Below are 72,089 nucleotides of genomic sequence, written 5' to 3'. Positions count from 1 at the left end.
TGTGACGCAAGAAGAATGAATAAAAACTGATTTATCTGGAAGCCAGAATAACCCATGTAGGCTCGACATAGTACTAGACACTACATTGTGAGTTATTCATATTTAGTAAAAATGGTGTCGAGTAGTGTTTTCGAAATGACACATGATTTCAACTTTCAGGTATTGTACACAAGATGAACTGGTACTTCGACTATTAATCAATACTTAGTGAACATTATCCATTTAATTAAGGTTTAGTCATTTATCCAAATCCTGATGCCAGTTGAGCGATCATGCAAACAGCAGATTTTTCCCGAGGGCTATAGGTCTATCCTACAGACAAGCATTAACTAGTACGAAGCTTTCATCCAAGGTTTCTTGAAAATGACCACTGGGATCTACCACTTTAGAATAGTTCACGTAATTTAAAATCTTTTAGGTCAGTGACCACTTTGCGACTAGATAGATAGGATTTGATTAGCATTAAGGTTTAAAAAAACAAAACAGTCGTCACTACACATAGGTTAATGAACTTCAAACGGTCCATATATTACTTGTTCATTTAATTGTTTTAATCAAAACTTTCTACATGTCAAAGATAAGGGTTTTTTTATTATGTAATATATATGTTTTTATCAAAATGGATTTTTGTGGAGATTTAGTATTTTCATAGTTGAAAGCGTAAGTCAATTGAAGCTATACCACCATGGAAAACCTTGAAGCACTGGACAGCCGTTTCGTCCTATTATGGAACTCCTCAGCAGTGCGCATCCACGACCTCACCTCTAGAGATTCGAACCCAGGACCTACCAGTCTTGCGCCAGAGCACTTAAACGATAGACCACTAAGTCGGCATCCGATGGTCGTCCAGTGCTTTTAGGTTTTCCCTGGTGGTCTAGCTTCAATTGACTCACGCTTTCAACTATGAAAATATATGTTTTTGTTTATTGCAGAAGATATAGAGCCAATATTATTGTTAATTAACCACAACAATATACTGTATTAACTAATTGAAGTTAGACCACTATGAAAAACCTGGAAGCACTGGACCGCAGTTTCGTTCTATTATGAGACGCCTCAGAAATGCGCATCCATTCGAACCCAGGACCTATCGGTCTCGCAAGCAAGCGCCTAACCACCAGACCACTGAGCCGGTATCCAACGGTATTAATGTCTCACTTCAAACAATCCACGAAATTGAACAACGTTCACCGTCGTTTTCAGTGAGTTGATATCTCACAACAGACCTGGTTGAAATTCACTGGCCGGTTCAGTGGTCTGTCGGTTAGCTGCTCGCGCGCAAGACTGATATGTCCTGGGTTCGAGTCTCATGAGGCGGGATCGTGGATGCGCACTAGTGAGGAGTCCCACAATAGGACAAAACAGCCGTCCAGTGTTTCCAGGTTTTCCATGGTGGTTTAGCTTTAATTGACTCACGCTTTCAACTAGAAAAAATGATTCCCTTTCAACAACATAAATCCAAATGTCTATTAACCGTTAGATATTTCAAGATGATTGAAATTTACTAAAATGTTTACAGATGTAGTCCAGAATATTCTTTATTTTCAGTGAAGAAGTAAAATACCATAAATTATTTTTTAATCCACTTAAATTTTAATTAAGCAAGCATAATTCCAACACAATTTGTGTTATCTACATATTTTATGAATAAAATTTTCATTATTGCGTTCATTTATAATACTGACTTATGTTTTTATATGTATAGCGTTTGGAAATACATGCAAATTTAAATTATTCATTAGCCATTGTATCACAATTATGTTCAAATAGGTAGTGAAATATGAGATCTGGAAATTTGCTGTCGATACTGTTATGTCCCAATAAGAATAATGAACGGTAACTTTGGGATCTATTTATGAACCAATACTGTGCATATTTTTATTGTATAATTGCTAAATAACTATTCTATTCATATTCGCGTCCCTCTTATTATGAGCTTTATTTTGACTTCTGAACTATTATTATAGGATTTACCATTCTTGAATACTCCCTATTTATCAATTACTATCTTCCTTATTCACAGCCACATTTGGCTAGATCTTGTACAAATATTGTTTCCCATTTAATGGTACTATATGGTCTGTTTGGTTGGCAAATAAACCCGCTATGTTTGAAATAAATGATTCATATTACAGAGGCTGTAATTGGTGTTTTGGACTCGACTAGCTGGGCTACGCAGAAGGTAAGACCGACAAGTACTTTAGACTGCTCGTATGGGTTCCGTGTGTCATTGGTCTGATCGATCATTCACTGTATTGTAATTGGCGGCCACAATATATAACAATAAATGTTAAATACTAAATAAAGATAAATACTAATAGTTTACATAAAAGACTGAAGTTGGTTAGATAATATTTGAAAAACAGGAAATATTAGATAAATGTTTCTTTGGATTATGGGACTTTTCATAGGTATGCAACTATGATTACATTATGGATCTAACCCAAAACATTCGATTTCAGCAGAAAGCGTGTGATCTACATGAATACTCTATAATAATACTCTATGATAATACTCGGAGTTCTAGTGAGAATTCATGGCCAGTGTGGTTTGAAAGCGTCTGATATTAAATATTTATTCAATGATGACATTAGAATAGGGCTGTGTAAGATCGCTAATTTATTAGATCTTGTCATAGTGGTCAAGCAACTAAGCATTAGTCATGAGACCTAACACTATAGGATTGAATTTCAGGCGAGGTTGTGGATGCACACTGCTTAAGCGTCTTAAGCTACGACAAAACAGTTATCTATTTCTACCTAGTTTGAATGGTTTCCTAACCAAGACTAGTGATGTAAACTATAATTATTATTATCACATGTTAACATATTTATGATCTTCAACTTTTAACACAGTAACTAGAAAAATCAATAATCACAACTGGAAAAACTTGTGAATCCCGTTTTTCGTTATATTTTCGTATTTGATTATGATCATAAAAACCTTCTGCTTAAATTGTGAAAAAAAGGCAAAGCTTTACAATGACTAAGTCAAGTATGTTTGTCAGTTAACTAGTCTAAAGAGTTTTATATTATGAAATTGAAGTAAAATTGCTTCAGTATACTGGGTACAAACTAATTAATTTTTTTTATTTAAAATGTCACAATAAATGTGCGAAAACATTTTAACAAATGGTAAATAATAATTATATGTCAGTATGATAATTTGTGTAGATTGTAGTACTTTAACAGTTGAATTCATGTTGCGCACTCCTGAGGAGTCTCATACTAGGACGAAACTGTTGTCCAGTGCTTGCAGGTTTTCAATGGTGATCTAGCTTAGATTGCCTGGTGAATTCAACTGTTAAAATTATGATATAATCAAGTATTTCACTACTTATTTATATCCAACATATACATACACGTGGATAGCTACTACCATAATCATCAATAGGGTACAAATATTTATAAGCAGTTGTCTACGCAAGATACTTAATATCCGTTGGCCGGAGATCATTAGCAACCAGCTTCCGGCTGAGGATGAACTTAGGAAAAGACTTTGGAAGTGGATAGGAAATACACTTCGGGAATCACCAAACTGCATCACGAGGAAATCACTAACTTGTACTCCTGAAGGGAACCGGAAAAGAGAATAACCGAAGAACGCATTACATCGGTAATTGGAAGCAGATGTGGAAAGGATGAGAAATAATTGGGAGAGACTGGAAAGGATTATCTAGGACTTGAATAGAGAATGTTGGTATGTGGCGGCCTATGCTACTCCACGAGGAGTAACAGGAATAAGTAAGTAATCTACCTACACGTATATTTCTTACGAATACTTTCACAGTTAATTATAAGACTGAAAAATATAAGGAAGAAATTACTTCAAAATTTATTCCAAAAAAGATACATAAAAACATCATATGGTAGGTCCTGGGTTCGAGTCTCGCTGTTGCGGGATCGTGGATGCGCACTGCTGAAGAGTCCCATAATAGGACGAAACGGCCGTCCAGTGCTTTCAGGTTTACCATGGTGGTCTAGCTTCAATTGACTCTTGATTTCAACCATGAAAATATGAAAAAGACGTTTAATCATTTTTTGGTACAATATCATGATTAATTCAGAGTTAACATTTTAGGAATAATAATTAGACAAGAATTGTTACATATTCACGGTAAAAAAGTATTTCAGTTCTTATTTGAAACAGTCATACATAAGAACAGTATTGCAGCAGTTATATACATGAATATCTTTGATAGATAGGATCTTGCTTAGTCTATTTGATACAATTAATATCTAAATTATTCAGTTTGTTTTAATTACAACGATCGATCGATTAATTAAATACAGGTAACATCAATAACAGGATATTCATATAATTTAATAGATTATAATGATTTTCTTGTTTAATTAATCCCACTATAACTAATAACTGATTAATCAAAACTAATGTATTTTCATTGTTCAGTACATTTGAGCAATAAATTGAAAATGTAATCAAGTTTACTTCGATCACACACGCAACAACAAATGCAGGAGAAGACAACCAGTGTAGCAGCAGCTTCAGTAGCAGTAGGTCTCAACATACACAAAGGAAAAGCAAGATTACAATTGATTGATCACTGTGTGGTGATCAATCTCATGCGTGTCACCACCCAGTGATCAATCAATTGTGATTAGATCTCAGTCCTACAGGAGGTCGGTTGCGGCCCGAATAGCTCAGTGGTAACGTCTCTGACTGTGAAGCTGAATGATACGGGATCGAATCTGCCAGGGAGCGTCAGTTCCCTCAAGATTACAGGTACACCTTGCTGACGAGTGCCAAGTAGCACGAAACCCAGGTCCAGGGTTTCCTGTTGACCACCTCCAACCACCATGTTACCTTAAAAGCAAGATTCTCCGATACAATACAGCATGTACCAATCGAATCACACTTGACGGAGAAGCTTTGGGGGGATGTAAAAATCTCCACATATCTGGACAACATCATTGATGAATACGGTGGATCTGATGCAGACGTGAAGACGCGGATCGGTAGAACAAGAGCAGCATATTTACAACTATAGAACATCGGGAACTCAAAACAATTGACAACCAAGACTAAAGTCAGATTTTTCAATACAAGTGTCAAAACAGGCAGAAACCTGGAGAACAACGAAGGCCATCAGACAGAAGATACAGGTAATTATTAACAGTTGTCTACACAAAATACTCCGGATCCGTTGGACAGACACTACCAGCAACAATCTACTATGGGAGAGAACAAACCAGACTCCAGAGGAGGAAAAAATCAGGAAGAAGAGCTGGAAGTGGATAAGATACACATTGAGGAAATCACCCAACTGCGCCACAGCGCAAGCCCTCACATGGAATCCTGAAGGCCAAAGGAGAAGAGGTAGACCAAAGAACAAACTACGCCGAGAAATGGAGACAGACATGAGAAGAATGAACAACAATTGGATAGAACTAGAAAGGAAGGCCCATGACAGAGTGTGTTGGAGAATGCTGGTTGGCGGCCAATGCTCCATTAGGAGTAACAGGCGTAAGTAAACAAGTAATGAAGTTTGTTTTTCAATAAAAGTAAAACCCTGTTCTATTGTTTATATTATTTGTTATATGACTATTAAATAAGAATTTTTCGTCATTTCTTATCGTTTATCTTTACTTCTTACTTGTTAATAAGATAAACGACAGATAAGATTTTTTTTAAAAAAGAAAGACAGTTCCACTTCAATCAGTAAGTGAATAATCCCCTTTATATATATATATATATATATATATATATATATATATATATATATATATATATATATATATATATATAATTGGTTGCTGTATAATACCATGGTACAAAATGTATTTAGTTTAAACAACTTATCAGTTAAAATAATTGAAATGTTAAACTTTCAAATATATCAGTACGAAGTAAAACATAACATTTGAAAAAAGAACAGTGTACGAATACAAAAATGAAATTGAATTCCTTTATTCTTAAAAGAAATGTGAACAATATTGTAAGCAAAGATGGATAGTGGCTAGTAGTGGAATACAGAACGCGCGTTTCGTCCTATTTGGGACTCGTCAGCTGGATGTACCGAAGTGCATCTCAGAGTTGATGCTCACTCTGAGACTCGAACCCATTACCTTTCGCTTCAAACGCCATCGCGTTATCCACTCACTTACTTAGTCCTGATAGCCACTTGCTTGTGCAATGAGGTAGTTAATAATTAGAGACTGACCAGTTGCAGTCCTAAACATCAATGGGAAGATTCAAACAAACAATACTAAGTGAATGGGAACAATATTGTTTACCGGTATAGACTATTATCATTATTCAATATTCTATTATTTTATTCAGTATTTAATTCATATTCCATGATTCTAAAATTAAAATTGATCACAACAACCAGTTAGTAGGACTTCGGTTCACGTATATGAATAGTTTAGTGATGTGTGGACGAGAATGACAATGATTGGTTGTCTTGATGAGTCAGACATGTAGATAGTGTGATAGGTGTTATATGTGTTATATATTCCCTTATCCTGATTATTATTATGGATTGACTGTTCCTTGTGTCGGATTTGGTGTGTGGTGACGTTATAGTCAGGCTAATCTCGTGTTCTTGATCTGAGTTGTGTTGAAGTCCTGTAGAATAAACACTGGGAGGAAATCTAGTTTAGATATTCGTTTAAGGTAAATTAACGTCCCACATACGTGTAAAAAGTGAAAGGACTGTTATAACCAGAAACTCTAGCGTTATAACAAGTATCCTACAGTTTATAACACTTAGTTAATAATTATACAATAAAAATATATGTATCATACTGGTCCATAATTATGGTCTAGTGATTAAGCTCTCGGGTGCTATAGTGATAGGTCCTGGGTTCGAATTTGGTGAGGTGTAATCGTTGATGACACTGCTAAGGAGTCCTGTAATAGGGCGAGACGGTCATTCAGTACTTACACGTTTTCCGTAGTGGTCTAGCTTCAATTGCCTCATGATTTCAACTATAAAACATTACTAAAATCCCCACAAAATCCCCTTCTGATAATTACAATTCAATTTATAACTAACTACCTATTATGTATAATGAATCATATTAAAATGAATTATCTTCAATAATTTGCATTATATATTAGGTTAGTTGAGATAATTTTTAAGAAAATAATATATTTCATTCGGGTTTTTTTGACATCATCAATAAAGTAATTAATCAAATAAATGAAGTTGTATATCAACATTTTTCAGTCGGTCAATGAAATGAAATTCAACAATTGCGTATTATTTAGTAAATAATTGAATGTTACTAATGTGATATTGTTTATTCATTCAGATAAATGTATTATCCATTCATCCATCAATCAAGATTAATGTGAAATTGGGTAGTAGTAGTAGTAGTTGTAGTGGTAATTGTGTTGAGTAGTTTCTAATTTAAATGTGATTGATAAACATTAGATATAAGTTTATTATTTTGATGGAGTTTTGTTCTCTAAGCTGGGTGGTTTGGTCGTGAAGCTGTCATCGTCCTTCTGAACGACATCATCAACACAAACTTCGGGTAGAAGTTATTATTATCATTATTATTATATGATGAAATGTATTATTTAATAATTAGGAAAAAAAGGATGACTTTTATTCTTTAACGAATAAATTAATTGATAAGTTGCATTGGAATTCGATCGTTTTGATAAGTTAAGAGAAAGGAGATGCATTAAAAGTACATTCACTAGTTTTCTTCAACTTTTATCAAACAGTTACTAGTGAAGTGTGGGCTACTTATATCTACATAAGTAGTATATGGTGATGGTCAGACATAGAATGTATTTTGGCAGAAGACCGATAAGGAAAGAACAAGAATGAAGCGCGATTGGTATGAAAATGCATGAACAATGAAATCAGAGAAGACCGACTGATATTTGCAAAAGGAACAGTTAAGATTGAGACCATTGATTGATAGTTTGCAAATTAACTGTTTACTGTATGAATTCACTCAGTATTGTTTGTTTGAATCTTCCCATTGATGTGTTAGGACTGCAACTGGTCAGTCTCTAATTGGAATATGTGCATACTGTGCGTATTGCCTCGATATAACCTTGATTCACAAGCATGATAAGCAAACAATACTAAGTGAATTCAAACTTCACCCCACTGCACAAACAAGTGGCTATCAGGACTCTGTAGCTAAGTAGTTATCGCGATGGTGTTTGAAGCGAAAGGTACTGCGTTCGACTCCCAGAGTGAACATAAACTCTGAGATGCAGTTACATCCAGCTGACGAGTCCCACATAGGACGAAACACGCGTCGTGTATTCCACTGCTAGCCACTATCCATCTTTGCTTTTTTTCTCATATCTATCAATATTTCGTTAAATGTAGTTGATTGATACAGATGGTAGTTTTCTTTAAATCTCTAAATATTGATCGATAATGAACAGCTACAAAACTGCATGATGCTCTTTAATTTATTTCATGTTGGGATAATTTACTCGAACATATAATTCAGTTGGATGTATGGTAAAGTACAATTCATCTTGTGTCAAATGACCTACAGTTATTAGTTGTATATTTGAGATAGTGGTAACTACTGGCAAGATTTTTACATAACTATTAAAACTACATTCTACCATACCTGTTTATCTCGATAATATCACAGATCAATAATCTTACTAATTCCCCCTGGTTCATCTTTTCTTTAACATCATAAGTACAAGTATAGAATAGTGTATTATGGTGAACCTCTAATTCTTCTTCATGTATATTGCAACGTTTTAGATATGAAAGACACAAACTGTTTAACGACTTCAGTAGTAAACTATCCTCATTGAAATAGTCTTTATTATTCGAAATAACTTTAACAATATTTTAATTATTAATAAGAATCATTTTTTTAAAAATTTATTTACATATATACCTGATTCTTCCCTGACAATACAGAATGCGCACGGGTATTTTAAAGTACACAATGTCATGAAATAAAAGTTTATCTCATAAGACAGGATGAAAAAAAAATTTTTTCAACCTACATTATCCTATATGTCTACCAATTCATTTCTTCTATCTTCTTAATCCCCCCCCACTCCATACGTTCCGTCTACCAACTCAGCGACTCATTTTTTTAAAAAAATTTTTATAACTGTGTTTACTAAAGAATTATTGCGTTTTATTTCGAACAGAATATATATGGTAATTTTTTTTTAACCGTCACTGACTGTTACGTAATACATTGTTCTTTTATTTCATTTTTAAGCATTTCTTTTTTGAAAAATGAACTTCCTTTTTTCGTATTTTTTTTTATTCTCTAAGTTGTTCAAATTGTATTGAACACATTGAACAATAGAATGACTTACAAATGAAATCCACGTCTAATAATGACAGTAATTATTACAACAAAACAACGTACCATTTAAATTAGTTTAATTTTTCTTGGAAAATTATTAATAATTTCTAATTATAATTTTGCCTAAGGTAGAACGATTATGTAATGACTATTTCAAACTGTTAGTAGTGTACCTGTGTCACAATTGATAAAATTGACAAAAGGGTTATCTATTTCCACTATTGTGAACGAGAACACGACTGGGGACAAGCAAATGTATCCAAGTACAAATTACAGACTATTTCACTAAATTCTGATAACCATACAGTAAACAGTTAATTTGCAAATTAACAGTCAATTGTCTCACTCTTCACTGTTCCTTCTGTAAATATCAGTTCATCTCTGATTTCATTGTTCATGCATTTTCCTAACAATTGCGCTTTATTGCAATTTTTTTCTTTACGGTCTTTTGCCAAAATACAGTCTATTTCTGACCGTCGCCGTATACTACTTATTTGGATATAAGTAGACCACACTACGCCGCCACTTACTCAACCGTACATTAATGTAGTCGATTACAAAGTTAGTGATTATAACTTGTGACTTACATAATATGGTATGGAACAAAGTATGAAACAGCAAACTCAACAAATAGGGCAAATGTGTTTTATAGATCTATCATATAGAATGTCTTAAGATTACACTGTAGTTGCTCAGCTTATAAACATATTATTTGGTATTGAAAAACCAAATACAATTGTGAGATTTTATAACGGTGAAGGACAATTCAAACAAAATATGTCTTGAAGTATCAAAAAAATCCGATCATATATTTACATCTAGTCTTATTAAAAGTTTATAAACGTCATATTTTATTGATGTAAAAGCTTAATTTCAGTAGCCCCACTGAACAATAAGTATTAAATGATATTAGTTGGTGCTTCTTGACATGGTGAACCTGTAACCGTTATGGGACTGATGTCCCCTGTAGTATCTTAACTAGCGTCACTTAGCTTAACAGAACGAGGTTTTTTTCCAACGATTTACAACCATTTGATATCATAATGTGGTACATGTGGTGTTGAGTCATTTAGACTGATTATAACGCTACGAATTAACCAATAGATTTCAATCATCACTAAAATATTAGACAAGCATGATATTTATCTCTACTCAGTGCTTAGTCGTTTTTAAATATCTCAGTCCTTCTCGAGCTTAGTCACAGGCCTAAAAGCTCAGCGGTGGCCTCATACACTATAAAGCCATATGACTACCATTACATTGCCTAACATTAAAACTAGCCTAAATACCAGCAATCAATCATTTGACCAAGTGAAGCATGTTCCGAGGGTTTCCAATGGTTTTAGCATTTATCAAAATAAAGCTGAATAAAAATCCGATTAACTAAATACATAATATAAACTTAGAGTCTTGTAAGACAGTGACTATAATACAGAGCCGTTGATAGGTAAATTCGTACATAATTTAAACTCTGATTATTATACAACGTTGCTAAATTAAAAGTCTACAACTGCTTGTGCTCATCAGTTATCGTTCTATTACAAATGAGATAAACTTATAACATACATATACATGATATATATGAAATACTATTATCTAGTAAGCGGTTTTAAACTTTCGGAATAAATAAGCTCTGTATTATTTAATAACAGATGTAATATTTGGTAGTGGATTAACAATATTCACGTCCATAGATTATATTACTGTATAAGAATACTTTTAAGGATGACTGTAGAAGAAAGACTTCCTAAAATAGTCTTACCCCATTCTCAAACGTCTAAAAAGATGCAAAAATACATGAAATCTTGAAACTTGAATGATGAAATTCTATTTATGGTACGAATAAAATAATGGTCATCAATCAACACATCATACTGACAGCACATGTCAGAAGTTAGTAACACCTATATCTTGTGCTGTTTATGGACTCGGTAAATTAAAAAAAATATGCATGTTTATGATTGTCAAAATTAATACTGATGCGAAACTAACTCATTTTACTATAAGTGGGGGTTGTAAAGACTATAAAATTGTCACAGTTCAAGTCACGAACTGATCTTACTTAGATCACCAAGTTTTCTTATGTGATCTGACGAAGGTCATTTCTTGATTTAAACTATGGAAAAACAAGGTTTACTTGACAAGCTGGAATGTTATCCACTAAGCCTGCCTACCTGTAACTGGTACCGTGGTGTGGGTTAATTATATCCACAGAAGTAGTATATGATGATGATCAGGTATAAAAATGTATTTCAGCAGAAGATCGATAAGGAAAGAACAGGAACGGAACAGAATTGGCATGAAAACGCATGAACAATGAAATCAGAGACAATGGACTTATACTGACAGAAGGAACAGTCAAGATTGAGACAATTGATTGATAAGCAAAGATGGAGAGTGGCTAGCAGTGGAATCCAAGATGCACGTTTCGTCCTGTTTGGGACTCGTGGGCTGGATGTACCTGCATCTCAGAGTTGGTATTCACTCTGGGACTCGAACCCGGCACCTTTTGCTTCAAACGCTATCGTGTTATCCACTCGGCCACTGAGTCCTGATAGCCACTTGCTTGTGCTATGGGGTGAAGTTTGAATTCACTTAGTACTGTATAGGACGAAACGCGCGTCTTGGATTCCACTGCTAGCCACTATCCATCTTTGCTTACAATGCTTGTAAAATAAGGCTTTATTGATGCAATACGCACAGTATGCACTTATGCCAATTAGAGACTGATCAATTACAGTCCTAAACATCAATGGGAAGATTCAAACAAACAATACTAGGTGAATTGATAGATAGTTTGTAAACTAACTGTATACTGTATGGTTGTCATATTTTGGTGAGATATTCTGTAGGTTTGTGCTCGAGTGCATTTGATTATTCCTACTCGTGTTCTTGTTCACCGCAGTACCAGATATGGTAAGAACGTTTGACTGCCTATTGTACAATGCTAGATTTAAATTGACCAATCCGCTGTGACATGACTGTCAAGAATGATATATTACATAAACTACTCACATCTACCTTAAAAATCAGCATCAGACTACCCTAAGCCTATCTAACAAGTGAAACCACTCTTATATGTTTTGATTTACATTTAAATGTCACTTTTCTTGAAAATCATTTAGCTTTAATGTGCTCTTTATCATACACAAAGATTCATCCATTAAACCTACCAGTTCATTATCTACTATTCACTCATTTAATTCAACCCCTAATGTTTATGTTAGAAATAGTTGCAAATTGATTGATAGAACAATTAGAATAATGAATGATAGATAGTTAAATGTGGTTATTGAATATTTTATTGATAAATAATGCTATCTAATAGTTTGTTTCCATTTTCAATTGATTAGATAATGTCATACGAAAGAAAGAAAGAAAGAAAGAAAGAAAGAAGGAAAGTCGGCATATCATCATTTTATCTTAAATATTATCTAACAATGTTCAATCACAATTATTGACATGTTTCATGGTTTTCCTTTATGTAAAACACCAATATTGAAAATGAAATAGTTGGATTTTCAAATAATTTGAAGTCAGAGCCATTTTACATCGGTACAATTTAATGAGTCTCTAACAGTATCATGATTAAAGTGTTGATTTCTTAGTATTCTAAACATCGTTTTGTGAGTTATAAAGTGTTACTTACTATTGGAACGAACGATTTTATACATTTTGATCATCACATTATATCAGGGAATATAGTTTATGAAGGATTAAGAAATTAATGTTTGATGTTAAAGCTATGAAGGTACGTGTATCTGTATTACAGAAGAGGTCGGAACTAATCGAACAGCAGTGATCAATACTTTAAATTGGTTCAAAATACTGACTTTCTATTCATTTGTCTAATCAAGATAATACTCAAAACAAAAAATGTTTTCACCTTGATTAGTTCAAATGCTGTACACTGTTGATATATTTTTGAAGGTGGGGTAAATAACAAATATAACATCTTCAAGTTTACGTTACAGAATTTGTTATATCCCGTGGAGAATTATGAATGGTAACTTTGTGGACTATTTATGGACCAATGTGATATGCATATTTCCTATTGTATGATTATTAATTAACTAAAATATTTGTATTCGTGTTCCTCTTATCATAAGCTTTGTTTTGACCTATGAACTATTATTATACGATTTACCATTCTTGAGTTATCCCCAGTCTATTGATTACTGTTCCCTCTATTCACAGCCACATTTGGCTGAATCTTGTACAAATGTTATTTTCTATTTTATGGTACGATGTGGTATGTTTGATTGATATATAAACCCAGTATGTTTGAGAATAATTATTCATATTACAGAGGCTGTCGTTGGTGTTATGGACTTAACTGGCTGGGCTAGGCAAAAAGCAGGACTGATAAGTACTCAAGACTTTTCATACAGTTTTTTGTATCATAGAGCGATCGATAAATCACTGCTCTCTAATTGGGTGTTCATATACTAAACAGAGCACGCACTCAAGCAATTAATGCAACAGAATTATAGGATGTACAAATTTCTTCTGGCAAATTATTACCACTATTTATATTCTGACAATAAAAATAAATAAAAGGATTCTACCATGAGCATGTAGACATTAGGTTTAAATTTCAAAGAGCTTATCTTCCAGTCAATGAGCTATGATTAGATCAATCAATGTTGGAAACAAATCCAATGTACAATTACTAATTGTTTTTAAAAAGAGATCATCGGTAAGATAAAATTTCTATCTAAAAATACAGAAAAAAAATAAATTAAGCATAGAATTTCTTTCCAATTAGATTTAGTTTTTTACCATAGACTTTTTACTAACATTTGTTTTACAGATGATAACAAAAAATTAGTACAAACTAAATAATTGTGAAGAATTTGATATTTAAATTCATGAATTAATTGAAGCTAAACCACCATGGAAAACCTAGAAGCACTGGATGGCCGTTTCGCTCTAGTATGGGACTCCTCGGTAGTGCGTATCCTCGATCCCGAATCGCGAGATTCGAACCTAGCACTTATCAGTCTCGCGCTCCAGAGCTTAACATCTAGACCACTGAGCCGGCCGGCATCCAACGGTGATAATGTCTAACTTCAACCAATCTACAAAATCGATCAACCGCCCATCATTGTGTTTAGAGAGTTACTATATCACAACAGACCCGGTTGAACTCCACTGGTCACTGTTTCTCACTAGAACTTCATGAAATACTTCTTAAAACCAATCAATAGTGAATATATGATGATTATTATCAGAAAGGAGTTTTGTGGATATTATAGTTATTTATTAGTTGAATTTATGAGTCCACTGCTTCCAGGTTTTCCATCTAGATCTGGCTTTAATTGAGTCATAATAATCATAAATAAGTTGACAACATTAAATATTTGGAATTACTGGTTAAATTATGATCGTTTATTAATTCGATGTAGAAAGGGAATTTATTTTTACATTTTTATTAAATCCTAATCAATTTGACAGATAATTCTCATTTAAACATTAAAAACACAAAGTGCAGAGAGGGGATCTCTTTTCAACGAATTTATTATCATGCCGTACAGTCATATATATGGAAAACTTCAGTAATAATTATTTCATCCGTTTTTCGTATTGATGCTTTTATATACAAACTCAAAGAAAATTATCATCTGATAAAAGATTATCAGATGGGGTTTTGTGGAGATTTCAGTGATTCTATATAGTTGAGATCATGAGTCAATTGAAGCTAAACCACCATGGAAAACCTGGAAGCACTGGACCGCCATTTCGTCCTATTATGGGACCCTTCAGCATTGCGCATCCACGATCCCGCCTTGCGAGATTCAAACCCAGGACCTATCAGTCTCGCGCGCGAGCACTTAACCGATAGACCACTGAGCCGGCATCCAACTCTGTTAATGTCCTGGGCTCGAGTCTGGTGAGTCGGGATCGTTGATGTGCACTGCTGAAGAGTCCCATAATAGGAGGAAACGGTCTTCCAGTGCTTCCATGTTCTCCATGGTGGCCTAGCTTCAATTGACTCATGGTCTCAACTCTATAATAAAAGACTAATTAATATATAATGTGAATAGTTTCTATTAAATATCACTAATTAAGCTAAAAGCTAGACTCTGTGAACTCATTCATAGCTATTTTACATCCCGTACTAAAAGTACTTATCGTGGTAAGTTATCGTCAAATTACTACTTTATTAAAGTTAGACTTTGGCACAGTATCTAATGCAATGAAATTTACTGACAAGATAAAATGAACATTGAGATGATGTTTATGACTGGTGAATCCTTCTCCTGGTCGTGTTTAAATTAGAGTAGATAAATAGTAGAAATCAGAAGAAACTATCCTTCATGAGATGTAATACACAGACTTCACTTTGATCAAATCAGTAAATGGACAAAGAAAAGCGACAATTCATATGCTGAATATATTGAGTTGATAAAAATTCACGTGAAAATGCCAGTACTACTATTAATTTTTGAAGTGACTATTTTAAGCAACTTTGGAATTGGTTGGATTGTTAATTATTATAAAATAATAATGTATTTGCAATATTCCATTGGGTGAAAAATTGGATTACTGTCGGTTTACAACGTCAGAGCCTATGATATCCAATATTGCTTGAATATTTTGGCTACTTGTTCCTGATATCAACATATTTCAATTAGTTACCTATCTTTTGTTTGTTTTAATACATCATTATGTCTATTAATCGCATAACCTATTCAGGCACATTTACGAAAAGTTTACGACCTTCCACCGTATAACTTACAAAAACGTATAATCAGAAACTTTGTGACGCATGTTAATATGCATTGAAAAGAATGACAATTGTTCAGATTTCAGTTCCTGAACTGCTAACATTTAACTGATGATCACTCAATATTTATCGTCAGGATAGATGAAGAAATAAGGGAAGGGAACTTGTTGAAGTACTTTGTGCTCAGAATTCTATATTGTACCAAAAATATAATAATGAATAAAGCTAATAATAATAAATGTATTACTGACTAACTGGAAGAAAGTTATCTTACATAATAGTTGAAGACATTGGATGATATGTCTTAAGGCTGGTCTTAAGGAAACAGATCCAATCACTCTTTGTTTTTTTATACCCTGAGTTTTTTTTAATTATACCATACTATTTTTTCAAAAGAATTCATTCTTTCCGTTTGCATTATATTGTTAATGCGTAATCTTTTCTATTACCATTGATATTACTACTATTTCTACTGCTCTTGTACTTTTTTTGACAATTTCATCTGTATTGATATGGTGGTGTGGTAACTTGAACGAATGTACATATATGCCAGACTTTGAGCTTCTTATGACCAATTAACTTATAAACCGAATGAATACTTTGTCGAGTAAACTGTCTTTCAATTATTTTAGATATTTCCAGATGAATGAATGAGAGTGAAAAGAAACATACTTTAAATTGTTTTTTATGAAGTTAATTATGTCTTAGTATGAAATGCACAACTCTGTGAGTTATGAATTCAGGTAAACATCAAAAAATTTGATGTGTGAGGTAGGATGATAATGATTGGTTGTTTGCTTAATTAGACTAGCAGATAGTCTGACAGGTACTAGATGAGTTATATTTTCCCTTACCATTATTATTACTGTGATTGTTGTCTGGTTTTTTTGGTGTGGAAATATATTTACGTTTTAGTCAGGCTAATCGCTTATTCTTGATCTGAGTTGTATTTAAGTTCAGTATAATAGTCACTAGGATGGGATCTAATGTAGATATTCGTCTAAGGCAAATTAACATCCAAAGGGGTTTTGTAGAGATTGCAGTATTTCTAGAGTTGAAATCATGAGTCAATTGTAGCTAGACCACCGGGGAAAACCTGGAAGCACTGGACAATCGCTTTGTCTTATTGCGGGACTCCTCAGCAGTGCGCATCCACGATCTCACCTCAAAAGATTAGAACCCAGGGCCTACCAGATCTCCACAACACCCCTTATGATCATAATCATGCGCTCATTAGTGACTGACATCAAGAGATATTTCCTGGAGTTCTAGTGGGAAGCAGTGACCAGTGGAGTTTAACCACGTCTATCGTGAGATATCAACTCACTGAAGACAATTGGTGAATGGTTGCTCAACTCCGTGGATTGGTCGAAGTAAGACATTAACACCGTCGGATGCCGGCTCAATGGTCTAGTGGTTAAGCGCTCGAGCTTGAGACTGGTAAGTCCTGGGTTCTAATCTCGGGAGTCGGAATCGTGGATTCGCACAGCTGAGGAGTCCCACAATAGGACGAAACGGCCATCAAGTGCTCCAAGGTTTCTCATGGTGGTTATGAAAATTAACATCCATTTGTGTAGACCAGGGAAATCGAGCTTTATAACAAAAATAAATAAGTAATATATGTTCATTAGCTTCTAGTTTGAAAACAATGTTAAATGATAAATGGTTTTTGTAAAGCTATTTCTTTTTTTCAATTCAATTAAGATATACATTTTCAAATTATATGGATTTTGTTCACATTGTTTACATTATGTTTTTTCTATGATACCATGACTTTTGTACACAGGTACCTAAATTTCCTATTTATTATAAAGATTATAATGAATATAATCTATTAATGTTTTTAATTGAATGATTATCATTATTTACTTTAGCTATAATGTATATACTACTTAAATAAATGCAAAATTTTAATTATTAAACAAAAGTCAATTAAGTTGATGCATATAGCAGCTCACATACAACTGAGTTTGTTCATATCTAATTTGGTTAAGCCCCTTTTTGTTAACTTATTTAACGGACAGATTCATTCACACAATAACAATATATCTATACTATTGTACCTCTATTATGAGCATTGCTTACTGCCTATGCATGTATTCATTCTGCTAGCCTTACTATTAATCGCTTGATTGATTCGATGATTCATGTATTTCCATTTATATATATATATGTACATTTTAATCCTCTTCACTGTACTCGCTAACTCGATCTCTCATTCGACTCGCGCGCTCACTCGCTTGCTATATGACACTACTCTTTCATGCTTGCTTAACGTGTCTGTATTTTTGGATATCTATGTGTGATTCAATAATAAACGCAATCAACACTTTGTATTCGCCTTCTGATTTATACACCGTTGGGGCATTATCGAGTAACGGTTATCAGGACGAACAATATACGAAGATTAAGGATAATATCCAATATCGACCACCACAATTAAATTCAATTATAGAAACAAAAGCTAATAAAGCTATTTGATTCAGTGAAATGATATATATTTAAGTAATATAATCACATTTATAAACAAAATATATATTTTAAAAAATTGATACTTGATTTATTGGACAAAACAATCTACATTTGATTTATAATTGTTATGTTCTTATTGATAATTGAAAAATAAAAAAGGAAACTATTAATGGTATATTATCTACATGATAAATTAGTATAAAATGTAGGTTTAAAGTTAGGACTTTTCAAATTTACATTAAAGAGTGTATAGAGTGGATATGAATTATTGTTCATTTTCAACTATATTTATTAGAAATAGCTTAACTATTTATATTGGACAATAAAGATGTAAACAATAAAGTAGTTAATAAGATCATAACTATACTGTACTGTCAAATATGAACTATACTAACTTCTAAACGAAGTTTATGATAATGCTGTCATTCAGAAGAATGATAAAAGCTCCACGATCAAACCATCCAGCTCAGAGAATAAAACTTCATCAAAAACTATACTGTCAATCCTATTGGGTTATATATTTATAGAAAGAGATCCGAAATGAAACGGCAAACATCCAAGAGATCAATATTTCTCAACATCGTAAAGAGTCATGATTAGCTAGAATCAATCATCGTCCATTATGAAAAAGGTGTCTGGTGTGATTCGACAGTCAACTGAGTAACTTGCTGAACCCAAATCAATATATGCTGAGATACAAACTCAAAAGCAATATTAATATCTTGAAATGAGTGAACATTTTTGACGTCACCGTTACAACTTTAACCATTAACATCTATCTTTACTGTCAGAGACAATGTGGTGTATGCTACTTATGGCGTAAGACATACGTAGTGTGTAACATCAATCAGAAGAGGAATGCATAACATCAGAAGGCTATGAAGGTTGACTTGAAGAAAATAAAAACGTAAGTAGAAAGGAATTGTGATTTCGCAGAAACGTACAGGATATGAAGGATAAATTTTTCAAATGAAGTATTTAATGTATAGTTTTTACATTTTACAAATAAATCCTATAATTTTGTGTTTAATAGTAAATTGATTGCCCTCACTTGAGTGTTCATTCATTACAATGGTACTAATGAGTTGTTCCAGTTCTTATTATTCGCTTGCAATTCATCACAACTCTAAAGACTCATAAATCAATTATGATAATGTTTCATTTCATTCTTAAATGGTATTATATAAAATATAGTTTGAAACTTATCTATCTTGCTCTGATCCTTTTTATTTTATTGCTTCATAATGAAATCAACAATATCAAAAATGAATAATTTCGTCGTATTTTACATTTAGTCTAAATCAAAACATAATATAGTAAAAATACCTCATCTTTTTTCTTTTACATTGCCTATTACTGAGACCATTGACATTATGTAGTGAATAAGAACACGAATGGAGACAATCGAATGTATTTGTAGCACAACAATACAGACTATCTCACTAAATTCTGATAACCATACAGTGAACAGTTAATTTACAAACTATCAATCAATTGTCTCAATCTTGACTGTTTCTTCTGCAAATATCAGTCCACAGTCTCCGATTATAATTGTTCATGCATTTTTGTACCAATTGCGTACCGTTCCCGTTTTCACCTTATCGATATTCTACTAAGATACATTCAATGCCCGACCATCACCATATACTATTTATATGGATATCAGTAACGCACACCATAATTAGATTCTAATTAGACTACTAATGAATCATTTCTTTTAAATTAGGCCGTTTTTTGTGGAAAAAAGACAATGTGGCGTAAAATAATTTTCAGATATAAATTTCAGATTAGTAGATCTTCTTTTAAGAAATCATAAGTTAACTAAGGAGTAAACATACATACAATATATAAAAACACAAGGGAGAAAACCAGTTTGATATTTTCTTGATTGGATACATAGTTACTGTTTATATGTACTTGTTGTTCCCACCATTGTATCATGTTATTATTATTATTATTAATGAAGAAAAAATACACTGTTTAATGAGATTTGCATGTTTAATTTAATCATTTTTGACCATTCATCTAGTTTTCATCAGACAATCATTATTATTAAATAGGAATAATATATATTTGTAAAATCTCAGCGAATGAATTTGAAGTAAATCCAATGTTTCGCCTAGCAATCTGGTTCAAGCTTGTTCAAGGACCAGATTGTCAGGCGAAACCTTGGATTTACCTCAAATTCATTCACTGAGATTTTACAAATATATATTATTCTTATTTAATGTCTTACATCAACTCGGCGCCCAAATACTGTGAAACTATTCGCTCCAATTTAAACGAAAGTTCTTATATAAATCATTATTATTATGACTGCTAAATCTACCTTAGGACAATTCTTTTAATGTTAATTGATCACTAGGTTTTATGTATCAAATTCAGTTAATTAGCTTGTAATGTCACTATTAGGTTAACTAACTATTATTACAGCATTTATGTAATACCATGTATTTGAATGTAATAAACACAACCTTCAATCACAATTTATTATGATATTTATCTCATTGTATCTTCCTTTTATACTTAGATTCTATTTTATATTTAGATTACATCTGATAATAGTAATACTAGAATACATTTTTACTATAATGTTAATGAGTTACTGGTCTGTGTTCACAAAGAGTAAAAACGTACTATCTGCCCTACGTGGTCAAAGGTTAATGAAATTTTTTCGCATATTCTCTGACTGACTATTTGAATATTCCCATCAACAAGTGTTCTCTGAGTTATATGATAGATATGTATTTGTAGAGATTCGTTGGTTAACCTTAATTACTTGATTTCATATTTACCTTTTGCTTCTACTGAATGATAGTGAAAAGTGAGGTTTATCAGTAAAATAGATAATTTATATCAAATAAGATACTATTAACCAATTTTTACCTAAAATCTTCAATCTAGTTCATAACCATTACCAAACCTATACTGAGAGTTTAAGTAATTAATAGGTACGTATTGTGTTGAGAGCAATGAAAGAAAATAGATTCAAATTATAATTTTATTAATAACAGTATATCTCATAAGTAACATAAATAATTTTGACTCTGAAAAGGTTACTTTTCATTTATGAATTTGAAAATGAGTAAAGTAATTCATTAAGATTAAAAGTAGACATTTTTAAATGACTATGAGAAAAAGAACACAAGAAAAAACAATTCAAAATCACAATGTCCTAACAAACTTTTCGAATGATTAACATCTGTAAAAATTAAAATGTTACTATCCAATTTTTCTCAGTATTTTAAAATTCAGATAAACTTTTCATGAAACTAACTAAAAATCTCTTATAGTTATTTACTAACAAAACAAAAAAAAATCAATAAAAAAATAGGAAACTATTTCCTGAAAGTAACAATTGATATTTATTTTTCAAGTAATTATTTTATGTTATCTCTTTGATTTTGTATTATTCATTAATCAAGATTGTTTACTTCTCCTTGAACATCTGAGCTACCTGTTCCTGTCATCCAGATATTTCAATAAATTATCTAATTTTGTTTGTTTTGATACATTATTATGTCCATTATTCGCACAGACTATTTTACGTGCGTTTCTCAAAAGTGTACAACATTTCGTTATACAAGTGGTTGCTGGCAATATGTATGCAGCGAAAATAATGTACATTACGTAGATGTTGATTGACTGAACTGCCAACTTCTAACTGGCGATTACTCAGTGTTTATCATCAGGATCGATCAAAAAGTGAAAAATGGGATCTTGTTGAAATACATTATGTTCAGAACTCTTTATTGTACCAAAAATATCATATTGAATAAAGCTACTAATAATAATTACAATGAGTGGATTTTTGAGATAATCATTATTATCTCTATTTTGATACATTACAACAACAAATTGTAATTGATCTTATCACATCCTTTATGAAAAATTTTTTTTTTCTTTTTCAAAATGAACAAAACAGGATTTAATGAAACTTTTTTTTTCCTTTTTACTCATTTCTACATCAAAATAACAAACAAAAAATGTTTTCTATACTTATCAGATTAGATAGAAAACAATATAATATATTAATTTATACAAATGTAATTGAATATTTAATATATATATATATATATATATATCACTGGATAATATGTATTAAAATCATGCTTTACATTTCAAGAAATCATCAATATCTGTAGTGTGGTGTAGTCTACTTATATTCTTATAAGTAGTACATGGTTATGGTCAGAGATAGAATGTATTTTAGCAGAAGATCGATAAGGAAAGAACAGGAACGAAGCGCAATCGGTACGAAAATGTATGAACAATGAAATTAGAGAAGATGAACTGATATTTATAGAAGGAACAGTAAAGATTAAGACAATTGTTTGTTATTTTGCAAATTAACTGTTTACTGTATGATTATCAGAATTTAGTCTGTAATTTGTGCCTAAATAAATTCATTGTTCTCACCCGTGTTCTTGTTCAATACAGTAGTACTGTGGTATGGATCACTTATATTCACATAAGTAGTATATGATGATGATCAGGTATAAAATGTATTTCAGTAGAAGATCGGTAAGGAAAGAACGAGAACGGAGCGCAATAGACATGAAAATGCATGAACAATGAAATCACAGATAATTGACTGATATTTACAGAAGGAACAGTCAAGATTGAGACAATTGATTGAAAGTTTGTAAACTAACTTATTTTAGTGGGGTATTCTGTAACATTGTGCTTAAATACATTCGGTTGTCCCTACTCGTGTTCTTGTTCACTACAGTACTACTGATACATAATTAGAAAAAATTAATTCATCAGAACAGATCTTACCTTTGTGATGTATGATATAACTCACAATGAAGTACCTTTTTAAAATAGTTTAACTTATGTAAATTCGTTGGATTATTAGAGTTTTTGTGCCATTTATTCATGAGTGTTTGTTGTTATGTAATTTACGAGGAACTCATATCACTGATTTTTTTCTATAAATATCTTATAAGCGGTTTTAAATGACACTGTGTTCATAGGGACTTTAGAACATTGGACTCCATTTTGATTGTGTGGTGATCGTTATCGAAATAAACGTGTCAGCTATCCTCGTTTATAATCATCGACTTAAAGAGTATTGGTGAATAACGGAATTAAATAAGTCAAATATGAGAATGAATTTCGAATACGTATATTTCATACAATCGTTGATTCAGACAGACGATCACAGAAACGAAACGAAGAGAGCAAAGAAAAGAAAGCGAAGTAAAGTGACGTATGGTAGAGAAGGCATGTGAGCTAACTCAATTAAATTAAGCGCTCCCCATTATTTATAGTCAAATAGAATCAAGGCGAAGCAAATAATTAACAAGATCAAAATGTAACTCAAGAAGAATGAATAGATTGGTCTGTTCACTAACTAGAATAACCTGTGTGGGCTCAATATAATGTCAGCTACCACATATTCTCTGTACAGATTAATTTAATCTCAGAGCTTCTGTTCGTTATAGAAATTTTACCTGACGCCTACTTTGTGAACATACTGGATTTTAAAAAGTACTACTAATAATTTATTATTAGTTTTAAAGAGCCTACTTTATCCTTAAAGTAACTGTACAGAACAATAGTGAAACATTTATAATTCAACCATTTAGCACAAAAACTACAAAACTATCAAAAATAGTCACTCAAGTTAAACACCATCCTCATCAATGGAATAATGAAATTTATACCCCTTTTTCACTCATTAAAGAAAAACTTACGTTCATTATAAAAGTCTCCTTTATCTCTCCATAATATCATATTCCAATTAATAGATTCCATATTTAAACATGTTTTTGTTATACTATTCATATAGTTTTTTAATCTATATGGATTTGAATAATGAGATCTTATTAAAGTTCCATTCATTTTATGATTATTATTATTATTATGATGATGATCATGAATATTCCAATGTATCAATTGATCATTCATGATATCAACCACACTGTTTTCTTTATTTTTCTCTTTTTCAATTATATTTTTAATTGTTCTTTTATTGATTATTGACGATTCATTATTCCAATTTAAATTATAATTACCATTAGACATTATATAAAGATCAATGGATATAAAAATACTAGTACAAATAATGAATAAGAGTAACGTTGAATTACGCCATAATATCCATTTTTTATAATTTTCATAATGTATTAAATTAACTTGAATAATATCCATTATATTGTTAGTTTCTAAGGAGGTGGGAGGGATGTTTCTTTTCAAGTTTATCTATATTGTTTAAAATTCTAAGTTATTATTACATTGTATTTTATAGGTGTATTCTATAAGGTAAATAAATTTTGGTAGTTCATTAAATAATATTTTATAGTTGTGAAAGTGTTCAGTAATTTTCCCTCCATTTATCTTTAGATAATCAATAAATATCGATTTGAATGTTACTAATTTCTTTTTTGTTTCCCGGGAGCTCACTTTGTCTTACCTAATGAGTATGAAATCATTAAAAATGGCTTTTGAATGAGATTCCTATTATTTGGCATTATAAATATGATTATCTTTTACATAAGGGAAAATGAGGAATTGAACATTATCAATGTTAAAATAATAAAGAATTTTAAAACTCAATAAATCATCTGTGTATATTATTCAGTTGTAATGAAGTTAACTGTGATTACTATGCGGCCTTGGTTTCATCCAATGAATATTGCTCTAGTAAGCATGATTATTGGTTAGTTAGAATTGACCAATCATAAGTGAAAGAATAGTTATTCAAGTAGACATGGATGGTAAAGTTAAAACAGTAGGAAATAAACATTTAAAATTATGATATTAGTTATCAGAGATGATTTGTAAGGTTGAAAATTTGGTTATATATGTGTAATATTGATATTTTCAGCGGCGAGACTATAATTTATGGACGAGCCAATCAGAAGCGTTTGAGGGATTCCAAGGTCACGACTCCAATTTCAGTACCCGATGCTTATGTATGATCGGTTCACAAAGAATTTTAGAGAAAATTTGACAATTAAGCGGCTACAACAAATGAAACTACTAAGAAGTTCCTGTATTTGTAATTACGAGTAATTACTGACTTGTAGACCTTGTACAGACTACCGTGATGTTGTGCTTCGATGTAATATATGTTGAAGGAAGACGTTTGCTGGAATAAGAAACTATATCACTCGATCCAGATTGAGACTAAAGCATATTATAATGATTGCCGCCAACTGTATAATGAAAACACCAGTAACATTGTCTGCAATATTCGCAGATGTTACTGAAGTTTTGGCTGTTCAGTGGTATGAGTATTGTAGGGACATATCCATAATAAAAATGATAAACTTACGCAACTGGAGTACACAAACAATAATGAAGCTATGTGGTCGAGGCTGAGAGGGTTTTTGTGACCTTATCACGGCTCCAGAGATCAACTATTATGGAGCCATATGGATGAATGTCTCTACCTTTTGCATTACGATTTCGGAACCTTTGAACCTTTTTCTAACCTTGATAAGTTTTTGGACCATATAAAAGAAGTGTTTCCATATTAATTATTTGGTTTTGTATAATATATTTTTACTCTATACTGACTGTTCACTGATTAGCTAACATTTCTCAAGGTCACTCAAGATTCGTTCAAAGATCGTTCATAAATTATAGTCTCGCCGTTTCAGCTACTCCAGATTGGTATTCAAATGTGCTATTGAATTAATTATAAACTTTTTTAAACATGACTATTTTAAGAACTTCAAGACATCTAATAAAAAGTAAAAGGATTTTCAGATTGTGAGTAAAAACGTATTTTAGGAACACATTTTTTTCACCTATAAGGCTTTAGACAATATCTGTAATTGTCTTCGCATAACCTAAAAAATTAATTATGACTTAAATGAAACATCAGTTACAATGGAATTTCTGTGTGTATATTTGGTTTGTCCCTATATGGAATCATTCAAGATCTGAATATATATCTTAATGACAAACAATTCGATTTAGTTCATAATATTAAATATCAAAGTTTTCAGTATAACATGATTAAAAACTGAAACAAGGACTTCATTATTCTTAGTAACTGCAATCAGTGATGCATAGTTACGTACAGTAAGAAAATCGTATGTATATTAGTTAAAGGGGACAAATCAGAGTAAATAAGTGCTAATAACATGATTTGTTCACATCATTCTTATTATATTCTTCAAAATGAATACCAAAAAACTTTCTTTTTAAGCGAAGATGGATAGGGGCTAGCAGTGGAATCCAGGAAGTGCGCTTCGTCCTATTTGGGACTCGTCAGCTGGATTTAACTGCATTTCAGAGTTGGTATTCACTCTGGCACTCGAACCTAGTACCTTTCGCTTCAAACGCTATCGCGTTATCCACTCAGCTACTGAGTCCTGATAGCCACTTGCTTGTGCTATGGGGTGAAGTTTAAATTCACTTAGGTACATCCAGCTGACGAGTCCTAAGTTGGACGAAACGCGCGTCCTGGATTCCACTGCTAGCCACTATCCATCTTTGCTTATAATGCTTGTTAATTAAGGCTTTATCGAGACAATAAGCACAGTATGCACATATACCGATTAGAGACTGATCAATTGCAGTCCTAAACATCATTAGGAAGATTCAAACAAACAATACTAAGTGAATTTTTCTTTCTTTTTGCCAATCATTAATTTCATCTGGAAACAACGTCTTAAATCTGCTCTCTCCCATCTACGATTAGAAGATGCTTCTTATTACTTTTAATCTAAAGTAAGTAATGAATTATATAGAATTTAATATTAGGTATGATCAAACTATCTTTTGTTTCAAATCAAAGTTATACAGTGTTATGAATAAAACAAAAATCTTTTGAAATGGTAGAAACCCACATATGATAAGTATTATTATTATTCATATGGTAGAAATATTTCTCGGTAAACTCTTGGAAGATTCGAAGCTTATATTAATGTTTTAAGGGGTACAAGAAGGCATGAATATCTAAGATAAATTAGTTATTCATAGTTTAATGTTAACAACTACCTTTGTCAGTATTATATATATGACTTCAGACTTTCGGTTTTCTTTAAATTGATGAATTTCTGAATGTACATCTCTGAAAAAATCACATTCAAACTAATTTTCAATGACTTCCTGTCTTTAATAGTAGCATGTTTCTTTTTGACGTAAAATACTAATAACATGAAAAACATATCCACTAACTTCGTGGATTGGTTGAAGTTAGACATTAACACCGTTGGATGCCGGCTCAGTGGTCTAGTGATTAGGCGCCCGAGCGCGAGACTGATAGGTCGTGGGTTCGAATCTCGCGAGGCGGGATCGTGGATGCACACTGCTGAGGAGTTCCACAATAGAACGAAACGGCAATCCAGTGCTTCCATGTTTTCCATGGTGGTCCAGCTTCAATTGACTCATGGTTTCAACTATGAAAATACTGATATTGAATTATTTATCACTAATAAAAAAGTCATATAGTAATGAATGAGAATTTAGGTGAGCAAAAGCAATTTATTATTGAATGCAAAATTACAGTGTCTTCTTAAACTATGAAAACCATACATAAAATACTTAATTTGCATATCTTTCAGTAATTTTCCCTTACAAACGCCATCGTTACTTTATTCTTGTTGTTATTACATTAACATTCTGTTTACATTACTGTTCTCCTCAATTCGATCTTCTCAATTATCTGCTATCAGGCATTTCATTTGAGACTGATGTTACATATTACTTATATCAATCAACATGAATAGCACACAGTATGCGACAATATCCTTGTAGGTTTTTAATATCCTAAGCGTTTTTGTTTTATTCATTCTTATGATTAGTATTTTATTACTCATCTATCATGATTCCCTGTTCATCAAGTTTTCACTCTTGATATTAATCACAAAGATAAAAATTTCATGAAATGAGAATTTCTGATCTGGATTTCAAATATACACCTTATGATGGTATAGTCAGACAATTTTTAATGAATCATTTATTGACCGACAAACATCAGATACATATTAACGACATGCTACAAATCTTAGATAAATTCCACTGCTGAGGAGTTCACAGCCAAGGAGTCACATACCAGGACGAAACGGCTGTCTAATTCTTCCAGTTTTTCAGTGATGGTCTAACATTGATCGGTTTATGATCTCAACCAAGATTCAAAAATCTTCACAACCCTATAGTTACGAATAATTACAATGGCGATTTTCCTCTAAATAATCTATTTCTTTAATTTACTATGGAACAGTTAACCATCAATCAATTAATATTTTAAATAACTCCAAAAATTCATATCATACACAATTTTTATTCTAGTAGTTAGTGTGAAAAAATTCTTTTCTTCACCAAAATCCCTTTTCCTAAAGTTTTCACATTTGTTTTTTTTTACGCAGGAATTTGCCAATAATCAATGGAAAAGACCCTTAGGCGGTGGATTTTTATTTCGTTTAACTAAACGTATTAACCTTTACTTTACTAATATTTACAAGCGTGGAAGAAAAACTTTAATAAAAAACTTAATAAACCGTTTTTATATATAGTTGAAATCATGAGTCAATGGAAGCTAGACCACCATGGAAAACCTGGAAGCACTGGACGGCCATTTCATCATATTGTGGGACTCCTCAGCAGTGCGCATCCACGATCCCGCCTCACGAGATTCGAACGTAAGATCTATCAGTCTCGTGCGCGAGCACTTAATCGATAGACCACTGAGCCGGCATCCAATGGTGTTAATGTCTAATGATTGAAGTTGAAACAGTTTTTATTTTAAAAATATTATTCCATTCCTTATATTTTCTTAGTTCAAAACTGTTAAAAATCATATGAATTTTGTTCAAATTACAGGGGTTTACAATTTGTAGTACAAATATGGAAGAAGTGATCATGATTATTTATTGTGATAAGGTGAAAAAAAACCTCCGGAATTGTCAAACAAATTGAACTTGATGATGATGTTATTCTATTCTACATAGATTTCCTCAAAAAAAAGTGACTTTTGACTACATTTGGATGAGTGTTTATTTGATATCCTTCTATTTTTTTTTTATAAATAATATGAAAGTGATCCTGCGGTTAGACTCTAATATCTTGTCTCACTATACCATATAAACTACAGCTTATTTGTAATGTTTCAATTATCTAATTAATTTCTGAGATTACCAGAAAAGGTTGTTTAACAAATAGAAATAGTGAATTGTAAAGTGATATCTTAAAATTAAATGAAAGCAAATTGTAGCTGAACTTTCTATGATGACGAACACCTATTAAACTAATATCTGTAAATTGATTTATACATTCAGGTGTATAGTTAAAATATTTAAGACCTGTCACTTTGTATGCACCAATCATAATTAAAAAGACCTGCTGTGACATCAAAATTGTATTGTCAAACTAAAAAAGTCAGAAATTAAGATTATAAATCATAGGGCTTTGATAAGTGAAATAAACAACCCTCAATCTGTTTTATGTTCTAGTGTTTATCAAAGTTATAACTGAATGAACGAAGTCAATTTGTATTCACCGACATTTTGTGATCGGTTCTTTTTAACATTACTCACTTAATGACTCGATTGTTATTCTCAGAGCTATTGCAACATACTCACAATGAATTATAATGTACATTATTGTTATCGTTACTGGCTGTAATCTAATACTAGTTGTGTGGTGTGAGCTACTTATGCGGACAGACATAAGTAGTATAGAGGAGAAATTGGAAGTAGAATGCTTACCTGTAGAATAGTGAAATAAAGTGAAGAGGAAGGAAAAGGAAGGGCAATTGTATAAACAACAGAATTGGTAGAATCATGGAGTATGTAAAGGATTGTTTATTCCATACATAGCATACACTGATTTCATTTTCGCTAGCTCCTAACATCAACTGAATAAGAACAAAACTTACTCAACATCCACACTATGAAAGTGGATTTACAACGCATATGAATACCAATATACGTCATTTATTCAAAAAAACACCGGCTTCAAGGACTATCAGACAAAAACGTCGTAGTATCTGGTAAGATTCGATCTCAGACGATTATTATCTCTGTTGTTAATTAAATCAGTGAGAAAAAAAAATATATATCCTTCTAAACTATCTACGTAACGTTATAAAGGGACAATTTAAAATTAGTGGTGTGTTGAGAAGCGGAAACCTCTACTTTGTTTATCTAATGAAAGACGTCTTTACACTAAATTAAACCAAGTTGGTCAATTCGACTCATTTGTCAGAACACATCCGATGTCAACTCCCACTTAACTATCGTCATTTTGATCTTACCTTTGGTCTATGGTCCACTTTGACATAGTTTATTTTCATCCACAAAGTTAGACCAACTATAACTACATTCCTGTTTGGGCTGTTCTAGCTACATCGCCTGGGTGGGACTGATTAGCTAAACTAACTGCCCACAGTTTCTTAAAAATACTCTTGTATGTGTTATATTATTGAAGTCGAATGAGAATAATATGAACCCCTAAACAATTTAATCTTGAGTCAAAGGAACTCCAACTCATAACTGTCTACGGCTGCCTACTCTGACATGGTTGCCGGGCAACCTTGCTTCCATGGTGTTTAAAAGAGCAGACAAAATTTCACCAAGTAAATGATTGTTTTGCATGCACAGCGAGTGTGTACAAGAGGAAACCCACTTCTACTTGTTCCAGTTTCATAGTGCGCCACTTTAGTTCAACTTTGACGAAACTCGAGAAACGTAACAACTCTGTCTGACTCGTCAGAGTATAGTATTATAGCAACTATCCTACAACCAATTTCGGCTATGGTTAATTTTGGTTAGGCCCTTTTATCCTTTTATTAGCTTTTGTTTTTCCATGCTGCGTCTTTATACAATTTGACTATAAATTTGCCTATATAATCGCTCTCATATACTTATTCGCCTCTCCACTTCAAATCCGCTCGATGTGCTTGTAGCTTCGTGGCCTTCGCCATCCTCTAAACTGTAGTTGCCGCTTCTCTTTGCCTTCTGATTTCAAACACCGTTGAGATTTATATAATAACAGTTATCGAAGTAGATGATTAGCGAAACAAAGCAACTACAGTATAGAGCCGATTAATTGAAGAATATTTCTTACATCTGAATCGTCGCAAAACCGACAGCCGTTTAAGACACATTATTAAGAATAAATGCGTTAAGTTTTTGGAAATTATACTTCAAACGTACACAACAGGCAGTCAAACTTAATATACACGCTGGAGAATTCAACAGTTAGCTAAAGTGTACGAAGAATATTCCTAACCAATACATATATGAAGTTCATGTATCCTAATTAAAATACTTGTGGGAAACTAACTGCTGTTCTCTTTTTGGTTAATGCCTTTGACATGAGTCTAACCATATTTCATCAGTCGTCTCTGCCTACCTGAATAGACAAATGAATGTCGATGTCGAATTTATTACTTTGAAAATGAGACCTAATGAAAATTAACTACTTTTGGTAGAATAGATGGGGTTTGTGTGGTGTTTATATGAATCAATGATCTCTTCGTATGGATGACTGTTTTGATTTTGAATTCCAAATACAGTACATTCGTTTGTGCTCATCTAATACTTCTTGATTAAATTGAGTTATTCCTGGGATAACTAGTTTATAATATAATTCAAATACTTCTGAATATTTCATTGGCGTCGCGATGAGGCCTGTGATAAAACGGTTGGATGTGTATTCAGATATTAATGCTTTTGAGGATTACATTGAGAGGTTCGAAATCTGGGTTATGACCAAGGAAGATGATGAGGATTTTATTATTGTGGCCCATTTCATTGCACTCATCGAAAAAGAAGCATACAGTCTTATAATGACTTTGGCACTTCCAGACAAGCAGATTTCACTCCCTTATGCAACTCCCAAGGAACTACTATTGGACCATATGAAGCATACAAATTTGGAATGCCGTAAAGGAGAAAAATTCCATGAAATGGCTCGCCAGAACATCAGGAATTCCACTACATCACTACGTCGTTGCAATTCATTACGTAATGAAGGTTATTCATATAACAATTCACTGACTATAATTCCTTTAATCATTGCACTAATCTAGTTGTTGTTTTACGTTCAGGAATAGATAAAGTTTAAAGCCAAGTTGTCCTCATTCCGGCTATATTTTTCACAGACTCTGGGGTCGCCTGTATCGCGTTAACAGTTCAAGTAGCATATCTGTAGGACAAATTAAATTCTACATACTTGGTGCACAGGAAAATTCAGTACTTAAAAAAGACACTTCTACTGACCCGGATATGGTCCATTCTGATATATTAAAGGAGACGGCTTTAATCTTGACAACGCCGCCTAGCATGATGTTACACCATTCGCTAAGTCGAAGCACATTACTAGGAAATTGGAAGCTGGCTCATATCGCATCAATCTTCAAAGGGAATCTGAGCAGAAGACTTTCAAGCTACCGACCGGTAGCGCTCCTCTCTATACCCTTCAAAATTACGGGATCCCTAATATGCGATGGTCTACAGGACTATTTACTACCCCCAACCTTGTTTTGACCCCAATAGCACGGTTTCAGAGAAGGTCACTCTTGTATGCACAACCTGCTGACTCCAGTGGACAGATGGACAATCATCCTTGATCACAAGGGGAAGGTTGACGTCATATACCCTGACTTCTTAAAAGCTTTTGACAGGGTCAACCATATATGTCTTATCAATAACCGTCTCAAGAAGGACGCTAAACGTTGCCAGTTGTGACTAAACCATTGTGATAAGACCCCTCTGATAGACAAGTTGGATGCGTCTACTGCGATACTAATGGGTGTGTTCGGTATCTTGACGTGCGGGCAACGTCTCTTTGGCGATAATTTTTTAACTATGGAGGATGATTTCATTGCCGTGTCGTCTAAATTGGTTGATTTCACATTTTCACGTTGTTCGGTTATGAGTCTCACAAGGGGCGGGTAATTTGGTACAAACCGTCTATAGAAACTTACTACTTCGTTAAACGTGCGTACTTGCTTGATCGTGGTCGGTTTTGGGCAATCCAGAATGGCCTCCACTTGCTCCTAAGAGGTCACATACCTGGAACATCAATAGTGTGTCCTAGGAAATCTAAGGAGTCGGTTCCCCTTTGGCATTTCTCAATGTTCACAGTAATGCCATGCTTTTGTAGTCGTTTAAACACAGTGTCTCGATGCTGGGGATAGGACTTTCTGTCCGTACGTGCTATTAGGCAGCCATCAACGTACGCATGTACGAAGTTGAGACCTTGAAAAACCTCCTCGATGAACCTTTGCAAAGTCTGGGCAGCATTTTTTAGGCCGAAAGGCATTCGCAACAGTTCGTAGAGATCAAAGGAGTGACGATAGCGGTTTTGAGAATATTGTCAGCAGCCATGAAAATTCGGTTATGTGCTCTAACCAAGTTGATTTTCGATAAGACTGTTGTAGATAGCTGTCAAATTGTGAATGTGAGGCAAATGGTAACGAGCAGGAATAGTTTTCGCATTCAACTGCCGATAGTCACCAGTTGGATGCCAATCGTTGCTCTCTTTTTTAGGGATCATGTGCAAAGGAGATGCCCACTGGCTGTTTGACGGTCGAATGATTCCTAACTCTATCATCTGGTCATATTCGTTTTGGCCAAATTCAGCTTTTCGGGAGCCAGTCTGCGTGCCTTCGAAAATACAGGTGGTCCCGTCGTCGTGATGTGATCTGTAACATTACTGGTTACACACGGCCTTTTCAGTTGCGGTTGGTGTATCCCAGAAAATAAGTTACGCAAACAAATAACTTAGTGTTTCCGTATATTAGCTACGTTTGCTTGTGTCGATGAGTAAATTGTAGTGTTGGAGGAGGTATATATTGACACAGAAAAACCTGCAACAACGAAGATCCAGTGAATGGGTTTGCGTAAACCCACGTTAAGGTAAGCGTACTCTTTACCATATGTGGCGATTGGCTATCCGTTTACTGTTTGTAAGTTTAAAACAGATTCTTGAAGCCGGTCATTACAATATGCAGGAAGAACGCTAACTTTTGCTCCAGTACCGACGAGATGGTGAACTTTCGTAATCACGTCTGTGACGAATAACAGACGGCTACGTTCGCCGGCTACCGCGGCCGTTAACGTGTGCTGGCTGGGAAGTTTCCCGAATTATTTTCCGTGTCATTGGAGTCGGAGTTTGGGTAATTGCAGGGTTTCCTGCAATTTCTAGAAGACTTCCCATACTGGTTTTGATGCCGGCACCAGTCGGGGTTATTCTTCTTTAGTGGTCTAGAAACAGATCGCCTACGTGAAACGCTTCTTCACGGGGTTTGTGACCGTTTACGGTCACTACGAAATCTAAGGTAGCGTTTAAGTGTATGACGTAGTTGTGTAATGTCATTCTGGGTCGTTTGAGGTTTTTCATCACTAGTAAACATACTTCGTGTTAACGTAACTGTTAAATTCGTGCGGTAGTGCCTTAACTACTGCGTGGAACTGTGTGCGTGAATCCGTAATGCCGTGCCCGCGAAAGTCGGCTTCTGCCTAACAGAACCAAGCTTCGATATTGTCCGGCGAAAACGGCATTAACTGAATCGAGGGTGGTGGGATAGTCTTTAACTTAAATACTTTGTGTGTCTGTTCCATCATAGTGAAAAATCAAGTATTATAATGGACGAAAAATAAATAATTAAAATATATCCGAAAACTCGAAAAAAATATCACAATATATAAAGGTCAAATAAAGCGAAACAACGGTTTATGGAGTTCCAAAAAGGGACAGACTAGCAGTTTATCGTTTGGTGTACCAGATCACGTCGGTCTCATCACTGAAGATGCCACTAGTATTGTTGTTTAACAACTCTTTACCAGTAACACCTTCTATAATCGAATCGCGCCCACCCTTTTAAAATCAGAAGTCAGAAGCGAGGGGGTTGGAAGATATATTTGACGGGTTATCAATATATCGAGAAATGACTGATCTAACCTGGCTAATGATGGTAGGAGACGATTCCCACGCCGTTCTGTAACGTGATCTGGTACGGATACATGACCGAGTGCCTTCAGCTAAACGAGTCCACTAAAACTAATGTGATCAGCATCCAATGTCCAGCAATTACAAAGCTATTGATTTTGCGGAATTATTTATAGCTACAATACTATGGGATTCCGAAGGGTTGTCGACGACTTGGGAGACCGGGTCATGTTTCGCGCTGAAAACCGACCGAGCCCTGCGATTGCGGCTTCTGAAAGTTTCCTGCTGGAGACCATTTTGAATGCGTGAGACAGAAGAAACTTCCTTTCTCGAGTTTTTGGTCGGAACAGACCTCATTTGGGGCTATCCTTCCTCGTTTGGATGATGTGAATCAGCACTTTTCGAACTCACCTGTGCTTGCCTCACATCAATCTGCGTGTCGACAGATCGAGTTCTGACCGACGTGTCCCCACCGCGCTTGCCGAGACACTTTCGCAGCATTGACCGTAGAGATGGCCTCGGTTAACAGGCTATTTGCATCCAGACAGCACTGTTGACAGAGCCATACGCAACTATTCCCACTGAACTGTTTAAAAGCCGCAGGCGTTAGATTTATACAGACTTCGTTGTACCATCCTTTGCACTCGTCGCACTGCATGCCGCGCGTCATGCAGCCTTGGCGATGGCAATTGCTTTTATTGTACTTTCCAGTCATTTGGGGTCTTTTTAAAAAAAAGAACTAGACACAATAATACCCGGAGAAAAAGTGATCTTTCACCAAAAAAGTGGAAAACTGTAAATAGTTAGGACCAAAGTACTAACAGACACAATAGAAATAACAAAGTACTCTAAACTATTTTAGAAACCGAAAATGATACTCTAATCGAATACTTTAACTGAAAGAAGTTCAATCAAAGTATTAACAGTAGTCTTGATAAGTTATTAACGACCAAAACAATAGAATTTACTCAGCAAGGAAAAATACCACTGTCCTTTTTAAATAGCGCGCGGTAATCATCACATATCATGGATCATGACGATGGTATCACTTATGATACTCGACGGGTGGACGTTATCAGACATAGTGCATCTGAAATGAGATCAAATTTAAACTGTCTTGATTTGGCCGCTTCTGTGAAACCATATTCACTGTTGAGATGGCGCACCAATCGTTTAACGACAGTTTGACCTTGAAGAGCCCAGTAACCTCCGTTTGCGGACGAAACTACTGAAGTGTAATACTTGGTTACTCAAGTCTAAGCTCTGTGTCGACCTCTAATGTTGCAGGCGATTTATCCATATGAAGGTCCTTTCCCCGGAACCTTAAAGTTTTCTCGAGACGAAATATTTTTAGATATCCGGGAGGAAAACGAGTATTGGCGTTTGGTTTCCAAGACCGATGGGACTCTAGGATGTGTCCCTACTAATTTTGTTAAGCGATGCGAGGTAATTTCTCATGCAACATTCGAACTAAGTTGAAAGGCTAAAGATGAGAGTTTTGTTCAGCAGTGTGCCAAGAAAGCGTTAGCGAACCTAACAGCCAGTTCATCGGACGAACTTCGGGGAAAAGATGACTTAATGAAGTAGGTCGGCTTTATTACATCACCGTTTTAGACGTTTGCTTCAAATATGCAGGGAGAAACCAAACGAAAATACAACACCTTGTGAAGAGTTTTCTGAGCTAAAAATAAGTGTTATTGAAAAACCTGTATCGATGACTGGAACAGGTTGGTTGTACATTTCTATACTCATGTCTTAGCAGTTGAGTTGTACCATTGTCTCTCACACCAAGTTTACCTTAACCATGTGCATTTGATTAGGGCATTTCACTATATACTCCAGATAATGTCAAATTGTTGCTTTATATTCTCATCAATAAATTAATATTCGTAGCAATGAAATAACTCGTTTGTACGGAGCTGTGTTAATCAGTTAAGCTTCTAACTGTGAATATGTCGTGTACTCATATTTAAAGTACTAATACTGTTGTATGGTAAAGTGAAGTTTCTTTCTACTCATTTAGTGTTCGATCAGTAACCGTAGGTTAATATTGTCAAGTTAAAAATATAAGCTGGCTTATATTTTTAACTACAAAAAGCTTTTTGTCGTTATTGCCCAATTTCGGAAAAGACAGTTATTGATCCAATTTCTATGAACCTCTCGTGATATGAAACAGAGTCAGATAGGAAGTTTGTAGCCATCAGTTTTGTTCCATAGTTGTCAGTCAGTCAGTCTCACAACGTAGAACTTCGTACGTACGTACATCAGTTCGAGTTGCCATACCACAGAGATACAGTTGTCCATTCAAATCCCATAGTGGTAGAAGTAGTAAGAGTATAAGCATTATGTGAAAGATTAGGGTTTGAAGATGGTATTGAAGGAGTATAGTAGTTGTAGTTCGTTTGCGTAGTACAGATTCGTACACAGAATGTGCGTGTTTACCAGGTAAGTTTGTAATTCGATTCAGTCAAAACCTGGTACCGGAAACAAACGTCCGTTAGACTAGTTGCTACCGTGTTATTACCGTAAAATTTATAAGATGAATAAGAAGGTGGAAATCAGTACGATTTGTCATATTAAGAGAACTAGTCACGGAAAGGATGGTTCAAAGTAGCAATAAAGGGAACAAGTGTGCGAAATATTTTCGGGACTCAAGATCTGGGGGAAAATAAAGATTAAATTGACGTGCTACTGCTATTTGGAATCCTATGGCTTCCCTGTTTTCTTAATGACTGCTCCACCAGATAGCATCGTCCTTTAAGGTTGGTGTTAGTTGAACATACGTTACATATCCTAAACTTATTAGCTTGCGGAGATTTGCAGCCTCATCTATTCACCTGCTAATCTTTACATAGTACTCTGTCTTTACTCTGGTACAATTTATTATTTATTTAAACACAAATATCAGTACAAGGGGCACCAGATATATGTGCGCCGCACAAATCTCATTTCATTTGTGTGAGGGCTGTGATACTGCCCAGGTGCCCAAACCGAAGCAGGTGGTTTTCTTAAAGGGCCACTCTCCGAGCCTTTGACCTAAAGGTCTAATCCACAAGGCAGTGGAGCATCGTGAGCAGATGCAGTCCCATCGTAGCCGGTGATCAATGATTGATTCATACGCTATTTGTTCCTTCAGGATACTGGAGCCCATGTGCACCATTGGTTTGGAATCAGGGTTTTCCAACTCCCCTAGGTGGACGCACCGTGCCCACCAACCCGGTTAAAGCACCGGACATTCGCTTTTCGTCCTCTCAATTTCGTAAACAACAGTAATGCCACGAGAAGGCAGTGAGTAAGACTTCCCTGTCAGAGGCTATATACGCATGGCCATGTGAGAGCATTTCAAGAGGGAGAGTGGACTCTTCCCACTCTCGGCCGTACCAGGGCATTTGGGGGCTGGCTTAATGGGGGATAAGAAGTGAACTACAAAATTATAACAAGGAGAAGGTTCATACGACATTTAAGTAATCAAGTACAGCTCATAATTAGTCCCTTTTTTCTGTTAGGTGATCTCATCTTACTTCCATGGAGAATGTAATTGAGAACTACTGGATCGCTACCAGCTTCTATTACGAGCCATACTTGATAGCTGTTCAAGTCACGATGTTTCATGAACTCAGCTAAGGGGTCGTGAGTGACCGATATACATCCTTGACATCTGTCTTTTATATCACTATTTTATTTATTTATTTAAATACATACATATTGGTACAAAGGGGCACCAGATACCTATGCGCCACACGATACCATGTCATAAATTTTTTGCCGCTCCACTCTCACCAAGTTCCAATCTTGGCAGATAATAAGTGTAGAGTTCTTTAGGATGGCTTTGTAAAACAGGACCAAGTCACTAAGGTCGGTTTTTAAAGCTGGTATCGCTAGTCGAATTATCGCCACTGCACCCAAACACCTTGACGTTGTGAGTGGATGGCGACCCTCTAAGGATAACGATGGTCTGAAACAGTTACCAGACATCCACAACTCGATCATCCTATTATTAGTCTACAAATGTCCGCCACTCAGTATACTTATTCTTTATTAACGAGACTTGCAAAATAAATAAGTTGGTCAACACAGTACTACGTCACTTCCCACATACAGACTGAGCAACAACACAAGCCAGTCTTTGAACAACAGTTGGGGGAGTCGAAATGCATCTCAAGCACTTTTGTGTTGTTACTCGAGATATCCAAAAAACTTCATTTCGTGTTTGCTTTTCATTTGTAAGGTCTCCTCTGCCTAACTAACTTATGAATTTTTGTACTTACCAATAATGATGAATGTTCCATTTACGATATTTTTTCTAGTTGGATTAATACCTGCTAAACAAAGCAGTAGTTTACCGAAGAATTTTGAATCCTGCTTAGTGGATACAATCAGACTTGGTACAAATTGCTCATATGCAGATTGTCGATCTGTCTATTATGCAATTGTTGATTTACTGTCCACCATTCCGGAGCTAAAACAAAATTTTCAAGGCTATAATTCAGTAATGAACGAACGTTTTATTAAGCAAATCATACCAATTGAAAGTTAACGCTGTTAATAAGTATTTGTTTTCTGTTTGTGTAAACTTTTATTATGTATGGTAATTGACCATTAACCAAATAAATCATACTCTATGTGTAATCACCTGAATATCACCATTAGTGGAGCGATTACGGTACTCTGGTGATCGCTAGCAACGAGACGCATTTCGGTATGTTTTTTACTCACCGACAATGAGTTCCCGCCAGGATACTTCTAAAGCATTGGTTTCACAAAAAAACAAGAAACGAAGCAGTGATCATCTTTCCGACTATCTTATGTTTGTCATCTATTCTATCCACTTTATGCTGAATGTATTCACCAATACAAGTGTAAATATCCGGTAATTCAGACCAAATATGTACTTCGAAATATATTTAAAAGGAGGAAAATTATCTGAACTATCTCCGATAGTTCAGCGACGTAGCACAACAACAAAAACTACTTGGTTCTTCGACATAATTGGCAAGTCGAGTAACTAATGTTTCCCCCACTTCTGACGTAATCATGGCTAAATGGACAAAATCAAATTTTATTGGTTGAATCTATGAGTTGATGCAAGGTAAACCACCATGGAAAACCTGGAAGCACTGGTGGTCCAGCTTACATCGACTCATGCATTTAAGTATTTAAATTACTACAATCTCCACAAACCCCATTCTGATAATAAAAATCAAATTTATCAGTTTGAAATTCTATTATCAGTTTTTCTTTGCTCTTAGCTTAACAAAAATATTGTGGTTCAAATGTTTTTCTTTTCACCCATTGCTAAATTTCAGTCTCAACCAAATAAATAAAAGTGATTCGTCATCAATTATTTGTAAACTCTATTATATTTCATAGTTGATGTCCAACTGTGCAATATTTCCGCCTATTTACTTATTTATCATTTATTTATTTATTTGAGCACATAAATGATTGGTACAAGGGGCCACCAGATATATATGCGCCACACCTGCATGAGGGCTATGATACTGTCCGGGTACCCAGACTTAAGCATATGGTTTTCTTAGAGGGCCACTCTCCGAGCCTTTGACCTGAAGGTCTGACCCACAAGGCAGTGGAGCATCGTGAGCAGATGCAGTACCATGGTAGCCGGTGACTAACAATCGATTCATACTCCATTTGTTCCCATAGGGCACTGGAGCCCATGTGCACCATTGGTTTGAAATCAGGGTTTTCCAACTCCCCTAGGTGGACTCTCCGTATCCACCAACCCGGTTAAAGCACCGGATATTTGCTTTTCGTCCTTTCAGTTTCGTAAGCAACATCCCCGCCACGAAAACGCAGTGAGTAGGACTCCCATGGCAAAGGATGTGTACGTGTGGCCGTGTTGAGAGCATTTCAAGAGAGAGGGCGGGCCCTCCCCACTATCGGTCGTACCAGGGCATTCGGGGGCGCCTATTTACTTACTGACTTCTGTTTTCTACGAACGTAAAGTAATATCTTAGTGTTCCTTAGTAGTTGTTAAAATTGATACGATCTCTCGCAACTTTCATTCCCTGTCTAAATTAGCCAACGATTTACTTTTTTTCTACCAACGAAAGTACTCGGCACGTCATAAATATATGATCACCCTGAATTTTAGATCCTGTTATCGTGTGGGAAATAGTGAGTTAATTCTAAAGACATCACGGATCGTTATCAGATTTAATCTAACCCCAAGACTCTGTTTCTTTGTCGGCTGCAAGCATTTCTGTTTTTTCGTCGAAATCCAGTAGAATCAAAGCAAATTACCCACTCAGAAGTGATATAGAGATGCTAATGGAAATTGTAAAGCATTTTATCATTGTCTGAATAAAGCTATTTTAAATGTCGTCCAAGTTTATTCCTGTTTTTTATTGCCTAAACGTTGCAAGTGGCTAACTAAAAAACAGGATTATCTTATTTTTGACTAATCACAGATATATAATCTTGAGGTTAGTAGAATATATGTTTAAAAATACAAGTGTCTGTCAGAGAGTAAAGTATGAACTTGGTTTTACTGGTTTCTTTTTACCTAATTGGATCTTACAGTTTGACAAAAACACTAAATATTTTGAGCTTGTTTATATTAAAGCAAGAAACGGGGTATAGACAAGTTGTTTCAAGGTGACCTTTCGTCAGACAGTTTTCAAGTAACGCCTTGCGAACACATTTCTGGTACTTCGAAAGTATTAAAATCACAAAGCTTCTGGTCCTCCAATGCTCATCACTAAGTCCGGTTATTGGAGTGTGATACCTATTTTATTACAGATGTTTAAAGGAACAATCCAAAAATTGAACTTGACGATTTTCGAACTCCAAGTCAATATGATCCTATGACGTACTAATCCGTCACTACACTATACCAGCACTTGCAGACAAATTAACTAGGTGGAAAACTAGGAATTAACAATAATGACACCTGGAGTAGTAGAAAACTGAAGCAGATAAGGTCGACAAATTATGATTTTTAGTAAGCAAAAGACAAATAGTGGGTCTACATGTGTTATTTATGTCTATTGCAAACCTTAAGGTCTTTGCCTGCCAATTTTTGTTGTCACAGACTCAAAATAGAAAACATATAGTTCACAAACTTGTATTTGAACTTTATAATCTTCCCATACCCCTATTTAATACATTTTGCTCTCTTCCAAAGTGTTCTTTGACCAACCGAATCTACATCTGACTAACTACTGTCACTAATAAAATACATCTAACGTAGCGTTTATTCTCAGATTTTAAGCTAATGTAATCAGAGGCTCTTAATAATTTCATGTGGAATTCTCCAGGTGATATCACTAGTTATATTTTCTAAAGTACCTGTTGAGACGTAAGTGTAGTTCGTCGCACAACTTAGCTGGGTTTTAGTTTCCTTGTTGTCACGATGAGAAGTAAAAATAAATCGTGATCAGTTACAGAATTGCTTATTACTAACCATTTTGTTTTAGACCTCAGATACAGTGGAAACCGAACTGGATTACTCACGAAGTCCTGATTGGTATCTTCTCAAAATTAAACTTGGATATTTTGAATCTCGACAAAGTAATGATCAAGAATGTAACTGGGGGTTGCATGAGGATAGACATGATATCATTGAACGACTAAATGAGCTAAATACTCTGCTGGTAACTCTTATTGTTTTTGTTATTTTCCAACTAGTTTTCACTACTCTATTTTTGATAAACTACTATCCTTAACAGTGTTCTTAGTTTTCTACTTAATTGCAATTGTTGTTCTAATGCATAGAATCATTACAAGTTATTTTTGGGCAATACTTTGTCAGTAACTGCTATTTTAATGCAACCTTTCTCACCGGGCTGATCTATATCAGACTCCAAGTTGTTCTAGTCAAAGTCCTAACATTGTCAAATGTTCCGTGTATAAGTTGTTACGTGTACTATCCTAGGTTCTTTTACAAAATCCGGCCGAATAACGTAAATCATGGTGCACTAAAGGGTTGATTCATTGTAAATAGCCATATGTTGACTGACGGCTTAGCATTTAGTTGGGAATTCTATTCTAAAGAGGTGAACAAATATATAAGTAGATTATAAAAGATATTTAGTTCACCCTTAGCACAACTCACTAACCAATTCCAGATTCATGTACGCGGCTTTGATCCAAACTTAAAAGGGGAGGGCTGATGGAAGTATCTAGCTGTCGAAACCGAGATCAATAAGGCCAAGTCCTAATTTACGACTTTGAAAGGCTCCTAATCTTTATTATTTACGTTGTGTTCAGTGGTACATCAATTTAATAGCCCTTATGTGGTGAAAGTTATTGTATATCATTCAAACACTATTTGGTCATCATTATTAGTTTTGGCAGGTGCTTATGGCTGTCGGTTTTGTTTTCCGTTGAGATCTTGCTCTAGAGAAATGATCATTTGTTTTAGGCATGTTTATTGCAACTTTCCAGTATTTTGACCCACTAATCAGTCAGACTTTATATTAAATTAAGCTAGTTTACTTTTATTGGAAAGCGCTTTTTTTAAAAGTACCATTCATTTTCATGTATTATCATATTTTAGGAAAAAGCTGATCCCAAGTTAGTCGTTTGTTATCTGCATTCGGTAAAATTTCTACCACTGCTCTCTCTTGTTGGCCTATATCAACGCGAAACCATGAATAAAATACGTTCCAAGCTCCTTAGATCTGTCGGTATTTTGTGTTCTCTAGATTCCGCTTGTATTCGTGTTTGCCTTGGGTCAGTTCTACCAACTGAGCTCATTCGAGAGCTACGAGGTTCTTCACATTGTGGTAATTTATCCTTTTTTCCATTTTATCTTCTTGGCTAAATGTAAACTCCAGTTTTGCTCTTTTTACAAGGAAATTATTTTGTCACAAAACAAAAGTGATTACGCAAATTAAGTCATAAAAGAAAGTTATGTTTGTAAAGATAGCTCTTAAAATTAAGTAGTTCCATTTCGTCGCGACTTTCTGGTTCAAGCTTCTTCACGGAAATGATCAGAAGTAATTTTTACATGTGAATGTTTTTAACATAAGTAATTAATACTGCTGTGCACTAAGCTAATAGTTCTCAGCTCTCATGAATGGGACTGCTTCTATCCTCTTTTTGAGCTTTATTAATAGATTCCAAAAAGAAAAAATTTCTAGATCCAAGTTACTTTAATCAGATGCCAACTAAACGTGATGATTATTAACTACAGAATTTTACTCAACTGACAGTACCTCATATATACTCAACGAGATTACTGGTTGGTAATCACAGGTTCTCACCTCGCTCTACCTAACTCGGTTTGAGCAGTCAGGTAGTATCGCTAACTCTCACGCGGCATCGCTCAAAACCAAGCACATAAACTTCTACCTGGTAAATTAGTTAGACTATTATTGTTACATAGTCAATATTGACATTCATCTTCAACCATAGCTCACTGTATTTATTTCATTTTGTACTTCTGGTTATTATTCCTATTTTTTTAGAAATAATCTTATCTATACCTCAACAGCCATCTTTTGATGGATATTAAGTTGAAAGTTTTCTCATTCAGAATGTAGTAGTTTTATCGCGTGAGAATGCCTCATATAATTATAAAGCAAAAGTCATTACTAGTCGTTTTGTATTCAAGTGATTAACGGCAGCGGAAACGTCTTATTATGTGTCGTGTAGAAATTGGAAACTTCATGTAAATGCTTTGTAGAAGTAAGCCAAGCGCCAATAATGATTAATAACGCGTAGTCCAGGGAAAAAGTTCTTTTTAGTAAAATATAATAAAGCTTTCATCTTTGAGTTCTATCTACCCTTATAACTATCAACAACTGATTACAAAACAATCAACAGCTTCAGTCTCGATAAAGATCGCCAATTCTAGCCATGTCTCCCCTTACCAGATGTTTCTTCCAAAAACCTTTTGCTAAACTAGTTAGACCGATACAAAAAATACGAGTTAAAACGTGCGAATATCATCATTAATTTCATCCTTCATCCTATCATGATCTTTATCTCTTAATTCTTTAGTCTTTATAATCACCTACTCTTTCCTTCTTCATCGTCTGTATATTTGTCAAGTAAACATTGGAATTTCACACATTGTAACTACCAATTATTTTCATCCTACTGTTTCTCATTATTCTCTAGGGTACCATACAACTTTAATGATTAAAAATGTCTAGTCACTTTTTTAAGAATGCAATATTCCTCTATCTTATCATCGATTGATCCTATATGAACTGTGATTTGAGTGCTTTAATAAATCATTTCATTTGGAGAAAATCTCTACTGCATCATCTCAAGTTTTTTATGTTTAAATTAAGCGTGATAATGATTCTTAAAAAATGTGTTTGTTGCCAGTTGTTTTGGATCCTCACAGTTTTCTATATTTACATTTTTCAATTTAGAGATTCCATATCTCGCTTTACGGTTACGATTTCTTTCTTTATTAATTAGTCAGTCTCAGACTCTTCCAGTTGACTTGCACAGTAAGTTGAATTTTTACTGTAATATATTCAGTTAGTATGTGGTACAAGTAATAATTATGTATGTATTTTTTACGAAGGCTTACGCTATTTTACTTCTGTAGCCCAAGCGCTTGTTAACAATATATGGTTAAACTTGAGTTTCAGAAAATGATATTCCAACGCTTTATGATCTTCAAAACAATGGTTCCCTTTGATAAATTTGAACAGAGAAATGAGAAGACAAATTTTTATGATCTACTCAAATATCTCTGTGTTTCGGCTTAGTGTACTTTGAAATGCATAGGTTTCACATCATTAAGCTGGATACATTCATTATTTGAATCCGTTATTATGTTACTGATCCAAATATTTGAATCCATTGTTTATGACTAGAATATTTAATTATCTTTCATTCTAGGATATAAATCCAGCCATTATGGTGTAGTAAGAATATCATTTCCATTTGTTTATGTTGGTACTTGAGTATTTACTCTTAAAGAGTTTAAACCACTTTCCCCTATCATTTTCTAGATATTGTATGTGAATTGTGTTAATATCTCCTTATCCTGTTTCCTTTTTTAGGCATAGTAAACCTTTATATTTGAAAATATATGTTCTTAGCACAAAAATAACATGGTTAGATATCATACGTGATTGGAAAACACCCCTCACTTTATAATGAATTGAAACTCAAATATGAGGCTTAATTCTTCCCGTGATATCAGTGTACGTAGTATTAAGATAATCGAACATACATTTCTAAAGCTCACTTATCGGGTTTTATTCCAAAGTCCTACATGTGTTATAATGACATTAAACTTGTTATGACCCGGAGTATCCTAGATCTGATACTAATACATAAGGTGCTACGCTCTACCTCTCTCCCAACTGACTACTTAAGCAAGAAAACAGGAATGAATGAGAACATCTACTGGGCTACCAAATAATATATATATATATATGCATTTCTACCCTTTAGAAGATCAATCTATTTCTTAGCCAATGATATGCATTTATCCTTCGGGACATTTCTGATTGTCATCAAATGACCTCATTTCGTTACTTCTGATTGGCTCACTGTATCACCACTTACCCTTTGAGTAAGTTTCACAAATAAGAATGAACCAGAACTCATAAAGTATTCATAGTTGTTTACTTACACAAACCATAATGACTTGTTTCAATTCACTGTTAAATTTACAATACGTCATGTAGCAAAGAAGTATATTAATATTGCTTTCCTTTTAGAATCACTTGATCAAGAACTGTTTACTCACCTCATTAATCTATGTGATACTTCAAAACAAAAGTCAAGTTTAATTGATCTAGAGAATCATTCTCCTGGTAATCAAATCCTAGTCACGGATGGATTAGATCCGTTTGAACAGAATGACGGTCAGTATTACATGTTTTCTTATGCCGTGGCGTTATTTTTGTTAGCATGCAACTGGCACTTTTGTTCAGTTTATATGCTAAATTCGTCTGAAACAAGTTCTCCAAATACAACAGACAACAAGACACCGTTATTAAAAGCGTTACTAGCTAAACCTGTCTCATCACGTTTATTCCTTGAAATAATTATTCAGACATTTAATCGTCACTGTAAGTTTTAATTGTTATCAATGTATTGTTTTTGAATTACATGGTTCTTGTCTGTAATTAGTTCGCTTCAAGTTTTTTTATTTTATTGAAACACATAAATATTGGTACAAAAAGGCACCAGTTATATATGCGCCACATAAATCTCATTTGACTTGTGTAAGGGCTGTGATACTGCCCAGGTGCCCAAACCGAAGCAGGTGGTTTTCTTAAAGGGCCACTCTCCGAGCCTTTGACCTAAAGGTCTAATCCACAAGGCAGTGGAGCATCGTGAGCAGATGCAGTCCCATCGTAGCCGGTGATCAATGATTGATTCATACGCTATTTGTTCCTTCAGGATACTGGAGCCCATGTGCACCATTGGTTTGGAATCAGGGTTTTCCAACTCCCCTAGATGGACGCGCCGTGTCCATCAACCCGGTTAAAGCACCGGACATTCGCTTTTCGTCCTCTCAATTTCGTAAACAACAGTAATGCCACGAGAAGGCAGTGAGTAAGACTTCCCTGTCAGTGACTATATACGCGTTGCCATGTGAGAGCATTTCAAGAGGGAGAGTGGACTCTCCCCACTCTCGGCCGTACCAGGGCATTTGGGGGCTTTTCATATTTGTACACTTTTCTAACTAATGAATACAAAACAAAGTATATTTGAACGAACAATTGTTTTGAATAATTATATCGTCTTGTTCTGCTGTTGATCTTCCAAATTTTCAAATGAAACACTTAATCGATGCAAAAGTTCACTATTTTAATAGTTAACATTGTTTAATGAACATTTTTCGGCTATTGTAACAAAATGGTTAGTCTATAACTGTAAAGCCTGTTGTTATCAAAAACAATTATTTACTCAAATATTCTTTATAACTACAAGTCATTGATTAAGCTTAATTGAGAAACTTCCGAGATTATTGAAGCAATGATAAATATAAGAGATGTGTACTATAAATCTTCATTATAATGTTGAAACAATGGATATATGATTACTTCATTTTGAATATGACTAAGTAATGTTTATTATTAATTATTTAATAGTTATTTTTTGATCATAAAGCCATGTATTTATGTCATCTGCGTTGTTTATTAGAAATTCTCGTTCTATACTGTTTGTCAGTATACTGCATTAACTTGTACTATGTTACTGATCACAATCAGTCATGAGCAACCTAGAACCTGGGATATATTTACATTGGTTCAATTTGCCACACTATATTAGCACATTAAAATGAAGTTATCAAGACAAATCTCAATCTAGTAGAATTAGTAAAATTATCATTTGTTGTACAAAAGGTTGGCCATAGACAGTTTGATTAGAGAAGAATAAATTTATGGAATAGAAGGGTATAAGATAATTTTGAAACTCAAGATCTACTTGACAACAAAAAGTGAATGCCTCTGAACTGTTTCAACCAGTTTCGATCCATATGTAAATATTAATTATGATAATCGCTAGGACGTCAACCCGGTGTTCTGCGTCTGTTAACGCGGCTCAATCCAACAGTTAATGTCTTGAACCTAGACTCCTTTAACTTTCTTCCAAACTATCTCTACACCATCAAACGTCGCGCTCATTACGGCTTGGTCACGGTTTTTGCCTACAAATTAACATTAGCACACTAATGACACGCATTCATTATATTTTAACCTACCTGTATATTATACGTTGTACCAAGTACTTTAATATAACGTATATGGAAATAAAGCTTCAAATATCATATCTTTATTACTAAGTTTCACACATATTTTCTGTCGTTTAAAATTAATCTTATTAAATCCACAATTAAATGTTTTACTTTTATTTGCGTCTGTTTCCCTTCGTGGAGCATAGGCTGAAAATCTCTATTCGTGTACATCGTTTCATATCATATTCATGTCAGCATGCTCAGAGAGGTCTCAACGGTCTTTAAAAATTGGCTTCATCTTTAACTGTGTACACACCTTCATAACGTAGTTATATGAGTTTCAGAGAAAGTGACCGGTATCATGAATTTTAGACCGAGTCCACATAAAGAGTTGTCAGATTTTTAAACATTACAATAGTCCACATGCTTATTTAAAAGAAAAATTCAATGTATCTGCTTCCTAACCATTCATGACTTTGTGGTTTTCTTTCGTAATTTCAGTGGATCCAATCTTCATGGTTACGTTTTTACCAAGCGATAAAAATTACGATTCAGCAAATAATTTAACACAGTGGGCTAGCTTTGCTCGATTTGATGCTACTTGGACGAGTTCCTCAGAAAAGAACTTAGAGGATTTTATTAAAAAGTTTGAAGCTAATTCACACTTACGTAAAGATACTCACAATGATTTGGAATATATTCAAGGTCTCTGGACTCATAATGTAGGCCAAGCAGCTGAGTTGGACAGTAAACCTGTTTTACCTGTTAATGCTAGCCCAAACACACCAAACAACAGTGTAGTAAAATTTCTCTGCGATCTGTTCTCTTACTCAGATACTGGAGCTTTAATATATCAGAACGATTTAGATGTAATCATTGAAGTGATAAACCGGAGGATGCGAGATGAAGAGCCGAATTCTGAGGTATGTTTCCATGCAGACATTTCTTAGTAGGTGGTCAATAACTTTTATTTTTTATTACCTGTGAGTTCTGTTTTCCCATCTATGTAAAATATATTTATCCATGAAAAACATCTGTATCATTTATTTTACGGAGATGCTAGTTAGTTACTAAGTTGAAGTCGAAAACCCACCAACTTTCAAAAGATGGTTTGTAGGTACATTTGCTAGTGTTTATATTTCTTAACCAAACGACCGACCAGATCGAAATGTAGCTTTATATTCACAAATCTACCATTGTGAGCTACTATATGGAAAGGCTTCATGTACATGTGCCATTAAACGTCATGAATATTTTTCTGCCTCAACTAATACTATTTCTACAGACAAGCGATTAGCAAGGATATTTAAAACCATTCACAGTCACCTTGCTTTTAGAATTGTTTATAATGGGATCTGTTCTATGTCTCTTACATGTAAGTTCATTCTTTGTATATCTTACCAGCCACACCTTTCCTTTTTAATTAATCCTCCTGGTACATCGCCTGTCAAAAATGTCATCGTAGTATCATATCTTATAGTCTTTCGAAGAAAACAAGTCCAGTTTGTTACCGACTGTCTTCTTCACATCCGTGTCCTGGCCATAAAGAGCGAAGTGAATTAATGTGTCAGCTGTTGCATTCAGTGTAACTCATGTATTAACGAATATCGATGTGCGTATGAAAATTTTGTCGGACTGTCGAAATACGTTTCATGTTTAATCAACAAGTACTAACTACCAAATTTTTATCTGAAATTATAATGAAGATAATGTACAGAATGTTATGCTAAAAGACTTAAGAACTTCAGAGAAAGCGTAGGTTTTCTTCATGATTTACATGTTTTTGGCTGGTAAGTTTGAAGAAACACAAAAACTATTGTCTTTTACGAAAATATGTATGTAATAGAGTGTTATATTTGAAGCGATTACGAGTTCCCTAATCTGAGAACGGAACAAAGACTCTGTGACCAAAGACCAATAAGCTAGCTATTCTGACGCGTCCCAACCCCGCTAACTAGAGTGAAAAGTCCAAATTTGAAGTGGGGAAATATATTCCGCAAGTAGCTAGAAGCACAAGCAAGCACAACAGACATACATCGAATGTATGTTTACAGCATAAAATTGTCCTTGGGAAGCGTTACAAATGAGCATACTAAGAGTTACAACGAACCAATAGCGTTTAAAATCCTCCCAAGTGGGAAATACGACATGAAGGTGAAAATGAGCGCTTTCGGCGCGAAAACAAGAAATTCAAACTTTTAAAATAAAATTACAAAAATAAGGCAATTACCAAGTGAGTTCTGAGGATCTAACATCCCCAACAGAGTAATGAAATATTTCTTTCCAACTAGTTTTTCATCGTTTTTAAAAAAATTACTCGTATTTAATTCATATTAAAAAATTGTTTTCATTCGTTTAAGCATCTGCCTCATTTACTGCTACTTCTCAACCTCATATGTATCAATACGAATATTGCGAATAAAAGTTCTTTGAAAATTAACGATACTATGGAAATACTTTCACCTCTTTCACAAGCATCTCTTAGTCCACGTTCTAAAACACTGGCGATGGCTGCACATCAACAAATAAAGTCGGTTGTCTGTTCATCGGATCGAAAGTATTGATTGTTTATTAATTGTTAACTTGAGAAAATTTATTGATAATTCGTATTTCTGAACATTCCTTTTTTTCTTTCCCAAACAATTTTCATTATCATCAGAATTCCAGGTTTCTATACAGAACTCTTTAAATAATACTATTCACAGAGTACTAAACATGTTTATTGTTATTGTAATAAATATAAAATTAGTAAAAAATAATTATTTGATCAGATTCAGTTATTCTGTGCGATAGACAACTATGGATTGTGCCTGGTAAGATTTAGTTAATGTCCTTAATATGTAGGTAAACTATGTAATGTATTAGCTCCTAGATAATCCCTTAGGTTTCGTATATCAATCGCCCTGATGACCATTGTTAAATAAATCCTGACGGTGCATGAATTCAGAAGGCAACACGAAACGCCGACTACGGTTTTATTATTGAATTGCACAGATTTCTAAGCCACAAGCACACCAAGCAAATTCGATCAGAAAAACTAGTGCGCGTAAGCGAAATAAAAGTCGAATAAATTATATATATATATATATATATATATATATATATATATATATATATATATATAAACTTAAGTGTGAGATAGGTGCTGCGACTACACAAATAGTCTGCTTCACTATCAATTAAAATTGTATCAGCTTACAGTAGTTTTGATATTCTACAAAAGAACGCGAACATGTATGTAATGTAACGGATTGGTTTGAAATATTTTCTCTCAGGTATACTACGTTAATACGATTATATGGCTATTCACGTTATATTAGAGCCAAGGTTCACGGTCCATAATGGAGAACCAGAGTATAGACTAGATAATACTTTACTTAACAGAACTACAAGCAGTGAGGCCGGAGTAGAAATCAATAACAGAAAAGTAAATCACACATTTAATAGTCAATAGGCTGTGGCTGTTTGTCCACGACCGACGGCCAATCATATTTTAAATATCAGTATATCAAACGTGTAGCTTCCGAATATTGCGGACTGTTAGAAACCCTACAACACACTGGTCATCATATCAGATAATTCTAAAAGAAAGAATGTTTGAGCGAATAAGTGTTTTCATTAGCTTCATCATCAGGCTCTGCAGTTATAAGTTCATAATTATTGTTGCTTACTAGTTAACTAAGAAATGTCATGTTGAAAATGCTGGGTTTTTGTATCTGTTATGGTATAAATACTTCAAGGTTATATCATTTGTCAATTAGGAAGGTCATCATGATTCGTTGTATTGTCAAGTTATAATCAATAATAAAATAGATCGTGTGAATAAAATGTGTAGTAGGAGAATTTTGTTTGGATAGTGGCGATGATGTTATGTGCTTATGATATGTAATAAGAGATGTGTTGTCAAGGTAATTATGACAAAAAATCCATATTAGTTGGGAAAGATGAGTGTTTAGATTATGAAAGAGGTATGGTAGATATAAAGACAAGGGATTTGGGGGTGGGTAAGAGGTTTATAGTATCCAGTTCAGGTATATGGTCATTCAGTTATAGTAAACAGCGGCCGAACTTATCTCTTTTGGATGTATGAATTTGACATTTTTGGAGTTGATCCGGATGTCTTCAGTTATGTATAAGAGTCGTAATGTAGCTCGTTGAAGGGGATTACTTGATACAAAACAAAAAACTTTTAAAACGATGTTCACTATCCATCAGGTGAGGAAAGATAGTGTTGTCTATAGATTTCGTTACACTCTCTCAACCAACCGGGTATATGTTTGCGCGCACAATAGGATAAATTCCTTTGAGCACCGACTACGTTTAGTTGGTATACACAAATGCAGGAGCCCATCACCGCGCCGTTGTGTAAGTAATACTTTAGTTGAGAAGAGTTTTGTAATTTGGCCAGATCGAACGACCAAAGCCTGGTTAACCAAAAACTGAACTTGAGCCGACAGTTAAGTTCCTATTGGTCCGTCAATCACAAGCTTTTATATATGGACCGTCTTGTGTTCAAAAGTAAAGCCCAGCCTCCAACATATTTATAATTCAAACAGAAGCAGCTCATGTACAGTCAAACCGGACGAAATCATATCATGAATTGAAACATTGCTTACGCCTGTTACCCCTCATGGATGAGCATAGGCTGCACACCCGCTTTCTCCATCCAACCCTGTCCTGGGCAAACCCTTCCAGATAACATCCATCCTTTTCATATTTGCTTCTATTTACCGACGTAATGTGTTCTTTGGCCTTCCGCTTTTCCGCTTCCCTTCCGGATTCCAAGTTAGGGCTTGCCTTGTAATGCATATTAGTGATTTCCTTAATGTATGTCCGATCCACTTCCAATGTCTTTTCGTAATTTCCTCTTCAGCTGGAAGCTGATTTGTCCCCTCCCATAAAACGTTGTTGCTGATAGTATCCGGCCAGTGAATGTTGAGTAATTTGCGTAGACAATTGTTTATAAATACTTGTACAAACTTGAAGATGGATGTAGAAGTTCACCACGATTCAACTCCCTACAGTAGGACTAACTGTCTTGAGGTAAATATTTCATATTGGTTGATAGATGTTAAGAGTTCCATATGTTCTACCAATATAAGAATGCGAGCCTTGCTTTCACAATACTAACCTTCATATCTGCATTAGATCATGCGGATAAAACTCCGGCTCGGCGCACAGCTTTTATCAAAACCACGTGAAACAGTCGACAGACAGAGATGGATCCGGAGCATGCCATAGTTTTCAGAGTGGATGAGTCGTATATTTGAAAATGACCAATCGACTAACCGAACAATTGCCCACCTGTCCATCCATCTCTCTGACCAACCTCCTGACTTACTGAATCACTGACTGATCAACTGAACGATATTAAGCATGTGTACTGATGTGAGTGAGTGGTCGATTCGGAGTTCATGTGTTTGCGTGCATTTGAACATAGACGTCAACATGTGCAGTTGTGGCTGATTAACTGACAAACAATCAATGGGATATGAAATATATCTGTATTTGTGAGTGTGGGGGAGAGAGAGTATTGGTATTAGTGTCAGTATGAAATAGGTCGACAGATGAGAATGGAGAGACAAATCTACAGTGGGTGTACGTGCGTGTGTATTTGACGCTTTAAGTTTTGCAAAAAAACAAGCACACATGCACACACAATCGCTGTACAAAATAGGGTGGTAGTCGTCCAACTTGTGAAAACGTTCATCAGCACATTGATAAGAGTTGGTTCTAGTGAACACACAGATCCTTCAAATGTGACCATCACGCACAAATCACCAACACGATATGGCATACAAAGAAGTAAGCTTTGAAAATCGGTATGTTTCGCTTCCTATTGTAGCAATGAGAGAATAGGAAAGTGATACAGACCAATTGTTTATTCGCTTTTGAATACATGAGATCTCCGGAGATGGACTTGTGAATGTGACCGGCACATCATCATTCAGTTGACCCCTGATCACCCTCGAGATCTTGAGGTGTGAGATGGAGTCACGAAGTCATGTGAGATATTATCTCAATGAGAATAGAACCACCACACAGATTCGATGTGGATGTGGAGTAGGACGCAGCATCCAGAGGAGGACGTTGCCATAAAATCAAAAACAAACTAAACGCTTGAAAGATGATGCATAGAAAATCGGTGCTGTGATGAAGAGTCGTATGAGAGATTCGGGTGATCTGTGATCTGCAAACCGAATTGAGGTTAATTTGGAGAAAGCTCTGTAAGATAGTGAGTGACCATTGTACCCGATTCTGTAGAATCGGGTTAGTTGAATATTTTAGGTACGAGAACATAAGCAGGAGGATGTGTCTGTGAATATGTGTAATATTTGAGTGTTAGAGGGTTCCTCATTTCGATGGACAGGTGCGGATGATAAGAAGAATGAAGAAGGATACTGTGTTTGTTTCTATGATTGACGTTGAAGTTTGACGAGTTGTGACGTGTTAAAATAGTGAGGGTGGGCGCGCGCGCGCCGGTAGTGTAGCGGTATCATGCAACCCTCCCACGGTTGTGACCCGGGTTCGACTCCCGGCCGGCGCACAGCTTTTATCTAAACCACTCACATCACTCGTATTCATCTCATTCGTACGAATTCCACACACCAACTCCACATACCACTCTGTGATCAACGATCGAGGAGATTGGACAATCTGGACGACTGACTACAACTGCACAGTGAGGTCGGACAAGACGGAACACCACACACTGTGCCGCGTGCTCCCGTGTCCCGTGCTCGTGTTCGTGCACAGTGACATGTGGTCGACAGTAACTGAGACCAGGTCATTAACAATGAGTTCGGGGACGACTATAATTCGTGGTGGGTCGAATTGTCACTAAAAGACTACATCTCAATGTTGTCCAGTTGTGAACTGAGTCTCGTTAATATGGTAAATATCTGGACATGCAATAAATTGTGTATGACGACTCACACGAATATTTGTATTCTGAAATGTAGTAAGGCGTTTCGTGCATGATTGCACAAGCTTTCATGTATGCAGACAGGTGTATGTGTGTCTGCGTATGGTTGTTTGGTGAGTGTGTCTGAGACTATGTGTTTAAACGCGAGTGCTGAGATTTATTCGCTTGTGAGATACACGTGAAGTGAATATGAAGTAGTCAGGAGATCTGTGGGATCTCGGCGCGTGAAACAGTCGACAGACAGAGATGGATCCGGAGCATGCCATAGTTTTCAGAGTGGATGAGTCGTATATTTGAAAATGACCAATCGACTAACCGAACAATTGCCCACCTGTCCATCCATCTCTCTGACCAACCTCCTGACTTACTGAATCACTGACTGATCAACTGAACGATATTAAGCATGTGTACTGATGTGAGTGAGTGGTCGATTCGGAGTTCGTGTGTTTGCGTGCATTTGAACATAGACGTCAATATGTGCAGTTGTGGCTGATTAACTGACAAACAATCAATGGGATATGAAATATATCTGTATTTGTGAGTGTGGGGGAGAGAGAGTATTGGTATTAGTGTCAGTATGAAATAGGTCGACAGATGAGAATGGAGAGACAAATCTACAGTGGGTGTACGTGCGTGTGTATTTGACGCTTTAAGTTTTGCAAAAAAACAAGCACACATGCACACACAATCGCTGTACAAAATAGCGTGGTAGTCGTCCAACTTGTGAAAACGTTCATCAGCACATTGATAAGAGTTGGTTCTAGTGAACACACAGATCCTTCAAATGTGACCATCACGCACAAATCACCAACACGATATGGCATACAAAGAAGTAAGCTTTGAAAATCGGTATGTTTCGCTTCCTATTGTAGCAATGAGAGAATAGGAAAGTGATACAGACCAATTGTTTATTCGCTTTTGAATACATGAGATCTCCGGAGATGGACTTGTGAATGTGACCGGCACATCATCATTCAGTTGACCCCTGATCACCCTCGAGATCTTGAGGTGTGAGATGGAGTCACGAAGTCATGTGAGATATTATCTCAATGAGAATAGAACCACCACACAGATTCGATGTGGATGTGGAGTAGGACGCAGCATCCAGAGGAGGACGTTGCCATAAAATCAAAAACAAACTAAACGCTTGAAAGATGATGCATAGAAAATCGGTGCTGTGATGAAGAGTCGTATGAGAGATTCGGGTGATCTGTGATCTGCAAACCGAATTGAGGTTAATTTGGAGAAAGCTCTGTAAGATAGTGAGTGACCATTGTACCCGATTCTGTAGAATCGGGTTAGTTGAATATTTTAGGTACGAGAACATAAGCAGGAGGATGTGTCTGTGAATATGTGTAATATTTGAGTGTTAGAGGGTTCCTCATTTCGATGGACAGGTGCGGATGATAAGAAGAATGAAGAAGGATACTGTGTTTGTTTCTATGATTGACGTTGAAGTTTGACGAGTTGTGACGTGTTAAAATAGTGAGGGTGGGCGCGCGCGCGCCGGTAGTGTAGCGGTATCATGCAACCCTCCCACGGTTGCGACCCGGGTTCGACTCCCGGCCGGCGCACAGCTTTTATCTAAACCACTCACATCACTCGTATTCATCTCATTCGTACGAATTCCACACACCAACTCCACATACCACTCTGTGATCAACGATCGAGGAGATTGGACAATCTGGACGACTGACTACAACTGCACAGTGAGGTCGGACAAGACGGAACACCACACACTGTGCCGCGTGCTCCCGTGTCCCGTGCTCGTGTCCGTGCACAGTGACATGTGGTCGACAGTAACTGAGACCAGGTCATTAACAATGAGTTCGGGGACGACTATAATTCGTGGTGGGTCGAATTGTCACTAAAAGACTACATCTCAATGTTGTCCAGTTGTGAACTGAGTCTCGTTAATATGGTAAATATCTGGACATGCAATAAATTGTGTATGACGACTCACACGAATATTTGTATTCTGAAATGTAGTAAGGCGTTTCGTGCATGATTGCACAAGCTTTCATGTATGCAGACAGGTGTATGTGTGTCTGCGTATGGTTGTTTGGTGAGTGTGTCTGAGACTATGTGTTTAAACGCGAGTGCTGAGATTTATTCGCTTGTGAGATACACGTGAAGTGAATATGAAGTAGTCAGGAGATCTGTGGGATCTCGGCGCGTGAAACAGTCGACAGACAGAGATGGATCCGGAGCATGCCATAGTTTTCAGAGTGGATGAGTCGTATATTTGAAAATGACCAATCGACTAACCGAACAATTGCCCACCTGTCCATCCATCTCTCTGACCAACCTCCTGACTTACTGAATCACTGACTGATCAACTGAACGATATTAAGCATGTGTACTGATGTGAGTGAGTGGTCGATTCGGAGTTCGTGTGTTTGCGTGCATTTGAACATAGACGTCAACATGTGCAGTTGTGGCTGATTAACTGACAAACAATCAATGGGATATGAAATATATCTGTATTTGTGAGTGTGGGGGAGAGAGAGTATTGGTATTAGTGTCAGTATGAAATAGGTCGACAGATGAGAATGGGGAGACAAATCTACAGTGGGTGTACGTGCGTGTGTATTTGACGCTTTAAGTTTTGCAAAAAAACAAGCACACATGCACACACAATCGCTGTACAAAATAGGGTGGTAGTCGTCCAACTTGTGAAAACGTTCATCAGCACATTGATAAGAGTTGGTTCTAGTGAACACACAGATCCTTCAAATGTGACCATCACGCACAAATCACCAACACGATATGGCATACAAAGAAGTAAGCTTTGAAAATCGGTATGTTTCGCTTCCTATTGTAGCAATGAGAGAATAGGAAAGTGATACAGACCAATTGTTTATTCGCTTTTGAATACATGAGATCTCCGGAGATGGACTTGTGAATGTGACCGGCACATCATCATTCAGTTGACCCCTGATCACCCTCGAGATCTTGAGGTGTGAGATGGAGTCACGAAGTCATGTGAGATATTATCTCAATGAGAATAGAACCACCACACAGATTCGATGTGGATGTGGAGTAGGACGCAGCATCCAGAGGAGGACGTTGCCATAAAATCAAAAACAAACTAAACGCTTGAAAGATGATGCATAGAAAATCGGTGCTGTGATGAAGAGTCGTATGAGAGATTCGGGTGATCTGTGATCTGCAAACCGAATTGAGGTTAATTTGGAGAAAGCTCTGTAAGATAGTGAGTGACCATTGTACCCGATTCTGTAGAATCGGGTTAGTTGAATATTTTAGGTACGAGAACATAAGCAGGAGGATGTGTCTGTGAATATGTGTAATATTTGAGTGTTAGAGGGTTCCTCATTTCGATGGACAGGTGCGGATGATAAGAAGAATGAAGGAGGAGACTGTGTTTGTTTCTATGATTGACGTTGAAGTTTGACGAGTTGTGACGTGTTAAAATAGTGAGGGTGGGCGCGCGCGCGCCGGTAGTGTAGCGGTATCATGCAACCCTCCCACGGTTGTGACCCGGGTTCGACTCCCGGCCGGCGCACAGCTTTTATCTAAACCACTCACATCACTCGTATTCATCTCATTCGTACGAATTCCACACACCAACTCCACATACCACTCTGTGATCAACGATCGAGGAGATTGGACAATCTGGACGACTGACTACAACTGCACAGTGAGGTCGGACAAGACGGAACACCACACACTGTGCCGCGTGCTCCCGTGTCCCGTGCTCGTGTCCGTGCACAGTGACATGTGGTCGACAGTAACTGAGACCAGGTCATTAACAATGAGTTCGGGGACGACTATAATTCGTGGTGGGTCGAATTGTCACTAAAAGACTACATCTCAATGTTGTCCAGTTGTGAACTGAGTCTCGTTAATATGGTAAATATCTGGACATGCAATAAATTGTGTATGACGACTCACACGAATATTTGTATTCTGAAATGTAGTAAGGCGTTTCGTGCATGATTGCACAAGCTTTCATGTATGCAGACAGGTGTATGTGTGTCTGCGTATGGTTGTTTGGTGAGTGTGTCTGAGACTATGTGTTTAAACGCGAGTGCTGAGATTTATTCGCTTGTGAGATACACGTGAAGTGAATATGAAGTAGTCAGGAGATCTGTGGGATCTCGGCGCGTGAAACAGTCGACAGACAGAGATGGATCCGGAGCATGCCATAGTTTTCAGAGTGGATGAGTCGTATATTTGAAAATGACCAATCGACTAACCGAACAATTGCCCACCTGTCCATCCATCTCTCTGACCAACCTCCTGACTTACTGAATCACTGACTGATCAACTGAACGATATTAAGCATGTGTACTGATGTGAGTGAGTGGTCGATTCGGAGTTCGTGTGTTTGCGTGCATTTGAACATAGACGTCAACATGTGCAGTTGTGGCTGATTAACTGACAAACAATCAATGGGATATGAAATATATCTGTATTTGTGAGTGTGGGGGAGAGAGAGTATTGGTATTAGTGTCAGTATGAAATAGGTCGACAGATGAGAATGGAGAGACAAATCTACAGTGGGTGTACGTGCGTGTGTATTTGACGCTTTAAGTTTTGCAAAAAAACAAGCACACATGCACACACAATCGCTGTACAAAATAGGGTGGTAGTCGTCCAACTTGTGAAAACGTTCATCAGCACATTGATAAGAGTTGGTTCTAGTGAACACACAGATCCTTCAAATGTGACCATCACGCACAAATCACCAACACGATATGGCATACAAAGAAGTAAGCTTTGAAAATCGGTATGTTTCGCTTCCTATTGTAGCAATGAGAGAATAGGAAAGTGATACAGACCAATTGTTTATTCGCTTTTGAATACATGAGATCTCCGGAGATGGACTTGTGAATGTGACCGGCACATCATCATTCAGTTGACCCCTGATCACCCTCGAGATCTTGAGGTGTGAGATGGAGTCACGAAGTCATGTGAGATATTATCTCAATGAGAATAGAACCACCACACAGATTCGATGTGGATGTAGAGTAGGACGCAGCATCCAGAGGAGGACGTTGCCATAAAATCAAAAACAAACTAAACGCTTGAAAGATGATGCATAGAAAATCGGTGCTGTGATGAAGAGTCGTATGAGAGATTCGGGTGATCTGTGATCTGCAAACCGAATTGAGGTTAATTTGGAGAAAGCTCTGTAAGATAGTGAGTGACCATTGTACCCGATTCTGTAGAATCGGGTTAGTTGAATATTTTAGGTACGAGAACATAAGCAGGAGGATGTGTCTGTGAATATGTGTAATATTTGAGTGTTAGAGGGTTCCTCATTTCGATGGACAGGTGCGGATGATAAGAAGAATGAAGGAGGAGACTGTGTTTGTTTCTATGATTGACGTTGAAGTTTGACGAGTTGTGACGTGTTAAAATAGTGAGGGTGGGCGCGCGCGCGCCGGTAGTGTAGCGGTATCATGCAACCCTCCCACGGTTGTGACCCGGGTTCGACTCCCGGCCGGCGCACAGCTTTTATCTAAACCACTCACATCACTCGTATTCATCTCATTCGTACGAATTCCACACACCAACTCCACATACCACTCTGTGATCAACGATCGAGGAGATTGGACAATCTGGACGACTGACTACAACTGCACAGTGAGGTCGGACAAGACGGAACACCACACACTGTGCCGCGTGCTCCCGTGTCCCGTGCTCGTGTCCGTGCACAGTGACATGTGGTCGACAGTAACTGAGACCAGGTCATTAACAATGAGTTCGGGGACGACTATAATTCGTGGTGGGTCGAATTGTCACTAAAAGACTACATCTCAATGTTGTCCAGTTGTGAACTGAGTCTCGTTAATATGGTAAATATCTGGACATGCAATAAATTGTGTATGACGACTCACACGAATATTTGTATTCTGAAATGTAGTAAGGCGTTTCGTGCATGATTGCACAAGCTTTCATGTATGCAGACAGGTGTATGTGTGTCTGCGTATGGTTGTTTGGTGAGTGTGTCTGAGACTATGTGTTTAAACGCGAGTGCTGAGATTTATTCGCTTGTGAGATACACGTGAAGTGAATATGAAGTAGTCAGGAGATCTGTGGGATCTCGGCGCGTGAAACAGTCGACAGACAGAGATGGATCCGGAGCATGCCATAGTTTTCAGAGTGGATGAGTCGTATATTTGAAAATGACCAATCGACTAACCGAACAATTGCCCACCTGTCCATCCATCTCTCTGACCAACCTCCTGACTTACTGAATCACTGACTGATCAACTGAACGATATTAAGCATGTGTACTGATGTGAGTGAGTGGTCGATTCGGAGTTCATGTGTTTGCGTGCATTTGAACATAGACGTCAACATGTGCAGTTGTGGCTGATTAACTGACAAACAATCAATGGGATATGAAATATATCTGTATTTGTGAGTGTGGGGGAGAGAGAGTATTGGTATTAGTGTCAGTATGAAATAGGTCGACAGATGAGAATGGAGAGACAAATCTACAGTGGGTGTACGTGCGTGTGTATTTGACGCTTTAAGTTTTGCAAAAAAACAAGCACACATGCACACACAATCGCTGTACAAAATAGGGTGGTAGTCGTCCAACTTGTGAAAACGTTCATCAGCACATTGATAAGAGTTGGTTCTAGTGAACACACAGATCCTTCAAATGTGACCATCACGCACAAATCACCAACACGATATGGCATACAAAGAAGTAAGCTTTGAAAATCGGTATGTTTCGCTTCCTATTGTAGCAATGAGAGAATAGGAAAGTGATACAGACCAATTGTTTATTCGCTTTTGAATACATGAGATCTCCGGAGATGGACTTGTGAATGTGACCGGCACATCATCATTCAGTTGACCCCTGATCACCCTCGAGATCTTGAGGTGTGAGATGGAGTCACGAAGTCATGTGAGATATTATCTCAATGAGAATAGAACCACCACACAGATTCGATGTGGATGTGGAGTAGGACGCAGCATCCAGAGGAGGACGTTGCCATAAAATCAAAAACAAACTAAACGCTTGAAAGATGATGCATAGAAAATCGGTGCTGTGATGAAGAGTCGTATGAGAGATTCGGGTGATCTGTGATCTGCAAACCGAATTGAGGTTAATTTGGAGAAAGCTCTGTAAGATAGTGAGTGACCATTGTACCCGATTCTGTAGAATCGGGTTAGTTGAATATTTTAGGTACGAGAACATAAGCAGGAGGATGTGTCTGTGAATATGTGTAATATTTGAGTGTTAGAGGGTTCCTCATTTCGATGGACAGGTGCGGATGATAAGAAGAATGAAGAAGGATACTGTGTTTGTTTCTATGATTGACGTTGAAGTTTGACGAGTTGTGACGTGTTAAAATAGTGAGGGTGGGCGCGCGCGCGCCGGTAGTGTAGCGGTATCATGCAACCCTCCCACGGTTGCGACCCGGGTTCGACTCCCGGCCGGCGCACGGCTTTTATCTAAACCACTCACATCACTCGTATTCATCTCATTCGTACGAATTCCACACACCAACTCCACATACCACTCTGTGATCAACGATCGAGGAGATTGGACAATCTGGACGACTGACTACAACTGCACAGTGAGGTCGGACAAGACGGAACACCACACACTGTGCCGCGTGCTCCCGTGTCCCGTGCTCGTGTCCGTGCACAGTGACATGTGGTCGACAGTAACTGAGACCAGGTCATTAACAATGAGTTCGGGGACGACTATAATTCGTGGTGGGTCGAATTGTCACTAAAAGACTACATCTCAATGTTGTCCAGTTGTGAACTGAGTCTCGTTAATATGGTAAATATCTGGACATGCAATAAATTGTGTATGACGACTCACACGAATATTTGTATTCTGAAATGTAGTAAGGCGTTTCGTGCATGATTGCACAAGCTTTCATGTATGCAGACAGGTGTATGTGTGTCTGCGTATGGTTGTTTGGTGAGTGTGTCTGAGACTATGTGTTTAAACGCGAGTGCTGAGATTTATTCGCTTGTGAGATACACGTGAAGTGAATATGAAGTAGTCAGGAGATCTGTGGGATCTCGGCGCGTGAAACAGTCGACAGACAGAGATGGATCCGGAGCATGCCATAGTTTTCAGAGTGGATGAGTCGTATATTTGAAAATGACCAATCGACTAACCGAACAATTGCCCACCTGTCCATCCATCTCTCTGACCAACCTCCTGACTTACTGAATCACTGACTGATCAACTGAACGATATTAAGCATGTGTACTGATGTGAGTGAGTGGTCGATTCGGAGTTCGTGTGTTTGCGTGCATTTGAACATAGACGTCAACATGTGCAGTTGTGGCTGATTAACTGACAAACAATCAATGGGATATGAAATATATCTGTATTTGTGAGTGTGGGGGAGAGAGAGTATTGGTATTAGTGTCAGTATGAAATAGGTCGACAGATGAGAATGGAGAGACAAATCTACAGTGGGTGTACGTGCGTGTGTATTTGACGCTTTAAGTTTTGCAAAAAAACAAGCACACATGCACACACAATCGCTGTACAAAATAGGGTGGTAGTCGTCCAACTTGTGAAAACGTTCATCAGCACATTGATAAGAGTTGGTTCTAGTGAACACACAGATCCTTCAAATGTGACCATCACGCACAAATCACCAACACGATATGGCATACAAAGAAGTAAGCTTTGAAAATCGGTATGTTTCGCTTCCTATTGTAGCAATGAGAGAATAGGAAAGTGATACAGACCAATTGTTTATTCGCTTTTGAATACATGAGATCTCCGGAGATGGACTTGTGAATGTGACCGGCACATCATCATTCAGTTGACCCCTGATCACCCTCGAGATCTTGAGGTGTGAGATGGAGTCACGAAGTCATGTGAGATATTATCTCAATGAGAATAGAACCACCACACAGATTCGATGTGGATGTGGAGTAGGACGCAGCATCCAGAGGAGGACGTTGCCATAAAATCAAAAACAAACTAAACGCTTGAAAGATGATGCATAGAAAATCGGTGCTGTGATGAAGAGTCGTATGAGAGATTCGGGTGATCTGTGATCTGCAAACCGAATTGAGGTTAATTTGGAGAAAGCTCTGTAAGATAGTGAGTGACCATTGTACCCGATTCTGTAGAATCGGGTTAGTTGAATATTTTAGGTACGAGAACATAAGCAGGAGGATGTGTCTGTGAATATGTGTAATATTTGAGTGTTAGAGGGTTCCTCATTTCGATGGACAGGTGCGGATGATAAGAAGAATGAAGAAGGATACTGTGTTTGTTTCTATGATTGACGTTGAAGTTTGACGAGTTGTGACGTGTTAAAATAGTGAGGGTGGGCGCGCGCGCGCCGGTAGTGTAGCGGTATCATGTAACCCTCCCACGGTTGCGACCCGGGTTCGACTCCCGGCCGGCGCACGGCTTTTATCTAAACCACTCACATCACTTGTATTCATCTCATTCGTACGAATTCCACACACCAACTCCACATACCACTCTGTGATCAACGATCGAGGAGATTGGACAATCTGGACGACTGACTACAACTGCACAGTGAGGTCGGACAAGACGGAACACCACACACTGTGCCGCGTGCTCCCGTGTCCCGTGCTCGTGTCCGTGCACAGTGACATGTGGTCGACAGTAACTGAGACCAGGTCATTAACAATGAGTTCGGGGACGACTATAATTCGTGGTGGGTCGAATTGTCACTAAAAGACTACATCTCAATGTTGTCCAGTTGTGAACTGAGTCTCGTTAATATGGTAAATATCTGGACATGCAATAAATTGTGTATGACGACTCACACGAATATTTGTATTCTGAAATGTAGTAAGGCGTTTCGTGCATGATTGCACAAGCTTTCATGTATGCAGACAGGTGTATGTGTGTCTGCGTATGGTTGTTTGGTGAGTGTGTCTGAGACTATGTGTTTAAACGCGAGTGCTGAGATTTATTCGCTTGTGAGATACACGTGAAGTGAATATGAAGTAGTCAGGAGATCTGTGGGATCTCGGCGCGTGAAACAGTCGACAGACAGAGATGGATCCGGAGCATGCCATAGTTTTCAGAGTGGATGAGTCGTATATTTGAAAATGACCAATCGACTAACCGAACAATTGCCCACCTGTCCATCCATCTCTCTGACCAACCTCCTGACTTACTGAATCACTGACTGATCAACTGAACGATATTAAGCATGTGTACTGATGTGAGTGAGTGGTCGATTCGGAGTTCATGTGTTTGCGTGCATTTGAACATAGACGTCAACATGTGCAGTTGTGGCTGATTAACTGACAAACAATCAATGGGATATGAAATATATCTGTATTTGTGAGTGTGGGGGAGAGAGAGTATTGGTATTAGTGTCAGTATGAAATAGGTCGACAGATGAGAATGGAGAGACAAATCTACAGTGGGTGTACGTGCGTGTGTATTTGACGCTTTAAGTTTTGCAAAAAAACAAGCACACATGCACACACAATCGCTGTACAAAATAGGGTGGTAGTCGTCCAACTTGTGAAAACGTTCATCAGCACATTGATAAGAGTTGGTTCTAGTGAACACACAGATCCTTCAAATGTGACCATCACGCACAAATCACCAACACGATATGGCATACAAAGAAGTAAGCTTTGAAAATCGGTATGTTTCGCTTCCTATTGTAGCAATGAGAGAATAGGAAAGTGATACAGACCAATTGTTTATTCGCTTTTGAATACATGAGATCTCCGGAGATGGACTTGTGAATGTGACCGGCACATCATCATTCAGTTGACCCCTGATCACCCTCGAGATCTTGAGGTGTGAGATGGAGTCACGAAGTCATGTGAGATATTATCTCAATGAGAATAGAACCACCACACAGATTCGATGTGGATGTGGAGTAGGACGCAGCATCCAGAGGAGGACGTTGCCATAAAATCAAAAACAAACTAAACGCTTGAAAGATGATGCATAGAAAATCGGTGCTGTGATGAAGAGTCGTATGAGAGATTCGGGTGATCTGTGATCTGCAAACCGAATTGAAGTTAATTTGGAGAAAGCTGTTAGGATATTCACAAGAATATCCCAAAAATTATCTCGAATGTAAAATGGTATGTTTTCAGACTCTTCACATAATTCACATGTTATTTCCTATTGGCCATTATTTACAGTGTCCTAACTATGACTTTCATGTGTCGTTTCCCTATTGGTCAATTTTGAGTCGTCCTAATTATAACCTTCACGTGTCCTTCCTTTCCATTGGTTACTGTTAATAGTCATCGTAACTGTATAAATATGCCTTGTCTGTAAACCATTTTTTGTTTGCTGCTGACCCCATAAACAATTCTCATTTAACGGCTGTGTTCTGATTTATTGGAGTTGGGGAAGATGATGCATAGAAAATCGGTGCTGTGATGAAGAGTCGTATGAGAGATTCGGGTGATCTGTGATCTGCAAACCGAATTGAGGTTAATTTGGAGAAAGCTCTGTAAGATAGTGAGTGACCATTGTACCCGATTCTGTAGAATCGGGTTAGTTGAATATTTTAGGTACGAGAACATAAGCAGGAGGATGTGTCTGTGAATATGTGTAATATTTGAGTGTTAGAGGGTTCCTCATTTCGATGGACAGGTGCGGATGATAAGAAGAATGAAGAAGGATACTGTGTTTGTTTCTATGATTGACGTTGAAGTTTGACGAGTTGTGACGTGTTAAAATAGTGAGGGTGGGCGCGCGCGCGCCGGTAGTGTAGCGGTATCATGCAACCCTCCCACGGTTGCGACCCGGGTTCGACTCCCGGCCGGCGCACAGCTTTTATCTAAACCACTCACATCACTCGTATTCATCTCATTCGTACGAATTCCACACACCAACTCCACATACCACTCTGTGATCAACGATCGAGGAGATTGGACAATCTGGACGACTGACTACAACTGCACAGTGAGGTCGGACAAGACGGAACACCACACACTGTGCCGCGTGCTCCCGTGTCCCGTGCTCGTGTCCGTGCACAGTGACATGTGGTCGACAGTAACTGAGACCAGGTCATTAACAATGAGTTCGGGGACGACTATAATTCGTGGTGGGTCGAATTGTCACTAAAAGACTACATCTCAATGTTGTCCAGTTGTGAACTGAGTCTCGTTAATATGGTAAATATCTGGACATGCAATAAATTGTGTATGACGACTCACACGAATATTTGTATTCTGAAATGTAGTAAGGCGTTTCGTGCATGATTGCACAAGCTTTCATGTATGCAGACAGGTGTATGTGTGTCTGCGTATGGTTGTTTGGTGAGTGTGTCTGAGACTATGTGTTTAAACGCGAGTGCTGAGATTTATTCGCTTGTGAGATACACGTGAAGTGAATATGAAGTAGTCAGGAGATCTGTGGGATCTCGGCGCGTGAAACAGTCGACAGACAGAGATGGATCCGGAGCATGCCATAGTTTTCAGAGTGGATGAGTCGTATATTTGAAAATGACCAATCGACTAACCGAACAATTGCCCACCTGTCCATCCATCTCTCTGACCAACCTCCTGACTTACTGAATCACTGACTGATCAACTGAACGATATTAAGCATGTGTACTGATGTGAGTGAGTGGTCGATTCGGAGTTCGTGTGTTTGCGTGCATTTGAACATAGACGTCAATATGTGCAGTTGTGGCTGATTAACTGACAAACAATCAATGGGATATGAAATATATCTGTATTTGTGAGTGTGGGGGAGAGAGAGTATTGGTATTAGTGTCAGTATGAAATAGGTCGACAGATGAGAATGGAGAGACAAATCTACAGTGGGTGTACGTGCGTGTGTATTTGACGCTTTAAGTTTTGCAAAAAAACAAGCACACATGCACACACAATCGCTGTACAAAATAGGGTGGTAGTCGTCCAACTTGTGAAAACGTTCATCAGCACATTGATAAGAGTTGGTTCTAGTGAACACACAGATCCTTCAAATGTGACCATCACGCACAAATCACCAACACGATATGGCATACAAAGAAGTAAGCTTTGAAAATCGGTATGTTTCGCTTCCTATTGTAGCAATGAGAGAATAGGAAAGTGATACAGACCAATTGTTTATTCGCTTTTGAATACATGAGATCTCCGGAGATGGACTTGTGAATGTGACCGGCACATCATCATTCAGTTGACCCCTGATCACCCTCGAGATCTTGAGGTGTGAGATGGAGTCACGAAGTCATGTGAGATATTATCTCAATGAGAATAGAACCACCACACAGATTCGATGTGGATGTGGAGTAGGACGCAGCATCCAGAGGAGGACGTTGCCATAAAATCAAAAACAAACTAAACGCTTGAAAGATGATGCATAGAAAATCGGTGCTGTGATGAAGAGTCGTATGAGAGATTCGGGTGATCTGTGATCTGCAAACCGAATTGAGGTTAATTTGGAGAAAGCTCTGTAAGATAGTGAGTGACCATTGTACCCGATTCTGTAGAATCGGGTTAGTTGAATATTTTAGGTACGAGAACATAAGCAGGAGGATGTGTCTGTGAATATGTGTAATATTTGAGTGTTAGAGGGTTCCTCATTTCGATGGACAGGTGCGGATGATAAGAAGAATGAAGAAGGATACTGTGTTTGTTTCTATGATTGACGTTGAAGTTTGACGAGTTGTGACGTGTTAAAATAGTGAGGGTGGGCGCGCGCGCGCCGGTAGTGTAGCGGTACCATGCAACCCTCCCACGGTTGCGACCCGGGTTCGACTCCCGGCCGGCGCACGGCTTTTATCTAAACCACTCACATCACTCGTATTCATCTCATTCGTACGAATTCCACACACCAACTCCACATACCACTCTGTGATCAACGATCGAGGAGATTGGACAATCTGGACGACTGACTACAACTGCACAGTGAGGTCGGACAAGACGGAACACCACACACTGTGCCGCGTGCTCCCGTGTCCCGTGCTCGTGTCCGTGCACAGTGACATGTGGTCGACAGTAACTGAGACCAGGTCATTAACAATGAGTTCGGGGACGACTATAATTCGTGGTGGGTCGAATTGTCACTAAAAGACTACATCTCAATGTTGTCCAGTTGTGAACTGAGTCTCGTTAATATGGTAAATATCTGGACATGCAATAAATTGTGTATGACGACTCACACGAATATTTGTATTCTGAAATGTAGTAAGGCGTTTCGTGCATGATTGCACAAGCTTTCATGTATGCAGACAGGTGTATGTGTGTCTGCGTATGGTTGTTTGGTGAGTGTGTCTGAGACTATGTGTTTAAACGCGAGTGCTGAGATTTATTCGCTTGTGAGATACACGTGAAGTGAATATGAAGTAGTCAGGAGATCTGTGGGATCTCGGCGCGTGAAACAGTCGACAGACAGAGATGGATCCGGAGCATGCCATAGTTTTCAGAGTGGATGAGTCGTATATTTGAAAATGACCAATCGACTAACCGAACAATTGCCCACCTGTCCATCCATCTCTCTGACCAACCTCCTGACTTACTGAATCACTGACTGATCAACTGAACGATATTAAGCATGTGTACTGATGTGAGTGAGTGGTCGATTCGGAGTTCATGTGTTTGCGTGCATTTGAACATAGACGTCAACATGTGCAGTTGTGGCTGATTAACTGACAAACAATCAATGGGATATGAAATATATCTGTATTTGTGAGTGTGGGGGAGAGAGAGTATTGGTATTAGTGTCAGTATGAAATAGGTCGACAGATGAGAATGGAGAGACAAATCTACAGTGGGTGTACGTGCGTGTGTATTTGACGCTTTAAGTTTTGCAAAAAAACAAGCACACATGCACACACAATCGCTGTACAAAATAGGGTGGTAGTCGTCCAACTTGTGAAAACGTTCATCAGCACATTGATAAGAGTTGGTTCTAGTGAACACACAGATCCTTCAAATGTGACCATCACGCACAAATCACCAACACGATATGGCATACAAAGAAGTAAGCTTTGAAAATCGGTATGTTTCGCTTCCTATTGTAGCAATGAGAGAATAGGAAAGTGATACAGACCAATTGTTTATTCGCTTTTGAATACATGAGATCTCCGGAGATGGACTTGTGAATGTGACCGGCACATCATCATTCAGTTGACCCCTGATCACCCTCGAGATCTTGAGGTGTGAGATGGAGTCACGAAGTCATGTGAGATATTATCTCAATGAGAATAGAACCACCACACAGATTCGATGTGGATGTGGAGTAGGACGCAGCATCCAGAGGAGGACGTTGCCATAAAATCAAAAACAAACTAAACGCTTGAAAGATGATGCATAGAAAATCGGTGCTGTGATGAAGAGTCGTATGAGAGATTCGGGTGATCTGTGATCTGCAAACCGAATTGAGGTTAATTTGGAGAAAGCTCTGTAAGATAGTGAGTGACCATTGTACCCGATTCTGTAGAATCGGGTTAGTTGAATATTTTAGGTACGAGAACATAAGCAGGAGGATGTGTCTGTGAATATGTGTAATATTTGAGTGTTAGAGGGTTCCTCATTTCGATGGACAGGTGCGGATGATAAGAAGAATGAAGAAGGAGACTGTGTTTGTTTCTATGATTGACGTTGAAGTTTGACGAGTTGTGACGTGTTAAAATAGTGAGGGTGGGCGCGCGCGCGCCGGTAGTGTAGCGGTATCATGCAACCCTCCCACGGTTGTGACCCGGGTTCGACTCCCGGCCGGCGCACAGCTTTTATCTAAACCACTCACATCACTCGTATTCATCTCATTCGTACGAATTCCACACACCAACTCCACATACCACTCTGTGATCAACGATCGAGGAGATTGGACAATCTGGACGACTGACTACAACTGCACAGTGAGGTCGGACAAGACGGAACACCACACACTGTGCCGCGTGCTCCCGTGTCCCGTGCTCGTGTCCGTGCACAGTGACATGTGGTCGACAGTAACTGAGACCAGGTCATTAACAATGAGTTCGGGGACGACTATAATTCGTGGTGGGTCGAATTGTCACTAAAAGACTACATCTCAATGTTGTCCAGTTGTGAACTGAGTCTCGTTAATATGGTAAATATCTGGACATGCAATAAATTGTGTATGACGACTCACACGAATATTTGTATTCTGAAATGTAGTAAGGCGTTTCGTGCATGATTGCACAAGCTTTCATGTATGCAGACAGGTGTATGTGTGTCTGCGTATGGTTGTTTGGTGAGTGTGTCTGAGACTATGTGTTTAAACAACGAGTGCTG

General features: G+C 36.7%; 3 protein-coding genes and 2 non-coding genes across 6 annotated transcripts; 3 read left to right on the top strand and 2 right to left on the bottom strand.

Annotated features, from left to right (window-relative positions):
• Window positions 1–24,162: 24,162 nt before the first annotated feature.
• Smp_128270 (hypothetical protein) lies at window positions 24,163–24,516 on the bottom strand (the record flags this gene model as incomplete). Its single annotated transcript, XM_018796236.1, has 1 exon — window positions 24,163–24,516. One exon carries the CDS (start codon window positions 24,514–24,516, stop codon window positions 24,163–24,165), a length of 354 nt encoding a protein of 117 aa, XP_018650469.1.
• Window positions 24,517–36,621: 12,105 nt separating this feature from the next.
• On the top strand, window positions 36,622–51,742 carry Smp_128280.1 (hypothetical protein; the record flags this gene model as incomplete). 2 transcript variants are annotated; one of them, XM_018796234.1, is made up of 10 exons in its annotated part: window positions 36,622–36,789; window positions 36,826–36,926; window positions 36,958–37,070; window positions 39,651–39,832; window positions 42,783–42,959; window positions 43,865–44,093; window positions 45,693–45,773; window positions 47,001–47,354; window positions 49,805–49,893; window positions 51,331–51,742. In XM_018796234.1, the coding sequence occupies 10 exons, from the start codon at window positions 36,622–36,624 to the stop codon at window positions 51,532–51,534; spliced, it is 1,698 nt and encodes a 565-aa protein (XP_018650467.1). The 2 variants fall into 2 exon arrangements, with proteins under 2 accessions (XP_018650467.1, XP_018650468.1); XM_018796235.1 differs by having other exon boundaries at window positions 49,472–49,893; window positions 51,331–51,534.
• Window positions 51,743–59,351: 7,609 nt separating this feature from the next.
• Smp_tRNA_00199_Gly_CCC.1.1 lies at window positions 59,352–59,421 on the top strand. The gene has a single exon. It is a non-coding gene (tRNA).
• Window positions 59,422–60,269: 848 nt separating this feature from the next.
• On the bottom strand, window positions 60,270–60,593 carry Smp_187950 (hypothetical protein; the record flags this gene model as incomplete). Its single annotated transcript, XM_018796233.1, has 3 exons — window positions 60,270–60,288; window positions 60,410–60,413; window positions 60,446–60,593. 3 exons carry the CDS (start codon window positions 60,591–60,593, stop codon window positions 60,270–60,272), a joined length of 171 nt encoding a protein of 56 aa, XP_018650466.1.
• A 710-nt stretch (window positions 60,594–61,303) lies between these two features.
• Window positions 61,304–61,373, top strand: Smp_tRNA_00271_Gly_CCC.1.1. Its single transcript has one exon. It is a non-coding gene (tRNA).
• Window positions 61,374–72,089: the final 10,716 nt, after the last annotated feature.

Source organism: Schistosoma mansoni, chromosome 2 (assembly GCF_000237925.1).
Source record: "Schistosoma mansoni strain Puerto Rico chromosome 2, complete genome".
NCBI classification, from domain to species: Eukaryota; Metazoa; Platyhelminthes; class Trematoda; order Strigeidida; family Schistosomatidae; genus Schistosoma; species Schistosoma mansoni.
The sequence above is the reverse complement of the archived record's forward strand: the minus strand, read 5'-3'. Positions and strand labels throughout refer to the sequence as shown.